This window comes from Necator americanus, chromosome IV (genome assembly GCF_031761385.1).
Source record: "Necator americanus strain Aroian chromosome IV, whole genome shotgun sequence".
Lineage (NCBI taxonomy): Eukaryota > Metazoa > Nematoda > Chromadorea > Rhabditida > Ancylostomatidae > Necator > Necator americanus.
This window is the reverse complement of record NC_087374.1, coordinates 21,167,166-21,230,437: the sequence shown is the minus strand read 5'-3', so window position 1 is coordinate 21,230,437 and position 63,272 is coordinate 21,167,166. Positions and strand designations below refer to the sequence as shown.

Here is a 63,272-nt window from a genome sequence, read left to right as displayed (position 1 = left end):
ACCCCTCTCTAATGTTTATATTACATATTTAACTAATGATGTCAGTCTTCCTACTTGTTCGACGACCTCAAAAAGCTCAGAGATAGCCTAACGTCATTCTAAACAAAAAACGTCGTTCTAAACAAAAAATGCAAACATATGTAGCATGCGCCTTAAAACAGTCATGTTCTTTGCTACAGTGATGACAAAATGCACATCATTTTTGGGATCAATTCAGTTGCAGGAGTGAAACGATTCATAACTTTCTCTATTTTCAACGCTTTTCGATATGCGCAACAAATTCTTCTCACCAAAAAAATATCTGAAGCTACTTCTCTTCTCGAAAATAGAAAATGCAAATTCGTTAGTAAACAGTGAAAGAGAGTTCTAGGAGAGATTAGCACTTCGCAATATTTGCATTTTTCTCTAAGACGCGAAGTAGTTCAAAAACTTCTGCATTACATATCAAAGGGATTTTTTGCACAGTTTTTATTTTCCCAGCAGCACCCTCTTTTTCCACTTTTCTTCTTCAACTTAACAAGAAATCACAGTTTCGATTCACAAACAGGAGAGGCTGCGATGATTGGCAACAGTATTTCTGCATGGCTCATCAGTAAAACAAAGAGTACAAATCGCAGCAGTTTATCCATCCAGCCACTGTGACCGCGCCTTGACGACGAGGGGTTCGGTTTCATGCCGAGTGCGGGGCGGTACCAGGCCATGCGTGCACTACCTGCGCCTCTCCCATGAGTTCTTCGGCTCCCGTCCTGCCCAATCTACGCAATCTTGGGAGATTCACCCGCGGAATCTCACAACTTCACTGTGAACTCCTCCGCGGCAGCATCCAGCTCTACGACGACGGCGCTTTTTTCGGCTGCGCTTATGAGCGGCGATATGGTGTTTGGTGCCCGCGGGTGCCGGGGCATCCTGCCCACACCTCCTGCGCACTCGGCCGCACATGGTGTCGCGCCTGTTCGTGGATCTGCGACCACGCCGCCAAGTCGCCGCCGATCCATCGGTCACTCCACTGGCCAGCTAGCAACTTTCGACAACAGTGTGTCAGTGTGTCTGTTACTACTGCTTGCTGTCCACGAATAACACCAAGTTAACGAGTAAGAAGTGAGAGTGGAATGCAATGCAGCTTCTTTCTCGCCATTTCTTCACATTTGTGCACTCTTGCAGGCACACACTTTCCAACATTTGTTCGTGAGCTGCAGTGCAGAAAAACACTCCATGGTAAAGCACATCTTGGGGACATGACCCCTTTTCCGTTCAAAGTCTTTTGTGGAGATGCTTTTCTTCGCGATTTAACGTCCGTATCGCGAACATTAAATAGCTGGCTCACTGCAGTTTGAATAAGTCTGTATAAACGATTCTCCAAGATAGGCTCTCGTTATTCCTTCCTTACTGCAAAGAATGTTTTCGTCCCTTTTATGTTAATGAGATTTGCATCTGCTCATTTGGAATATTTTGAAATTTACCTCTTCGGTGTATCAGCCGTTTTTCGTAACTGATAAACTCTTCAAGTACATGGCCACATAAGGGCCCCTGTAAATCTGTAACTGTAAGGACATGGAAAGTCTGTAGAATCTGTGCAACTCATTACCAAGTCTCCACGTTGACTCACGCTTGAGCCACCTCCTCAAATTCTTTAAATCAACATTCCCTTTGTTTGAAACGCTTTTTCACTTTTCTTCCTATACTCTACTGAAAAACACTACTTCCTTGGATTTCAAAAAATTTTTTTTTTCATTTTTTCGTGTGCTGAATTCGATGGGACTCTATACGAGTCTTACAAACATTCTAAATGAATAGCGCTTTTTAGAAGAAAAAATGTCATTAATTTTTAATCTCTCAAAGAAAAAACATATTTTTTTAGGAAAACGAGAGATTTTCACGCAGCAATCCTATAAGAAGCTGCTCATTTGAAGGCAAATAAATCAGATGCGCTTCACCTTAGTTTGGAAAAAATAATTACCTTTCAAAGTTATAGCAAAACCACTCTAATCCACAAAATCACAACCTCTTCTCGAAACCCTAACCATTTTAACGACTGAACTTGACGCGTCATGAATGAATTCTAGCATTAAAAAGAACTGAGGTTAGCTTATCAGCCGTGGTTTGTTTGCTAAGAGGAAAACACATGCTACTTGCAGTCTCCACCACACTAAACAGGTAGTCGCATCGTTTCCTTTTACAAATGATTAATCAGTTCTTGCAACCAAGCTTCCTTCAAGTTTCGTCAGCTTAACCATCACAACACTAACTGACGTAGCAAGTGCACCAAGCCATGCTCCAGTCCAGATTTTCGAGCACACGTGCCCTGCGTCCGAGCATGGTCATCCGACAAGTTGCGTGATTTTGGTAGTGTGATGTCGTGACATCAGCATCTACGTGAGTACTCGTCCTGAATAGACTCGCGGATCGGCGGGTGTCAGCGCCGGCGAACGAAGTTGCGTGGTCCGCGCACACTCGGCTCAGTAGCTGTTTGCATTCGCTTTTCTCTGTTTGAGAGCTCCGTGTGCGCCACGCATGCGTTCTATCCTTTCGTAACTCGACCGACGCGACCCTCGGTTTTTTTTTGCCGACTTCAATTCACCACCAGCTCAACATCAACACCAAGCCAGGACTCACGATTTACTGACCGACCTCGACACACCTTCGCTGCAACTACTGACGGTCAGCTTCAGCTGACATCTCAGTTCTGTCTTTTCTGAGACATTTGCTCTGCACCCAAAGCCTTCTCCTTTCCAGTGGTACTTATGTAATTCTATAACATCATTGTTAGAGATCAATAATAAACCTATCTTATTTGTCAAAATGACATTTTTTGCCATTATTTCTTCGATACTCCTTGTAGAATGGTCAATCCTCACCAATCCTGGCCAATTTACTGGGCACTGCGCCTAACCAATCTTCAGAATGCTACCGATTTCTTTCCTGTGTAGATGAAATAGTTTTGCACTTTTACAGTATCATATAGTACTCGGTGTGCTTGGAATGCCGAAGCATTCATTATTTTCATCAATATTAATTTGCGGGCAACGCTTTCGATGTTTCTTGGTGTGGAATTCTTCTTCTGTTTTTTGTACTCACAAGGAAATAAAGTTGAGAGATCAGTCATCATTTGAGTTCATAATCTCCTCTAATATCTCTCTCTCATATCTGGTAAGCAAGTCAGATTTCTTTGAGATTTTTGAAAAGAAATTATTGTGGCACTCAACAGTGTAAGCTGAAGTGGTGAAAAAAGTGCCACTAGTTACTCAAATCAGCAAAAGATGAGCCAACAGAACATAAATTTTATAAAGCGGGGGAAGGGAGAATTGCAAACATATAAGTCTGAAACGCTCCTTAACTTGCAGAAACAGCCGTCTTTAGTTGCTTCAGAAACTAGCTTCATAATTTTCTAGGACATCTCCAGAGCATTTACGACAGCTGGGTTGTACTATGAAATCAAAGAACCCTATAAGAGTCACTTAGTTGGATTAGTTGCATTAGTTCCGCATGAACATTTTCAATACGTTAGACCTCTAAGTTTGGAAACAACAGCTGCAATTCCCGTTATGTTTCCATCTCCGAACATGGACCGAATTCCCTTGATCAATATTCTGAAGACATCTTCACTTCATTGCAATGCCATAAACGACGGTTTCGAGAGTTTTTCCACGTCTGAAAAGCATCGTTGCGCGGGTGGTCTTGCGCGGGGTTTTGAAAACTCTTTGTTCCTTGCGGGTGGTCGCGATGCGTTCATGAATGCTTCGAAGCGCACAACGCACCAGTGGTACAGCAGTACCTTTTTTGGCCGGCAATGTAGTGTTCATCGGGTTCTGCTCCATCGTCTGTGATCAGCTTTGCTCATCATCTCAGCCTGACTCATTCCACTGCACTTGCGCACCTGTTTGCAGTGTCGACTTTCGCACTTTACAAATCTACAGTAAGTCTGGAGTAGGGTGTGGCGGCCGCGAATGCCGTTTGATGCTCGCACAGCCAGTGCATGCGTTCCTTCACAAAATGTGTGTTTGTGGTGCTGACCAAATAAGCTCGCACTTTGCCGAGCGGGATACGGTAGCGTCGTAGGCTACTGAGCGGTGGTGCCTTGACACGTTATTTGTGCGGCTGCCACTCCTTGCTGTGTATACTTGACTCGGCTTGACCTCAACCCGATGACATCTCAAACATTCGGTCATACAAGCCACCACCACAAGCACAAAGACATCCTCAGTCCTGGTTAGTGCATGTTAGCCGCCCGCCGCCACCACTGAGCCACTTCGCCCGTGCTCTTTCCTGCGATCACCTCACCTGTTGTTTGTGTTCTTTGTTCTTTTGCCGGAACTTCTTTCCGACCAACTGCGCAGGCGCCTTTCGCATAATCAGAATGTGTTGAGTCATGTTGCATGCCCAGCTTGCTCGATTTGCGGTTCCTCAACGCTCAGCCTCAAGCCTTTTCAAAAACTTTTCCGTTAGTAATCACGTGTGGACGAAAATCTCCTGAACACGCTGCCTTGCACGGTTATCGTTGCAGCAACAAGCATGCCGCAGGCGTTCCGTTACTAGGTGTGCACTTGCTGCATTTGCTTGAACTCTCATTGCAATTGTTAGTGCTAGGTCCCAAATCAACAACACCCGCACTGCATCACAGCTTTGCTGTGTTCTCGTTAGTGCGAAAACGTCGGAACTTTCTGAATTTCAACAAATTGAATCGCTCCAAGAAGATAACACTATGGCAGAATGCGATGGCACTATGCGAATAGTAATTCTGAACCTTCAAAAAGCCTTCGAAATGTTAAGAGATTTTAGAATTTTCTGGACTCACTTCCAAACTTAAGCACTTCTTTCTGAACCACATTCTATTCACATTTTGCTCATCCCTCCAGTAAATTGCAACTGCTTCCTATGCGCCCAAAGTATTCTGTTTAGTGGTCTTCAGCTGACAAATGAGCTACAAGTTTATTCAAGCATCACTTCGGATTAATCCCATTTAAGACATGCATTGAGCATGGTGACTTCGAAGGGCACCACGTGAGCACAGTCCATGGGTCTGGCAACAACTAAGAAGTTTCCTCATTTTCTCCAAACACATAGTTGAAGAAAATTATTAACCCTTGATTAAAAGATCACCGCTGTGAACAGAAAATTTTGCCAGCTCTCTTCAAACTTTCGAAGTTAGATAGAATCCATTAAATTTTATCCGCCCTGAAGAAAAGTAGCTGTCCAGAAGTTCGTCCGTGGCATTCTTTTTCCATATTTTTTTCGGTGCACAGCAACTTCACAAAATCAGCTTGCAGTGTCCTCCTTACTTCTAAGTGACAGGAAACTCACTAGCACCTTTTCTGTATTCAAGTGTTCACCTATAAAAAATTGCCAAGTTGTTGATACTGCGCCAACTTGTTCCAAATGACTGCTTTTAAGTTTTGAAAAATTTGAATGTTCATTTGAAGTTGCAGCTTAATCATCTATTTCCGTCCTCATTGATTGAAACGATTTAGTACTTCATTTCCAGAAACACTTAGTTAAACGGCTGGACTTTGCAATTCACCACACATCGCGCATAAATCTCTACAATTCTGAATTGAAGTCGAGCGCGCTAGGTATTGGTCAATGTCAACCAACTATCCTTATCCTTCGCTCAACATGTACGTGCTGCACAGAATATGTAAATGTTACTAGAAAATTCCACGTCCATAAGGTTACGGACAACGAGAAGTCTACAAATGAGATCAGCTGCAAATTGAGATAGTCGGCCAGCTGTTGATCGAGAAGAGCAACTTGTAGATTGTGAGGGACTGAGTCACAATGGAAACGGGAGCGGCACTGACTAGTCATCTTTCAATGTTCCGACAAAAACGAGAGGAGGTTAGTGCTAAGACTGTCCTAGGCACACCTGGATGAGCAAGCAACCGTGATCAATGGGCAATCTCTGCTAACGGTTTTAGTTATGTGAAAGAAGCTGAACAAACTACTCTACTCCAATCACAATGCATACCCTTCCGAGCTTTCCCGTCCTCCGAAGGCGTCATCACCGCCGGCCTCTTAAACGCAACCCACAGCCGATATCGAGTACTGTAGCGGCTCACTGCGGGGCTCATGCACGATAATCTCGAGCCAAGATCAAAAACACATTATCCCGACGAAAGAGTTTCGAATCGGTCGTTCGTGATTCATTCGTCGTGCCGTCGGCAACTGCTCCACGCGTTCTCACTCATCACACTCATGCATACATACATCCCTTACTCATCACCGCTTCTCGTCATTCCTAACGATTCCAGAGATGAAAAAAGCACTTCTGCATACCTTATTCCATGAGCTTGTGTCACCTCCGTAGGGCGTGGCCCATCCGCCTCAACTGCATCCGACACATTCTTCGACATTTTTTTTCCTGAGTGTTAGTCAGTTGTTGCTGTGTTGCTTCTTTTCCTTCGTTATTCCGGGTTTTTCTTTGCCTTTCTTTCCAAGTAACCTGCAGTGCACCTGAAACTATAGAGCTTTTTTCTAAACGATAGCAGCTCTGCTCTTCTTCGACGCAGTCAGAAGCGGAGAAAGGTGTTGCTGGCAAGTAGCCAACACAGTTTAACATGGCAGCACCAGATCTGGGCGCTGCTTGCCAGCTGCTGACCTTACTCGTGAACAACCTTCTCGATTCTATGTTCCGGATATGCGCTTTGATCGCTACGATGCAACTATTCTAGCAAGGTTCTTCCACCCCTAGACATATTGTCCTTCCTGAGCGTTTCTTGCGACATAACTGTTGGCAACCTTTCTGAACTCAAAACACACTCCTCAGTTGAAGCAAAGAAAGACATCTCGCCAAAACAATCTAAGGGTGCAATAGAGATGTGAGACTATGTGAAGCAAAAATCTTAGTTACCCATGTGAAGAGAACACATGAAATCTTCGTTGGCAACTCATCCGTCAAATCTCCAGGACAATAGGAATTCCGTATCGCCCAAATTTTTGCTTTCTTTCAAAACCGCTGGTTCTTTTTTTCTAGTGAGGAACATGACACAGAGAAAAAGTATATAGGAAAGAAACTAGATGGTGGTTATAGCATCATAAGGAAAAATATGCATAGAAACGAATGAGGCTTACGCGTATTTCATTCACCGGTAGCAAATTTCGGCATTTTCCTCAATAGACAATCTCTAGATATTGTAAAAGAAGTATCCCTGTATCCAACGTGACATCTATCGTCATGGTCGCCATTAGTGCTTGTAATAGATGAAGAAACCTGTGCTGCTGCAAACTTTCAACGACCACAAATTACGCAATCAGTCGACAGAACAAAACATGTGGAGACTTTTTCAATTTTTTCGCATCCGATCACGCACAGTCATCCATGAAATGCTGACTACTAGTTATTGTTAAGTGATGAACACACTGATTCATGTCGTTTCATGCGTGCCTGTCAAGCATACCTTCGTGTGACGTGAGCCATCTACGAATCGTCGCTGTTGTTTAACTTCGGCCGCAAATCTTGATTATCGATTCATCCATAAGGTGGTGGATAATTGACGTTGTTGCAGATGTCCAGCAACTGCTGCTATCTCTGCACAGAATGTCCAAACTCGTACGCGACTTTCGATGAGCTGGAGTTGCACATGCACGACCACAAAAAGGCACAGTTAGACATGCAGGGCCGCATCGAGGTGAGTGATACCTGTGGATCGTACAAGCAATAGCAAGGAAGTCGAAATGAACCACAGCGTTACCAGATGATTACCAGATTAGGTGTTCGTATTGGTCCATCGTGATTCCCACGGAACGGATGTTCCGAAAACCGCGCACAGAGATTTATGCACATAACGCGATTGACAACTTGCAATTGGAACTAGGATTTCCATTTCCATTTGAAATTTCACAAATGTTGCGACAGATGCGCAGTTGCATCGAATTTGCTGATTACTAAAACAGCTACTCTGAAAATCCTCTCTTTCCCTTTACTCGAAACAAGCCTTTTACTTGAAAGACATCTTAACAACGTGACAATCTGTAAGAATGCTTCAAATATGAGGAAGTTAAAAATCTAATGGTATAGGAGCGAAATCCCCGAGCTCAAAAATATCATGAGATGAACATACCGTAAGATAAATTGATTGTGGAACCATTTTGACAAATTCGTCTCAAGATCAAAAGAAAGATAGGCTGAAAGTTAGGCGACGAACTCTTGTGTTATGTCTTATGTGGTACTGCTCAGCCAAACACCCGTCTACTTGATACGATATGATATGATATGATGTGCAAGAGCTTTCGAATCGACAACGGAGGCACACAGTATCACAAAGTACGGACATATAGCGGAAAAAGCACAACATACAGAGCTGTCTTCTCAAAAGCCAATTAAAGAACAGCCTCGAGATTTCCTGGATTGTCTGAGTCGCTTAACTTTGCAATCCTACTGTCACTCATAGTCGTACAGACCTAAATCAAACCCTCTGAAGACTTGTACCCGGGAAGAAATCCACATCCAAGGGGATTTATTTTGATAGAAATCAACAATCAAAATTACCATTTCAAAACCTCACACCAGTATAGAGTTGATTAGACGAGTTCGAGGCGAAGCGTAACAGTCATCCAAAATCAAAACAATTGCACACTGTGCAGCGCCAACATTTTTTCCATGACTTGAAATTGTGAAAGGTTTCAAACTCCCTATGTTAGCGGTGATATGGCTAAATAGGACACAAGAAAGCAGTTAGAAGAATTTCATCGCACGGGAGAAAATGAAGTTTGGGAGGGAGGGGCGCTCAGTAGTCTCTTCATTACTTTGCGCTCAATCTTACTTCTTTTTTGTTCTAGTAACTTTAAGTCACACGTCATAGATCCTCCAGGACTAATGCTTAGGCCCTGGGGCCAAGATTGATTTAGTTAATTACTTCCGCAAATAAGGGTCCCATTGAATGCCCCCTTCCCTCTCCCTGAACTGCATTTTACCCCATACCACATTGTCGTTACACTCATCCCTGCATCGTTTCCTTTTTCTGACGTTATTTGATGTTAACTAACTTTACAAAGTTAGCTGCAGTCCTTCTCACGAAGTTCGCCTAGTGCAACCTTTATGTGTTGATGCACCATTTCCTGAGCGATACAGTACAAGCTATGTCCATTTCAATCGAATGTTGTATGAGGCAAATGTGGATGGGTGTTCATTTTGCACTCCTCGTGGTATTGCTGCACCTTCAGTACGCTCGCCGTTTGGCAACCGCGCAGCTTTTGCCGTCGCACGACCAGTTTTATTGTCTTTGTCCGCTGAGTGATGAGAAACTCAGCTGTTCGATGGTACGGCACTGCGGCTCGTGCGACTGTTTGAACGCGACATACTCGACGACAAATGCTTGTGAAAACCACAAACTTCGAACCTGCAGAAACAGGGAGGTTACTGTAGCATTAGCAGATAATTCGTTTTTTACAGGACCATGACTTGTTGGAAGTGGATCGACATTCGCCGAGTAGTTCTGATCTGACCGATGGAATGTTGTCGCATGACATCGAAGATGACCAGATGGATCACTCAATGATCGACGACTCCATGCTCGATCAATCGATCGATTCCATTGAGGACCTAAAACCAGGTTACCAGTGCAGATTCTGTCCGACGCGTTTTGACGAACGACAACAGGTCAGCGCAAGTCCCTCTTCGAAGCGATTTCACCAGCAATTCAATGTCGATATTGGATGCATGAATATTGATTGATTGAACTCTACTCCAGTTGAATCTGCACTACACCACGTCCCATAAGGACAAACCGCAATACGAGTGTGATGTGTGCCATACCATTTTTGCTGTGAAGAGAGAGCTGTCCACTCACATGAGGACACACAGTGGCGAACAGCCACATACGGTAAGAAATATTACTATAGAGTAGAAAGACAGCAGAAGCAAAGGACATAAGTATGAAAGCAAAACTGACGGTTTCTCCCAGCAGCAGCTTTGTTTTTATTCGTTCAACATCCGTTACAACATGCTGCGAAAAAAACAGTTCATAGTACTGTGATAGGTCCGCGAACACAGTTGAAGCGCACTGAAGCGGATGTATACTTAGGATGTGAGTTATGTAGCCGATGTCCGATTTCTTCCCTGCATTCCTCGTGACTTTATTTGAGTGGAAATTGAAGCCACGTGGCATTGCCTGCTGTAGGTTTCACGGAACTTACGGAGATTCAACTCACCGCCGATTTGGCGAATATTATTTAAATCTGACATCTGCTCACCTCGAATGAGGGAAATCCACTGTCTACAGCATCTCAACGGAAAAACGGTTACCAATGCTTTGCACAAGTTTTTAGACGCTTAACTCCAGAGATAAGTTACAGATTATTTGTAACTTTGAATCTTCGATTTCCAATTCAATTCGGATCATGTACGGTACTAGGTAGTACGAAAACTCGCAGCCAGTGCATTTTGCACGCAACTTATAGTCGGGTCAAAACGACATGAAGCACGGTCAGTTGCGTAGCCGGCTGCGCTCGAAGAGGTGCGGTGGAACGCAGCGGTTGGAATCGAGGTGGACCATGACTAACTGCATAGATGGGTGGCGGTAGCGAGGATCCGTACATGATCGTAACCGCTTACGCAATTGTCCGTGTTTCATGTCGTTTTGACCCAACTATATTTAAGCGATAGGAAGATTTTCACCCACATCTAGACATGAGCGTCACAAGTTTTTTTCTGATAAATTGCTAATACTTGGCGCATCTACTTCACTTCCAGTGCACCCAATGTGGCAAGGAGTTCGGTACGAGGCAACTGCTAAAAAAGCACTGGATGTGGCATACTGGAGAGCGTTCACATGTATGCAAACATTGCAATAAGGCATTCTTTCAGGTATCTCTATCTACGTGTCTTATTACATCGTATTCATAAATGAAGTAATACTGCTATTCTGTACTTTAAATTCCTTGTTTCACAACCCCGGGCTTACTAGCTACGAGACGGTTTAATGTCAAGTATTAGCTGCACTTTATAACGTTTCCGGCTTTTGGATTAAACATCCAGCCACGATGACCACATGTTTCCCCGAATGTTTGTCAGGATCTACATTGAGATGAAAAACCGCTCGATTTCAGAAGGGACATCTGACGCAGCATCTCATGATCCACTCGGGTGGTCGACCTCATCAGTGCAACCTGTGTCAGAAGACGTTCATTTTCAAGGTAAGCAAAATACTCAAAGGAACTTAACGAAATCGACAATTGTATTTGTCAATAACTGAATACAAATATAAATAATATAATATAAGCAATATAATACAAATAATAAAGTCATAAAATAACAGCATCTAAATGAGGATTCCAAAACTAAGGTAAGAATAACGGTGACGTAACTTAGTTACATGATTACATTTGAACTCATACTAATTAGTATTTTTCTTTTTGCTTGGAGTTTGAAATTGCGTTTCATTTCTAAAGCCACTCACTGCTTTTTTGTCAATTCCATCCAAATTAATCAAGAAGAGATCCTAGTGCAGTAGCCGATTTTTGTAAGAAGATAAAGAGTGATTTTTACGTTTCTGTTCATGGCACATAACTTCACTGCTTCCTCTTCATATTTCCTCTAGAACATAATATACGTAGAAATAGCTGACCTAGATATAAAAAACTTGATAAAACTGTATGTTACTATACCATAAACGGGTTATGATAAAACTATGTTCGAGAGGGCGGGTCTTGTTGCGCGCGTTGTGTGGCTACCTCAATTTATGCTAATATGTGCATCACACTTAAACTTTTTTGAATAGTGCGGGGGCCACAGAATGGTTTTACCTCTCTAAACTCAGACTTTATATCTATGTATAGTAATAATCTGACTTTATATCCACGTACGACTCAAACTTTCAGTTCGACCTGAATCGACACATGAAAATCCACGCAGAACGCGGCTACTCGTGTAGACAGTGCGGTCGATCTTTCACTCGACAGCAATCACTAGACGAACACGCACTCAAGTGCAAGGCGAAGAGGTACGTAGAGCAACGCGCACGATTTGCAGATATGTTCGTTGTTGTAACCAACGGTTACAAGCGTTCCTGACATTTTTTTCTGAGCGACACACCGGGCACATGACGCAGTTGGTTGTTTTTATGTGGCAAGGTAGCACAAAAAAATCGCGAGGATTTATAGTCGCCGTCAATGAAAAGTGCACCCTTCATGGGGCGTCTGCACTTGCAGTTTGCGTGGAAATGCTTGTGTTGCGGGGAACAGATTTCTTTCTGCTCCAGCTATCTCCTACACTATCGCTGCAAAAAGATTTACGTTTCAAAGTCTCCGTTAAAAGATAGCATGTTGCTCTCGTACATCGCTATTGAAGTACCAGTTGTTCCAGGGATAAAATCTGTAGAGAAATACTTGTTATTGCGCTCTGCGCAGTGTGAAACGTTAAAGGAGTCCATGAAAATATACCTGTAAAGGGCGTAGAGTTTACATATAACATCTTTAGCTCTGGTGTGGCTACGCCTCCAATGAAAATCGAACAACCATCTCCTGTGTTCCCGTTAATTTCTCAGCCACTTCTCAATTTTAACCAGGAAAACGTTGCCAAGGTGAGACAGCAGATTATTAGGTAATCGAACCGCTTCTTAAACCGTCTACTTTCACAGATGGCTCAGTCGCTGATTGCGCAGCAACAGCAGCGAGCACTGGCTGCGTTAATTGCCCGCCAGCAGGCTGCCCAGCTACCAGTGCAGCCAGCTGCTGCACCTCCGCAACCTGCGCCATCCATGATGCCCTCTCTTTTCTGTGCACTCTGCAGTAAAGCATTCCCGAATCAGCCAGCGTTTGCTGTGCACATGTACATGTGTCATATTCAAGGGAACAGTGTTTCTGTGATTGGCGAAGAGGTGAGTATGGTAGTCAATTTCTAGCAAATCTTTCTTCTATGGTTTGAGACGTACTGCCCTTTCAAAACCACAAACTAAATTTCTATACTCCCACTGTTCAGACGAAAATGCCTGTTCTGGCACCAGTGAATCCCATTAAAACTGAACAGGAGGACGCTCATATCAATGTGCTCAGCTCCACTGCAACTAATTCGTCCTGTTCGTCGAGGTAAATCTTTCAGATTCACATATAAAATCATCATTGTCAGTGTCATTAAAATTGTGTGCCTTCGCACTCTGTTGTTGCTACCACAAACTACTAATGCTTGAATGTCGAGGAAGTTTCTTTGGGCCCGTACTTTCGCGAAAGAAGCAGTTTGATTGATATGAACACGTTCCGCTGGCTCTCGGCCAGAAGCGATCGCGAGAAAATATGTACCGATACTCTTTCAGCCCTCAAGAAACCACATCAACGGTGTTCACCGCTACCTCACCGAGCACAACGGAAGAGGTTGGAGCATCTCCACTCAACGAATCGTTACATTCTCCTCCTTCTGCCCAGACAGAAATCCAAGCTAAGTCTTGTACTTCATGTCGGCTACATGCTGTACGATCAAGCGAGCTGGAGGCTGCGTTACTGGCGAAAGGGCATGAGCTAGAAAAGTTCAAGGAGATGATGCGAGCGGTCAGTGGGCAATTTTCCTCTGTTTGTTTTAAGACATAATTGTAGAGATTGAAATGCCTCTCAAATAACTGAGTTTTTTTTTTTATTTATCCTTTCACTGAAGCTCGACCTGCGCTAATGTTGCATGCTTAATAAAGCTGAACCAAACGGTAGTTAGGTAGCTGAACTAAAAATGGAAAAACTTGAGCAGGTCATCAATGCGTTAGTCCTAACTGCCTATTTTATTCAGTTTTGTCGCACACAGTAAAAAAACACCTTCACTCATGTCATTCCGGCGCGCCGCAACGTGGATAGTAAGCGACAATTTGTCACGTTGTCATTGAAAGGTAAACAGTCGCCAGCAGATGCGTTCGAATAAAACGCTAACAGGCAGCACATGAATGACGTAAGTGCATGCGTCTATAATCCCTGTACCGCTCACTGTTGCACCCAGCCATCGAAACACTACTTAGAGATTGACGAGCCACGTAAAGTTCTAGCTTCTTGGGGGAAAAATCCGGTCTAGAAAATTAAGAAAAACTACAGAACCTCAACTGCTTCTCGTAAAGAGTGGCTACGCAAGATAGGTTGCAAGAAATCACAGTGTGATATGTTTTATTTGCATTTGCAATATTTCGCCTTTTTTTCATATCCATCCAAGGATCCATCTAAATGAAATCTAAATCTAATCTAAATCCATCTAAATTTGTTGAGTCGAGGACGCTCTGTTTTCCTACAGCTGAAGCTACGCTCGTAAAGAAAAAAATGAAAAGAAGTAATATAGGAGTAGCGACGTGTGACTGGAATATTATCTTATTAGGTTGCAGATATTAAGCATCCACCCAAACATTTAACATGTATTTTCCAGGTGGTAACAACCACTGGCCAACTTCTCAACCAATGTTCTCCGGACAATGTGTTCATAGCGCACACAAAAAATATCTTCGCCCAATTGCAGAACAGCATTTGCTCGTCGGAATAATTAGTCATTTGATAATCGACAGGTCGCTTGAATGCAAACTCAAAAATAACATGTGCCTGATCTTTATATGTCAAACTCCTTGGACGAGTCTCATTGTTGCCTGGTATAGTGACGTTTTTCACCATTGTGTTTCCCAAAGATATCACTCTCAGATACAAGTATAATTATTAAAAATAGTATTTATTATGAGGGAGACCTATGCATGGTTTTGTTACGATTTTGTTCACTGACATTTTCTTTGTAGCAATAGAGATCTGTTATAGAATGGCTTTAAATCCTAATTACAGTTGAATTCCTTTGTTCCTAACTGCCTTATTTCATCAGAAGCTTCATCGGCCCTATTTGTTAAGAGTCCATTTCTGACAGCTGCATTACACAAATTCTTTGCCTGTTTGGCAGTTTGCCACATGTTCTCAGATGTGTAGATACTAAGCGCTTAAATGAGAGTACTGTGTACCATAGCTAATATTCACAGTGTGCCTTGAGTGTACAGAAGTGTGCTTGATTATTGGTGCCTTGCTAGTTCTCCTAAAATATTTTGCTTTTCGTAATAACATTAATCATGTCAAAACGTCGGGTCAAAACGACATGAAGCACGGTGTAGTTGCGTAAACGACAACGGTCCAAGCGACGCGGTGGAGATAGCGATTGGACTCGAGGTAGGACCTTTGCGAACTGCAGCGATGGGGTGTCAGCATGGGTCCCCACTCGATCCTAACCGTTCTCTCCACCGCGCTGCTTCGAGCGCAGCAGTTTACGCAACTGCACCGTGTCTCATGTCGTTTTGACCATACTATATTATGATGTTGTTGAATTTTATGAATTTTCCACTTGACTGGATTATCCTCTGATCCTATGGTCGCGTATGCGCTTCTTGTTGCCTGAATGTGTGTTCTGGTCACGTGGCTTTGGGCCAACCTTTATTGCTACTACTACAGTTAGTTTTCTTCCTCTTATTTTCCATATTTGTTCATTATATTGTTATGTTGACGCGTGTTATACGGATGTCTCATGATGGAGTATTACGTTAAATGTAATAAATAATACTAGCATGGGCTGTTATTGTAGAAATATTGAATATATGATAGTCATTTAAAAAAAAACAAGCAATCGGCAAAAAACATCTTACTCAAAATCTCACCTACTTGTTAAGTTTGATTTTCAGGAACATCTGACCATCAGATAATTCGGAATGAAAAGAAATCGAATGAGCCTACTATACTTCTCTGGGGCCACATCGGCCTACTGTTGTAGGAAGTTTGTGGTGTGGCAGCACACGCATATCAAATACGGATAACATGCACAGGACCTAACCTTCATTCAGGACATTCACTTCCCTGAGACCTGAAAAAATTGGTTCATTCAAAATCTATTCTTTCTATTCTTTCATGATTCATGTGGTTTTCAAGTGGTAGGAAGTTAGAGAATGAGTTCAACGGTCGAACATAAGAAAGTATTCCGCAAACAACATTTTACGGAACGACGACGGTTTATCAGACAAAGGAAGAGTACGTCAAAACGTATTACTGCGTAAAAGAAGCGCGAAATAGCAACCACCATATTGTTAAAGCATATTGTGAGCAAGTAGCCTAGAATTCAACCTCAGGAGTTAAAAAGAATAACTGAAAAAACCTTAAGTGGCTCTACGGTGAAATTTGCACGTTCTGCTCTGAGGCTGTTTACGAGTAGGGTACATATTCTAATTTCAACTTTGTTAGGTCAATGGTTACACTCTGTGTTTCCAAGTCCTTCACACCTTCGTCTACAGGATTCAGGAGTTATTTTTCCCCTCGAAGCCTTTCGCTGAAGTAAATAATCAAATTAATCGGGGCCCTTAGGCCTAAGCATTAGTCTTAGAGGATCTATGACATGCAAACTTAAGTCACTAAGAGAAAAAGTAAGTAAGAGCGTCGGGAAATAAGGGCGCCACAGAGTGCCCCCCCCAACTACACTTCACCCCATAAGTGTACTTCAGGTCGTTTTGACCCAGTCATTTTTGTTATTTATTTTACATTTCATTAGAACAATTCAGGTGGCGAGGAAAAATGTAGTTGGGGCGAGGGATACGCGCTCTTATTTCTGGAGACTATCTTCTTTTTTCTCTTAATAGCTTTAACTTACATAGATCCCCTAGGACTAATGCTTACGTTTCAGTGCTCCCAATAACTTGGTTATTTACTTCCAAAAATAAGCTCGCCGTTTAGTACCGTTGAGTAGTTCAGAAAAGGTGAGCTACTCGCTGCAGACCTGTCGCGATCGTCTAGTCCAGTAAAGTCATCGGCAACTACTAGATTGAACTTTTGAGCTCGCATAATTAATTGCAGCCTTATTTGCTAACAGAAAATAACAAGCCAAAGAAGACGGACGTAGTAGTGAAGTCCATTCATTTCTGTAAATTTTGAAACTGTAAATGGTAACCCTTACAGGAACCTAGTACTGCCCATCTTCAAATATCATGGGATATGATGCCTTCACCTGAGTGACTCCTGAGAGATGCTCATGTGGATTTCTGACGGTTCCTCTCAACCTAGATCTTGGACGTCTGATTAGATGTAGGTCAGGATAAAGGCTGGGGTTAACAATGAAGTGTGAGGTTGAAAAGGGAAGACAAGGAAGACGAGGTTAGTTGTGGGTACGTGAAGTTTTGGAGAGAGTAAACGAAAAAGTCTGGTGGCTCAAGAAAATGTTTCAAGAGAATGAAATGTTTGGAAATGGTTCTCAGTAGTTTGTCAACAATTCTCTTTAGTCTACAACTTCAATTTCTCGTCTCTGATGCGAGTTTTAGCCACTATCATGTTTCTTATTACGGTCACTTGTTAGTAAATTATTAAATCAGACCGAATTTCTCTCTTTACTGCTTTGTCATTGTAGGAGTACGTTGGAATAGAAATCCTGACTAATCCTACTTTATCTTCTCTGCTACACAGATCAATGACTTCTATTTAAAGGCAGCATACCACGAATCTGAGGTGGTGCGGATTTCAGGTGGAGTATCCGTATACGGGATCGTAGATTATGGAGACAGGGGTAGTTCCGCTCATCTCTCCCTGCATCACTGCAAATAGCCGCCTCCAGTATGCTGTTTTGTACGATGCCATCTATTGCAACGCCCCACCCCTTGCGCCGCATCCGCCCTGCGATTCGTCGAAAATCAATTCGGACTGCCCTGATAGGCAGTAAGGGACGCTACGCGTGCAAGGGTGGTGCGCTGCAATGCAAGGGATCGTACAAAACAGCATTCAGGTGCCGGCTGCTTGCAGTGATTCAGTCAGAGATGAGCGAAACCACCACGGTCTCCATAATCTACGACCCCGTGTACGAATACTCCACCTGAAATCCGTACCACCTCAGATTCGTGGTATACTGCCTTTAATGGTAACATACCACGAATCTGACGTGATGAGGAAATGTGAGATAAAAGTTAGAGATGGGGTAGTAGTTTGGTGGATCCGGAGTGGTTTATCTCATCCCTCCCTATTCGTCCTAGAAAACGGCGAAGAAGACATCGTTTTTACGACTTCAGCTGCGGTGCAGATCAGTGATGTCTTTTTATCAAAATTTGCAAGTGAAATCTTAAATAGGCTGCTGAGGGGACCGGAACGTGTACTTAGAAGAGCGTTCGAACATATCTCGTAGGAACCAAAGTTAATTCGTTCCCGTTTTTTACGACGGTTAGGGAGAGATGAGCGGATTTACCCGGATCCCGCAGTCTACAAACTCAATCTCTAGCTTTTCCCACGGATTTCTTAACCATCTCATGATATGCTGTCTTCAATTATAAAGAGCCCACTTAATTGTATAATTCAGGAATTATCAACTGAAATAAAAACTTCGATGATACGGTAGAGAGAAAAGAAGGAGACAGAGAATAAGATAAAAGGATAAAGGATGAAGTTACTGGCGTATCAATCCACTTAGGATGCGCCACCGCGTTTTACTGGAATTCGTAATCGTTGAGGTTTTGGAACGCGTGTTGGCCAATAAAATAAATTGCCGGGGCCAGCCGATATCAAGTCAGCGTTTTTATCCTCCTAGATGGAGTACGGTATCAATTTATCGACTCCGAGGAACGGCTTGGTTTGCTTTAGAGTAGTTCCGAACCCCCGACCGTGTGGCTAGAACGGACTTCTAACAGATTGCGCCACATCCCTGATTAAGCGGTTGTGCTTGAAGCGGTACTGTAGAGCACAGCGGTTAGGATCGATGCGGGACCCTTGCTATCACCGTTCATCGCTGCAGTTCCACCTCAATTCTAACCTCTCTCTCCACCGCACTGCTTCGAGCACAGGCGCTCACGCAACTGCACCGTGCCTCATGTTTTGACCGGACTATGTTGACCATAACTCCTACAACACATTATACAGCGAAACGAGGAACTCTGCGTTCGAGAAAAATCTCACTTCGTCACTTCACTCGTATTTCACTGTAGTGACCACGGTTTAGCATGCACGAATGCGTGCCACAGTGGGTTTTAGTTTGGATTTTTCTTTTTGAAGAAACGATCCGATTTTATTGATACGACTTGACATTTACCAGCAGGTGTGTTTCAAAAGATCACATTTGCGCCAAAACGACTGCATCTAAAATCTAACCAGATTAACTTGGTTTTGGAAAAGGAAGTCCCTTCGCTTAGAAGTGTTTAATTTACAGTCGATCAAAATAACGTCCACCACTTCCTGCTAAAATGAGTGCGGATAGCCAACAAACAGAAAGCATACAATTTAGTGGCAATTTCACTAAAAACCTCTGGAAGGTCGAGTTAACTACTCCAGCTCTTCGTTTTCATCGATTTCTATTCAACTGCTGGGTGGTAGATTACAAGACTTATAATAATTAACAACATTGACACACATTTTTCCAGTGAAGCATAGATTTTCTTTTCTTTGCCGAAACAAGCGTTCGATTTTGTAAGATCGCAACGTGGTCCAGTTCGCATTTGACCTCTTCATCAGAATAATTCTAGCGAAAGATGTACAGTCGGGCTAATACGAACGCAGAATGTAAGCGGAAGGTGATGTCCTGAAACGATGGGGCAGACAAAGTAGCAGCAAAGTGTGTGATTTCCATTTGAGTGAAACAGATCAAAACAGCTGGTCGTTAGCTCTGTTCCACGACTAGCCTAACTTTTCTGCACGGTCTCGTTACTTCTGGGTATCAATTTCATCTTCTACTCACAAAGTGTGAACAGTACTCAGCAGTACTCAGTCCCGCAGAAGCGCCGTAATCCTGATCAACGAAACCTCTGTGTCTGTGCGGAGCTTGCTATACCGGCTTAGTTTGTCATATACGCTCGCGCGTTCACCAACGAGCGCGTAAGTATCCCAATGCTTTTTATGTAACAGTAGTCGTATCAAAAGATATGAAGCACGTACAGTTGCGTAAGCGGTTGCGCTCGAAACGGTGCGGTGGAGACAGCGGTTGGAATCGAAGTGGGAGCGTGGGGAACTGCAGTGATGGGTGGCGGTAGCGAGGATCCTTACACGATCCCAACCCCCACGCTCCACCACGCCGCTTCGAGCGCAGCCACTTGCGCAACTGTCCTTGCTTCATATCGTTTTGGCCCAGCTGTACTCGTGTGATACTGATCAATATTTCAACTTTACCTCATCTGTATCCACTTTATATACGCTTTAGTCAAACAGCACTGTTAGACTCGGCATCCACAATTGCAACGAGCACAAGAAGCAATGTACTATTTCGAGGAAATGGATTTTATAAGTAGAGAGCATCATCAAGTGTACTCCATATCATTTTGACAATGCTATTAGCTGCTGATAATGCAATTGCCATTTTATGTCCATGGTCAGGAGTCAGTGTTTCGTTGATTTTTCACAATCCGATGAGTTCAACATTCATCTTTAAAAGTGTTAGACTTTGTCTAGTGATCATTTTCAAAGTTTTTCGATAACTTTCGCTAGCACCTGAACCAGTGAGCTTTCGCAAATTTTGTTCTCATCACACATATTTCTTGAATATATCAAACGTGTAGTTGTACGAAATCTAGTCAAACCCATCCTCCGAATTAATATACTACTTCTTGTAAAACTAAGAGAACATCGCCACAAGGACATGTTGCTTGTACCGTATCCATTACCTAAGTAGCAATGAACATTTCCTCCGAATTCATCAGGGAAAAAAGTTCACTAGGAACTACATTACTTGACACGTTTCTTTTTTTTTTCTTTTTCTGGACATATTGCAGCATCGAGGCACTTAAATACTAGTTTCTGCAGTGAAATGCGTCTTACTCGGCTGATGCTACAGTTGGCGAACTTCTAGAGTTTACGACTACTATGTATAATCACGGATTTCACTAAACTCTAAACTAGTGGCTATAAATAGTCGCATAAACAGTGTGTAGCTCCTCTATCACTCTCCTCTAAAACATCACCACATGATTTTCTGTGCACAGCAAAAAATCCCAGCAGTGCCCACTCACGCTTACTTTATGTTCCAAACGACCTCCGACCGATGACTGTGGGACAACATGTGTTGCACGCGGGTGGTCATGGTGCGAGTCTGTGGGCCACACACGTGTGCTAGCGCCAACGGCTGGGTCATCTCGGCTGTTACAGCGGAGTTAGCCCGTGCCTGGGCACAAATCTCCAATGATAACCCGAACCAAGTACATAGCTAGGACTATACGAGCGACCGTCAACCGGCCGCCCAATCCGGGGACCAACCAAAACCGCTGACTCTGAAAACGTACTAACGTGGTAAAGTCTGGAAGACATTTGTTGCAATATTTGTGTATCATAGGGCAAGTCCAACAATAAAAGAAGTGTATATGGAAAGGAAACAAACATATAGAATGAATTCGCCTACGAAGATCTTTATTTGAGGCACACTGAATAAAAACATAACAAGACCTACAATATAAATAAAATATCAAGCATAAAACTATATAAGAAAGAGGTACTTGGAAGGGCGAGCAGAACATTTCTCACGGAGGCATGCGAAGCGCTCCATCGAGGCGGATCACCTCACCATTGAGGTAACGATTTTGTATGATATGTTGCACAAGTGCCCCATACTCTTCTGGGGTTCCCATCCGAGACGGGTTGGGAATCAGTTGTGAAAGAAAGGTCTTGACCTCAACAAAACAAAATTCTTGAAGTAATCATTATCGTTCTCGGAATCAATTAAAAAAATGGTGGGCAGGCTACTTCATTGCGTGCAATTGAGATACCTTTTCAGGAAGAGCAGCAAGAAGGGGAGTATTGAAAAGTCCAGGTGCAATCGCCATAAAACGAATCCCATCATCGGCAAAGTCTCTTGCTAAGGGTAAGGTCATTCCAACGATGGCACCTTTCGAAGCAGAATAAGCAGACTAAAACAAAGATTGAAAATTCATGTTACGCCACTGAACTATATACCATAGTGTAGCTGTGAACGAGAACACTAATTATTTTCCAACACAGAAGTCATACCTGGCCAGTCTGCCCGTCAAAAGCAGCTACAGATGCGGTGCTCACAATTATACCACGTTGTCCTGCTTCATCCTTTTCATGCTCACCCATGAGTTCGACAGCATGGCGAATCACATTGAATGTACCCATGACGTTAACCTAAACTTTGCGTAGTAGTTCAAAACAAAAAATATTGAGTTGTCATTCACTCACATCTATTGTCTTCTGGATTTTGTCAATGTCGCACATCTTCTTCTTGCTGACACTGTACAGCTTGAACGCAAATGCGATACCAGCACAGTTTACCACAGCATCACAGCGCCCAAATTTATCCCTAACAACGTCGAAAGCGGCCTTCACTTCCTTATCGGAAGTCACCTGCAACCGAAACATCTTCAGAACGGCAATCCTAATCTGATCTGGCAACTTTGATACTAACGTTAGTGGGCGCAAAAATGACATTTTCACCCAGTTCTTTCGCTACATCAGATCCTTTTGAAGATGGCAGATCCAGAATGGCTACATTCGCACCAGACTTCACCAACGTTTGTACCGTACCTCGTCCGAGTCCTGAGGCTCCGCCAGTCACCACCGCTACAAGCCCCTAGAAGATGCGGATTCAAAAAAGGAAAACTATGCGGAATTATATTGCATTTTGCTATTGTCGATTACGCAAATCGTACGCATTGCAGATCTCCCTGCAAGTCAAATTTTTTTATGTGGCATACTAAAAAAAATGATCACATTTGGGCAGGACTTGTAAAATGGACAACGGTGGCAATCTAACCTTGGAACCAGAGGAATAATGAAGAACAAAACCACACAAAAAATCATCTCAAAAGAACTAGCCAAACAGTTGAACTATTAGAGAGAAAAGGAGAGAATTAAAGGCGGCATACCACAAATCTGAGGTTGTGCGGAGTTCAGGTGGAGTATACGTATACGGGGTCGTAGATTATGGAGACCGGGGTGGTTTCGCTCATCTCTGACTGAATCACTGCAAGCAGCCGGCACCTGAATGCTGTTTTGTACGATCCCTTGCATTGCAGCGGTCCACCCCTTGTGCCGCCTCCGCCTTGCGATTCGTCGAAAACCAATTCGGACTGCCCTGATAGGCAGTAAGGGACGCTACGCGTGCAAGGGTGGCGCGCTGCAATGCAAGAGATCGTACAAAACAGCATTCAGGGGCCTGCTTGCAGTGATTCAGGGAGAGATAAGCGGAACCACCCCGGTCTCCATAATCTACGACCCTGTATACGGATACTCCACCTGAAATCCGTACCACCCCAAATTCGTGGAATGCTGCCTTTAACAAAAGTAAGAAATGGGAACTTAGCAGTGGTACTAAGCGGGCGCAGGAAATGCTGGAGAAATAACAACAAATAATTGAAGAAAAGAATAGGGAGGGGTGGCAGAAATAAAGAAGCAGAATAGCAACCGGATTGGCTAGTAGAAAGGTACGAGTACGTTTTAAAACGACAAACCTTTGTAGATCGAAGACCCGCTGCCATAGGTTTCTCTGTAAACACTGCACGATTACAAAATGATCACATCACATACATGAATTTCAAGAAAGGAAGTAAGTCTGGGATAGCTGGAATACAGAGGATAGAAAACTTTGACGTTAAGTGAGTAATGCTTACTGAATCCAACCACCCAAAACTATCTGATAATGAACTAACGATAAAATGTTCTTTTAAGCACACAATCATGAAAAAGACCCCATGTGATCTCGCCTTATTATGCGCCCCATAGCCAAAACAAAAATTTAACAGTGAAAGATCGAGTAAAGAACCCAGCAGAAAACGTGACTACTCCTAAGTATCAAAACTATCATCCAACCCAAAGTGCAGATCTAATTATGGAACTTTCATCACGCGTTCCACCTTTATAGTAAATAGTAGCAACATGGTATCGAGACCACAGTTTTAGAAAACAGTGTGATTCGGGACAAAAAGAAAAGAATGACACCGGTGTGAAATCTGCGGATAAATGGATAACAAGCACCCCTCTCACAGATACACCAAATGACCGTCAACTTGCTCTTACCCGATAGAACTGACTGATAACAGCAATCAATTTCGACCACCCTAGCGCACCGAGAGTCAACGACTGGTGGATTCACTTGTTTTTCGACTATTACTGAGGTTAGTTTTGTAGGAAAATTCAAAGCAGTTCAACATTTTAGAATGGACAAGGTATCTGTGTCACAAACACAAGTAATACACAAACAATAAGGACATACCTTCACTATTTTCACCAAACCACTGTCACAAAACAAGAAACAGCATTGTTGCTCACAGTATATCCTACGAAATAACGAATTGATAAATTAGAATGTACATAGTACAAGTACAAGCCGGATGCCGTATTATGGGAATAATGTTACGGAAGGTTATGCAGGGTCACAGTAGAACGCCCGAACAATGTTTCCCTAAAACGAAACACATACTCGAACACTAATACACGGCTCATTTTAACCCCTATTGTGAAATGATGACTATTGTAGGTACAAAATGGGGAATAAACAAGATAAGCATGAAATTCTTCAAGATTAAATCCTTGTCTACAATACATGTAAGGTGTACATTAAGATCCAGTGAAAGCTAATCAGAATCTTCATCAGAAGAGACATTTCTCTTTGATGGCTTGGACTTCCTACGATTCGACGATGTAGAAGACTGACTATCCTAAAATTTTAACACTGAATGTTAGGCATCAATCTGCTAAAGCCGACAAATCCTCAAGTTTCCAAATTTTTCGAGCTTAATCACACTTTTTAGGTTAAGAGATCGATCAATCGAAATCACAAGAGTGAACATGTCTATGTGAACTCACTACAACACACTGCGACATAGTATTGACTCAATAAATCAGTGACTGACGCTGGAATATAATACTGCAATTGAAAACCCCTTACTTCATTATCTCTTTTTGAGGGAGTACCGCGTGAATCGCCATCGTCGACAGCAGCAGCTTTTTGACTGCTGATGTTACTGCTACCACCTTCATTCCTTCCTTTTAGAAGAGCCATTGGATCACCGCCAGTGATTTTCATCCATACCGCTTCCAGAAGCATTGAGTCGTTATAAATATCACTACCTTCGATGTTGTACAACTAGAACAAGATGTTTTCAAATGAAATAATCCTAAATACTCGTGTAATATTCACAGAGAAGTAAGGATGTGTAAAGGCGCTTACTCTTGCATTTTCGCATAATAATTTCACATCATTTCCCATCTCTTCAATAGTAGCGTATCTGAAGCGGTATTAAACTTGAGGTGTCGCCAAAATATATGTTATTCATAACAACATATTCCTTACCGTCCTTTATCGATCTTCTTCTTGATACGTGCAAAATCCATGGGATTATGTACAACCTCGTAATAATCCGGGAGCTCTCGCTTTGTAGGAAGCTCAATGAACGGAACTGCTATTTCTCTGCCATCGTTGGTTTTGAACCCGACCATTATGTCGTAAACCTGACCATCAACGATGTTTTCTTCCACATAAAAAAATCCGAAAAAAAAGTGGAGACAACATGAACCTTGTTCATCACTTCTAGAACTTCTGGGCTTGCCTTTTTCCTCTTCTTCCCTTCATCCTCGTCGTCATCTTCGGCTTTTCGCTTTCGTTTTTTCTTCTTCGCTTCCTGCTCCTCTTCTTCCTGCTAACATTAATTTGGGAACAAGATAAATCTACTACTTCTCTGCTGTAAATTATAAACTGACCGCATCGTCAATTTGTTTGAGCCACTGATCATCGGACATGAGATCTGCAGAATAGTCGACCTAAAAATAGAAATTTAGCGCTATAACAGATTAACATCGATAGAAACAGAAAGCTGATACATGCGAATGACAACTAGAATTAACAATTAATTACTAACAACTATGAAGAAATTATTCAGGAGTTTACCTCTCGCCTCCGTCTCCTTCCAGTTGCAGCAAAGTCCTCCTTGTAGATTCCTTCTTTTTGAGCTCTTTCCATCTCAGCAAACTCATCCGAAGCTTTGAGAATATCGTGCGGAATCTCATTTTCTTCGAGGAGACGAGGTTTTCTAGAATAAAGTTACTCTGCTTATCCACTAGTTGCTGCCCAGAAAGCTAATTCCCAAAAGTATACCTGTGCAGTTGACCCGCCTCCTCTCTACGACGATCAATATCCATCGACTGGAATTGATTAAATTCTTCCTCAGATCTGGCAATCATCTGATTGATGGTTTCGTCGTCTGGAACCTCGTCATCTTCATCGTCTTCAGACTCGGCTCTGCAAATATTTATTTTAATTTTTAGGAGCTTTTTTGAATCTGTTCAAAAACAGTACTCACCGGATAATTTGCTCAAGCATTTGTCTTCTTTCAGCGCCAGTAGAGCGCTGATCGAATTTACCTGCCTGAATAACTTTTTCGTCAACATTCAGTTTATACTTCGCAGCTGCCAGAATCCGTTCCTCAACGGAGTTAGCGGTAATCAAACGCAGCACCCGCACTTCTCTTTTTTGGCCGATACGGTGAGCACGATCTTGAGCTTGCATATCCTGAGAAGGACTTTGCAACACACAATACACCAGGACATTTGTAACGATTAAAGTAACACCTGATGAGGATTCCAATCCGAGTCGAAAATAATAACTGTATCAGCCGTTTGCAAGTTGAGACCCAAGCCTCCAGCACGTGTGGATAGCATGAACAAGAAATATTCGCTGTCGGGTGCATTGTATAATTCCAGAAGTTGTCCACGCTCATCGGGTTTCGTACTTCCGTCCAAACGAAGATATTTCCACTCTAAAAATAGTGATATCATACAAGATAGACTACTTCATACGACCTTTCAGTGCAAGAAGAATAACTCTGCTTAACGTTCTCACTTCGGTAATTGAAGAAATCCTCTATGATTGTCATCATGGTGGTCATTTGACAGAACATAAGCACGCGATGCCCGGAAGCTTTAAGTTTCGGTAAGATACGATCCAGCAACTCAAGTTTACCAGCGACACGGTAGAGATCCTGCCTGTAAGCAAGCAACATCTCTATTTAATCTTTTTTTGGTTGATCAGTCAATAAATTGAACTGACCCTGAGACCTCTTCCACCTTCCAGAATGCTCTGCAAGAATCCTCTACCGACTGGAAGAGGAACGGGTGGTTACACAGCTTTCGTAAATGAACCACAGTGTTCATCAGCGCACGGCCTCCGGATTGCTATTAGTACAAACATTGTAGCAACTGTATAATGTAGGTACACTTCAAGTAGCTACCTGTTTACTATCAATGAGTAATCCCTTCTGCATATGTTTGTAGAGGACCTTCTGAAGCGCTGACATGTCACATTTAATTACGTATTCAGTCTTGTCAGGAAGTTGAGATTCTACCTAAAACGATAAGATTAAGGACCGCAGAGCAGACTAAATAATAGAAATCACCTCTTTCTTCAGTCTTCTTAGTAAGAAGGGACGGAGTACTTTGTGAAGACGTCGTATGATTAACATTGTTTCCTCCTGATTGAGTTCGACCTAAACAATTCCAATTCAATAAAAGACTGGAAGGTATTGGTCTGCAATCCTTCAAACGATAATACGACAGCAAAAAAAAACTAGCCTATTTCAAGCAGTTAAAGTTTGAGGAAAAATCACCTTTTCTCCAGTTGTGGCGAAAGGAGCGTTGAACCATTGCTCAAATGTACCACAAGAACTAAATATGGATGGAAGCAAGAAATTGAGGAGCGCCCACAGTTCCGGAAGCTGAAAAGAGTAAGGACAGGGTCATCCTTAACAACTTTAAACAACTTCAAAGTGAGTCATTACGATGGGAATAAATAAAAAAAATAAATGAAATAAGACCGACCTTATTTTGAAGTGGAGTTCCAGTAAGCAGCAATCTATGCTGAGCATGGAAGTAACCGTTCAACATCAGCGTTAGCTTACAATTGTGATTTTTCAGACGATGTCCCTCGTCAATAATCATGTATTTCCAACGAATCTGACACAAAGAATATGCAATATACTACTAAACTAATGAGTTGCGAGATTCACCGACCTTGCCGAGCAATGCTTTCTCACGAATAACGTATTCGTACGTTGTTAGTAGTACATTGAATGCTCCCTTTCGAATCACACCCTCGACACGTCGTCGGGCTTCTTTGTTCCCTTTGTACACGACCTGTTATATATATATATATATATATATATATATATATATATATATATATATATGCATATATATGCATATATAGTGACGAAACATTACGTTCGGGTGAAAATTGACACTGACAAAATTAAAATTAAAATGCGAAGGGTTATCAATCAGAGATCCTCAAGAAAGCCGTGCCATGGAAGCAAAATCATGCCATGGATCCAAAACGATGATCCACTTCACCAAAACCAAAAACGGCTTTTGACTTTGAAGGATTTTTGGCCTACGAAACGCCCGGAGCTCAGTCCATTAGACTTTTCTGTTTAGGAGTTTATTTTAGTTATTGGTTTTACTAGGAATGGAATTCTTCATGGGATTCATGAAGGAATGAATTGACGCCTGTATTAAAGCTGATGGCGGGCAGTTCGAAAACTCTTAGTAGGTATGAAATATTTTGGTTTATTGTTTTATGAAAATAATTTTTTAGTGTTTGTGGGCAAAAAAAAAAAAACAAAGTTTGGGCGTCTCCTGTGGCGCACGCAATTTTTCGCCACCCTGTATATATTAGGTGAAGTAAAATGTTCTGACCGTTTTCGCTATATATCTTTATTGATGGCATATGTGACGATGTAAACATCACATCATGAATCGTCTAAGTAAAGCGAAAAAACGCTCAGAACTTTTCACTTCAGCTTATATATATATATATATATATATCTTATATATATATATATATATATATATATATATATATATATAATGACTATACATTGACTTGCGGTGGCTAGCTGATGTGTCAAGTCAGTGTTTTATTCTCCCAGACAAGTCTGGTACCAATTTATCGGCCACAGAGGGATGAAAGGCTTGGTGGGCACGAGGGCAGATTCGAACATCCGAACGTGCAGGGAGCGGAACCTCTAACCGCTGCACTACATCCCCTACATATATATATATATATATATATATATATATATATATATATATATATATAGTGTTATTAGTTCTATGAAATTGGACTTGTATATCTCCAACAATCTTTCTTCCTTTTTTATATTATAACTAAAAGCGGAAGATTTCATAGTCTTCTTTCTAAACGCGTCAGTTCTACATTTGCAGAACGTTCGAGCTTCAGCTTCAAACACTCCTTATCAATATATCATAGACAATATTTAAAAGTATCTTGCGAAATATGGGTTTTTCTCCTGTTTTCTACAAACGCTTATCAAAGAATGGTGCTTTGGCACAAAATAATGTGAAAGACATTATCATACTGATAAAGATAACGTTCCACGTCAGATCACATAAACATCCTGCTACTATTTAAGCAGCCGTTTTCATGCGCGTTTCCACTTTCTGAGAACGGCATACTAGCAACTTGAGTCGAACGAAGAAAGAAATAGATACGCGGAGGAGTCATGAAAGTGAAAAGCAACGCCCCCATTGGCCACGGCTATGAAACGGCTTTAACCATTTATCTTTTGCGACATGCACACGAGGTTATTGCGCACCAATCCGACGCCGGTGGACCCACCGCACCCCTTATTATAACTGTAAGGCGCCAGCGCGCCAATCCGACGCCAGGTGGACCCGTCATACCCCCTCTTATACCTATGTAGCGCCGGCGCACCAATCCGACGCCGGTGGACCCGTCGCACCCCTTTCTATAGGTATCTGGCGCCGGTGGACCCGTCGCATCCCCTCCTATAGGTATCTGGCGCCGGTGGACCCGTCGCACCCCCTTTTAGGTATTGCCGTGGACCGTCGCACACCCGTTTTGATGACAGAATAAGCCCCTCATTTATATGGGGGACCATATACGTTTTTATATATATATATATATATATATATTATATATATATATATATATATATATATATATATATATCATGCATATAATAACGGGCTTATTCTGTCACGTATGTCTGTCTGTCTGTCAGGAGGAACACCCATACTTCGAGTAGTGCTTTCATAGTATATCTATATTATTTTGGCATCGAAGGAGTGTTTGCAGCGGATGGTCGAATATTCTCCAAATGTAGAATCGACTCGTTTAGAAGGAAAACTCCGTAATCTTCCGCCTTAATTTATAATATAAAGAAGAGAAGGAAAGCGTTGTTAAAAAACACAAATCTAATTTTACATAAAACACCACTACCATTAACTTTCATTAATCAGTCAAGGGGAGCGAAGCTAAAACCACCGAAAGTCTGAAGTCCGGCTTTAGCCGGACATTCAGACTGGTATATATATATATATATATATATATATATATATATATATAATCACTATTGGTATATGTAAATATCACAGTAGAGTGACAGATTCACTGGAAAAGAGCAGCACTTTTTGTGAAATCAGCTATGTAGGATAAAACAAACCTTTACAACAGATGTAGCCCATTTTTCAAATTCCATATTCCAGTTAGAAAGTGTTGAGAGTGGGACAATAACCAAATACGGTCCGTTATTCTGTTTCACTTCCATCAGATATGTAATGAGAGAAATCGTCTGAAAAAAATAAAAAAAAAAATAAATCAGATGGAATCATAGGGAATTAATGTCGACAAAATAACCTGGATTGTCTTTCCAAGACCCATTTCGTCCGCAAGGATTCCGTTCAAGTTGTTATTGTAAAGCGATACCATCCATTCGAGACCTTTTAACTAAATTGAAACGAAATCTGTAAAAACACAGGGAAGCTTAACAAATATGCAAACCTGATACGGCTTTAGCTGGAGGGTTTCATTACCCATTGTTGAATGCTGTTGCACTATCTTTTCCTTAATTCGATGAGCGGTTGCATAGTAATCGGCCATCTGCTTCCGGTTACGCTGATCGTATTCGTCTTCTTCATTTCTTGCCTATAATTCATATTACCACACAAGATATAGCCGTAAAGATATGAAAACTAGAGGATCACTTTTTCGAGAATCAATCGAGCTTTCGTCTCTTCATCCATCCCAGCATATTCATCAACGTTCTTTGTGGTTGCTGGAGCAGGATTATCTTCCTCTTCTGAGTCAGAATCATCAGAAAGCTGATCTCGAGGAACAACCTAAAATATCCACATCGACGCTACCCATATAAAAGAGGATTTGAAAGTTGAGCAGTTGCATTAGTGGTGGTTGTGTACGGGTCCTCGCTCTTGAATTAACTATCCACACCTTCAGTACCGTTGACGAATTCCCAATATCCATACGTGGAAAGGCAGTTTTGTAAATGTAATTTTACGTTTTGTAAATCTATTTCCGATAAAGTGTTCAACGTCCATTCCGTATAGACATCTAAAGAATGTCTGAAGTGCAGAGAAAACGAACAAGTATATATTGGATTCCTACGCAATACCAGTAAACTATACGAAACGATTGACTAGAGAAGCAGTGTATGGCTTTCCATGATCTAAAACGCCGATGGACATAAAGAGATACTCCGACTTTTACAGACAGCAACAATCTGTCCTATTCATGGTCAGTATAGTCCCGAAAGTAGCGGCCCGACTACCAGTACAGCAACAACCGAAATGCAACCGACCAGACATGCATAATAGCCCAACAGGGATAGTTGAGAATTGCGTAAATAAGGGCGAATCCTCGTTTATACCGTATTCTTCATGAACTCACTTATGCGACCATGCAAACATGGTGCAAGAAACGCTGTTTCATGCAGAAGGGAACGGTGCTGACATACAAAAAACATTTGGGTGTTTAGAGCGGGTGGATGAATACGGCATACATGCATCGCCCTTCCTTAACCATCTCTATTGTTTTAACAACGCCACAGACATAAAACGCCGCACACCTCGGAACACACCTCAAATCCAGGATGCGTCTCAAGCCACACCTCCAGTTCATCAGGCTTTGGAGCTTCATCACCTTGGAGGATTTTGCCGGTGGATATCTCACGGACATGCACACGGGCTTCTCCTTCTGAAAACATAATACACATAATACATTAAACTGCAACTGGCGTAAAATATCAAGAATCCTATCTAACACACACAAAATCGTAACAAGTAAAGCAGCGCAAAATTTCTAAACAAAACGGGCAAACTACTCCATCTTAGCCGTGGAGAAATAAATGAGCCTCAAATTTAAAAGAAATCGTAAGATAATCACGACACCTGACACAAGACTTAGGTAACATGGCAATATATTTCTGAAGTAAATTCTGAGAACTACGAAAAGAGCCTTCATTCTCATTATGTTCCATAATGAGAATGAAGGCTCGTCAATAATTCATTCCATGTATAGTCTCATTATGAAAATAAAGAAACTCTGTGCCCAACCGGTCACTTTGAATCATTGGACACAGAGTTGCTTTGAGCTAAAATAGTAAAATGACATCCCAAGAAGTGTATAAACCGAATTTATTTACTGTAATGGTATTTGTCTACTGAAATGATGAAGAAGAAAAACAAAATCTCTGAAAATATTGTGTGAAGCGTACCCTCCATCCTAGCCATCTTCTTCTCTTCTTTTTTCTTTTTCTTCTCAACACTTTGATGTTGACGTACAAGACTACATAAGCTTTCCACATACTCGTCAGTTTGTTGGAGAAGGTAAACCAGACGTTGATCCTAAACAGTACCATTAGAAATGTAGCAAATTAATGAGCTTAAAGCTCACCTTCTTTTCATCCAGCAGTGCACGATAACCTTCTTCATCTTCCTGCATAAGTTTCTGCATACGAAGCCGTTCATTTTTGATCTCATCCTTCTTTCGTTCTCTCTCATTATTCTGGTGATAAGTGATGACCGCTTTCTTAACTTTCTGAGTCTTAAGGAGATTGTTTCTGAAAGAAAATGTGACATAAGAGCAGAAACAGCAAACAACACCAAAAAATTAAGCAACATGCCTATGGTATTCTTTAAACTCTCTTCCATGCTGAATAATCGCCTGCATGAGATCAGTGTGTTTTTGACGGCGTTTCCTTTCCTGCTCCATCTTCTGCTGTTTCTCCAGCTTTTCCGTCACCCTCGCTTCACGCAATGATTGCCGCTTTGTGCGTCGGTACGCGTACGGATTTAGTGCTGTTTCCAGTGTTGTGTCTCTGCGGAGCGCCCCCATAATCTCACTCCGAACCTACAAACAAAAGTAACGGAGTTAATAGAATTTTTCTTATTCAAAGAAGACTTAACCTGAGCTTGCAAGTTTACAAGTCGAAGTGCGCGAAGTTCAATTTCTGCTCTTATTCTCAAGTTTGGCGGTAGATCAGCTGGAAGATTGCTTAACTCCTGAATTCGTAGGCCAACACGATTTTGAATCCTGAAGGGTACAATTCTCTTGCGTCTTTCTTGGCTAAAGAATATTTCTATTAGTATGATCAATTTTACCTAAACTCTCGTTCCTTCAATAGCGATGCAGGATCAATACCTACAGGGGTTGGCAATGAAGTTGGCCTAGCGCACCGTTGTTGATGAATATTTAAAACCTACAAAATTAGGTTAATAATGATTATATTTGAGAAAAAGAATAATTACATGAACAAATCGAGATTGCCACACCTTCATGAGATCATATGGCAGCTTCTCTCCGTTATCACCCTCTCCGGGGAATTCGTACGGTTCAGGCAGAAGGGAAGTCGGCTTGTTTTTCATAACGACAGCTTCTGCAGCTAACGTTGGTGGTACCGGCTCATTCCTCGCCAAAAGTTTGTATACGCTAACCTTAGAAAGGAAATATGGATAAAAGGTGGTCCAAACAGCAAAAAAGTATCCTTTCTACATACTTGTGCCCGTAGCTGATTTAACTGTGCTGGAGTGATCTGTTGCTGTTGCTGACTGACTGATGGAGAAGGTTGCTGAGGTGGTTCTGCAGGCAGAGGGGCTCCTTAACCAAGAGATGATAACGCTAATACCAGAACCATGAATCCCTAAAAGCAGGCCAGACGAGTTTATTTGAATTACCTGTGAGTTTTGACTTCAATTGGAGCATCTTTTGATAACGAGGATCGGACGTAAGCTGTTGTTCCTCCATCGTAGCAACAGAATTCTCCAGTTTTGCTATTGTTAATTCTTGTCCCTAAAAGAGCTACGGAGTACAGAGAAAGACACCGGTGCACATATCCAAAGAAAACATAAAAGACTAAGTAAGCTCAAACAAGGCTAACAAACAAAGCTTACATTACTTAAGTTAGTACGAATACAGATGAATGAGTAATCGCGCTATAAATTGCAAATGCACATCATTAATAGAATAGGTTTCAGTTTAAAAAAAAGAACAATTCGAGTTTATTCATTTACAAAAAAGAGGAAAGCTAGCTGTGTATAATCCCTGATAGCAAAAGCAAAAGCAAAAAGAAACCTTCAGACTGATCTTCGCATTTTAATAACGTCAATTAATTAACCCTCTAAAAAGAGATTATGGAGGAAACCCAGCCAAACCAAAGTCCAGAACATTCATTAGAAATAGATTCAAGATAATTCTGAGGAATAAAGCAACCGTAACAGAGATTTCTCATTTTAAAAGACTCAGGTGAGAAGACAAAGTTCATGTGAGAAACGACTAACCAGAACTTTAGTCAGATGAAATTTAATAAACCCAGCTATTGATCGCAGGAAGATAATTTGGCCTCAGACAAACCGATTTTCACAAGAGCTACTCTATTCGAATTGTTGTTGCAGAATTTTGAAGATGTTTACCAAAACTCATCCAATTCATCGAAAAGAAGGCATCAGGGTTAAATGTGATTGGGGGGAACCCCGTGGCGCCCTTATTTCTCGAAGTAAATACTTAAATCAGTTGGGATTCTAAGGCCTAGACATTAGTCTTAGATAATCTATGACATATAAGCCAAAGTAGTAAGAAAAAAGTAAGTTAGCTTCGAGAAATAAGGGCGCCACTGAGTGCCCCCTCACCGCCTCCCCCCAACATTTTACCCAAGGGCTCATTAGAGACGAAGTCTGTTGAAATACTTGCCACAAAAAGGAGCGGTAGAGGTGGAATATGTTGATTATGTCTAACAAGATTTTCTTTCTGTCTGTTTTGACTGGTAATGTTAAGCGAAGCTCAATAACACTACATAAAATCCACTTCGAAACAAATACAAGCAAGATCGTTTCATTTCAGGAGACGAAAAAGGAAATAGAAGCTACCGATCATCTGGCACAGGTCTTCGCTGACCTTAGCTGAGTACACTACAACTACATTCATTACCCACAGCTTCCCCAATCTTCTACGGAGGACAAGTAGCCCTGTTCTCTTACAGTTGAAGTACTCCCCAAACGTAATCAGTAACCTAATGCTCTGTAATTTCTCAGTGAGCGCGTTTCCACTTCATACTTGTATACATTGCTCTTATGATCAGCAAAAAAAAGACAGAATCGACCTATCTAAGAACAAACAAGCGTTGGACTTCAAATAATACCGCATGCTTTAGTTGCATCTAATCTATCATGGTCTATAACACCTCTCAACAATTCGGACGTACCTGCGCTGCCATGGCGTCGCCCTGCATGGTCTGCTGCTGCGTAACGAACTCGCCTGCAGGCTGAGGTGCCTGAGCCGTAAACTGCTCAAAAGCAGGTCGACTCATCCAGCCAAACGGTTATCGACCCTGTAGACGTCTACAAATCAATTACGTATGTTCTCCGGCCATTAGAAAGTCATGCAACTATGACTCCAAGTTGGAGCTAGTCTTGGAATAAAAACTAAATGCAGAGAAGTGGTGAGAAAATTGCGGATGGAACACGATTCAAATCATGTCACATCTCCACATGCGATAATCGATAGTGGGCGTAGCGCCAAAGCCTACGAGGTACTGTATCGTTCCGTCTCCGACCGACTTCCTAGCACAACAGGGCGAGGCTCCGCCCCCACAACCGTGCCAATTCCTCTTTCGAACCTAAAAATCTATAATTCTCGGAGCTTTCGCGCGTTTTTGGTGTTTTCTAGTTCCATACATTTTTGGAGCTCATTTTCTTGTCTGTTTTTTGCTCTTGCTCGTCTTAGTTAATTAAGTGGGAGGAAATGCTCGGAGTCCGTGTTTATGTCTGCTTTGAGGTCTTTTCGTATTTTAAGGATTTTTCGGTTTAATTCCTAGCAGATCAACATTATTTTTTTAGTTTTTTTTTCAAACGCTTTTAACCCAAGCAAATCTCGCGCGGGCTTTCAGAATCTATTGGATTTCCATATCCTTGGGGGCTGCTGAGCCTTTATACATAATTTCTTCTCTAATGTGATTTCTGATTTACTTCCTCGTTCGACTCCAGTTCCTAATCTCTGTGTGTGTGTTTTCTTTTTCTCTAAGAACAACGTTGGTGTTTTCTATCCTGGTGTATGTATGTATGGTATGTACATACGATATCTCCGGTTTTCAGCTCTAGTTATATTTCGTGTAGTAATTCTAATATTTATTGGCACGATTCAATTTCCTCTTTTATGTGATTTAAATAAGCAGCTACTTTTCTTTATGGACTAATATCCTTAAGGTAGTTGTGCTATCAGAAGGATGAAAATGAATGTGGTCGATGATCTCGTGATTCGATCCGAACCCACCTACACCGAGACCGACCCAACACCTGACGGTAAGCGTATTTTCTGAATGGAACGTTTCTTGTATGAGATTTATGAGAGGTTTCTGCTTTAGTGATTGGTTTGGAATTCGTTCGTCAATACTATACAATACTTTCGAAGTCACCTGGATGCGTGCACAAATTTTATAGTCACGAATCGGTGTTTGTCCACAATGATGTCACTGTTATCGGACAGCAGGTTGCTGACTTCTTCTCTTTAAGTATTTCTTTTTAAATTTGAAACGTAGTACTTTTCCTGTATCGTTTATTTTTTCTTTTGAAGAAGATCAAGAGCTGTATTGAGCAACTAGTGGAAGCCAACAACAGATTCAAGATTCATTCAGTGAAGGTGAGGAAATATTGCTGCTACTGAATTCGTCCTCCTGTAGTTATTCTAATGTCGGATGTCATGACATATTTTTTTATATCACATTCCTATATCATTTGAACTTACAGTTTACATATTTGCATTATTTGTTTAGTTAATTCTTTAGGTCTCTTTTTGCTTTCCGATATTTTCTTCTCTATTAATATTTTAATATTATTTATATTAATTAATTAGATCTGCTTTGGTGAAACTTTTTGTTTTAGGGATCTTTCACTTCGCATAAAGGTATCGTGCTGCAAGTTTGCGGAGAAGTTTCCACACGTCGCTTCTTCCAGACGTTCATTTTGGGACAACAGAGTGCTAAGAAGTTTTACGTGCAGAACGACATATTTCAGTTCGTAGATGTTGCATTCCACAGCGAATCACAAGAATCGCCTGCCCCCGCACCCTCAAGCGAAGCGACCATTACTGAGGTAAAAGTTGTATTATTACTCACTTATTATACACTTTTTCTGTGACAACATTGATATTTTAGATCGTTCTCTTTACGATTTAACAACGCAAAACTCAAAGATTGGTATTGATTTTAGTTGTTTAGGCACAATCTGTTGACATCGATCTTGTGCAAAACGGTCACAATCATTCTCACTCTTCAATCGCGTTAAGTTGTGAGGAAACTCCGATTCTAACAAGCGTTGTTTCTCATGCTAAGGCCAGTCCAGCTAAGAGTCCAGTCGCTGCTCCGGTCACCGAAGGTGCTGTTTGTTTCGTAATGAGTAGTTTTTTTAGTGGCTTCACGTGGTCCACTCTTCTTTTATCTCTTTTGAAAATTTGCGTTCATTTGCACGAAGAGCGGATTTTTAGTGCTGCGAAATGCGGTTTCTCTTCTTGCTTAGGTATTTGAAGTGAAATACAGGTCTCTTATCTCCTAATATATGATAACTTTATACTGCCTATGAGCGCTCAAACGTTTTCACGTTAATGTATTCAGTGTTGGCAATAATGTTTCCATCTTCGAAGCAATCTACAATAACCACAAAAGATTGCTTCTAATTACAAATTTTTCAATTAACTTTTTCTACTTCTAATTACAAATTTTTCAATTAACTTTTTCAGTGATTACTCGGCCTGGTGTGTAATCCTGTCATTTCAGAAAAATGTTGATCTTTTCTTTGACGCCAAGGTCATTTTGCTCGTCTTTAACGGTTGAGATTTCATATTTAAGTTAGTAGTTTTTATGCAGTATAATATGATATATAATAGCACATTCCAGTACCGCGCTTTTTATACTTTGGTAAGAGTAAATTGTTATCTATTTGCCTCGTCTATAATGGAGTCAACCGCATACATGCGATAGTCGGAGCCAGTGCTCCGATACCCTCCACATTGGGTTGTTGGCGAAAGGACACCCTTTACCTTTGAACGGTTAGCAGAGGGAACCCCTTAACCTTTGAACGGTCGGCGAAGAGATTCTCATCACTTGCGCTGCACCGCATGAGCTAGACCCCCTTCTTTTGAGGAGGGTCCGGCTCATCCCTATCGCACCTATGGTCAACCGCCCTAGCTCAATCCACTCTCCTTTTTTCTTGATTGACTGTGTGAATAACCTCATGTTTATGGAAAGTATAAGATTTTACTTCGTTTTTACACCTACCCATCCTTGTTTGTCGACGCACCTACTCAGTAGTGTATTTCATCCGCCGATATACTGAGGTAAATATATTGGTGGACAAATAAAACTTTGGTTGGAAATGAAATGGTTTATTATTGTGCCAAATAAACGGAATTTTTTTATTTCGTATTCAACAAAATTTCAAAGTGAAAGATTAGTCTTGTCATTTAATCACGCAAAATCATGGAGAGACTTTAATTTTGTTAACGCACTCGCAGTTTCATCCGATAAGTCTAACTTAGTTCTTTTTTCGTAAGTGCTATTTCCAGAAACATCTGCTAAGGAGACTCCACCAACAGAGGACACAACGAAGCTGAAGACAGAACAGCAGAAAGCAGAAGTAACACCTCCTCCGGTCGCTACACAACCGACTACACCCGTTGATACCACGCCGAAAACATGGGCACATCGTGTTGGAGGCGGCTCCAAGCCTGCTGCGACTCCAGCTGCTGCAGTTCCAGCTCAAAAGACGTCCTCAGTACCACCTCCAACAAATGCGCCATCTGCTACGAGGCCTCAGCAGGCTCCTCGTCCTAATGTACAGACCAATGGTCAGTACAGTATTTCACTTGATTTGCGCAAAATTTCTGAATCAGATTCCATTATTAGGTCTTTTTCTTTGAAGGAGGTCAAATCGCTCAGGGTGAGCGTCGCATTTATCTTGGAGGCATTATAAGAAATATGGTTCCGGATAGCACCAATGTTGCTGAGCAGGAAATCAAAGATGCATTCTCTAGTGAGTTCTCGAAATGTTAACATATTGTATTTTGACGCTTTTCCTGCCGATTGTTTAGAAGAAACATTTCGGGGTTTTTCTTTCGATTGGTTTCATGTAGCATGTTTTCTACAAACCTTCTGGAGTTTTTACATTCAGTTTTAAGTTTTCTTTTTGGACAACGTACGTAACGTTTATCCAGAAAATATTACTTTGTCACTTACTTATTTATTGCTGCACTAAGTCAACATTTATTGAAAATCTGAGCGGAATTACAGTTTGGCAATAAAACAAATACTTTTTCAAATATTGCTGCTTTACTGCTTCCTCGATGTTATCTTTATTTGTTATAAATAACCACTTTTGTATTGCAGCGTTACTGTTTTTCGTCTACGTGTTACTTCACGTGATAGGATAGATTTTGAAACATAGTGTCCGTAAATACTTTTGTAGACATCGTCCTAGCCAAACATTGTGTATTGCAGAATTTGGGGAGGTCGAATCTGTAGCCATTCCACGCAAAGTCCTTGACCAACCGAATGATACATCCCGTAATGGGTTTGCTTTTATTTCGATGCGAACGCCTACCGATGCCCAGAATGTGTTCCAGAATGCTCGCAAAGATGTGCGTTTCTGTTTCTGTCACTGAGCGCCACCAAAACTACTGCATTTTTTTCAATTAACAATATTGTAGGATCGCGGCATATACCATCTGCAGCTACGTCTGGATGCATTTGGATTCGATGGAGAGGTGACTATTTCCGAACAGAAGGATCGCATTGATCGCCCAGGAGGCGGCTTCCGCGGCGGTCGCGGTGGATTCATTCCACGTGGCGGAGCAGGCCCCTTCTCACGCGGTGGCGGTGGCAGAGGTCGCGGAGGGGGTGGATTCCGCGGCGGCTTCCACAACCAGAACAATCACCACTAAGCGTTTTGATCCTTCTGTGATGTCACAGCGCCTCACATCTTAGGGTGTCCTACCCAAGCGACCACACAAATTTCTATTCCGCTCCCTAGTATGTTGTGCGTCAACCCTGTTATCTGTCTTTGCGAACCAGACACGTAACTTCAGTCTTCAATTCCTAGCTGTAGATCTATTGGAATCGAAATCTCTTTTCTTCTTCTTCTTCATCGTGGCTCATCATTTGTAACATGTGATTTTCGCGTTGTTCCGGTTCGTCTAAAACATGATTTATTCCAGAGTGGTGTATATTTTGTTCATATTGAGGTTTTCATTAAAGAGCTGTTATGCTATAATTATTGACAATTTGAGTAGGGTAGAATGGGGACGTAGCGTGGGTGCACACCATGTTCTAGGTTTTTACTTTGCAGCCGGGGCTAGCCAAGTTATTATATCGCTGTGTCTCGTAGATCTCCGAGTGCCGATTTCTCGTTTTTTTTTCCTCTCCCCTCCCACCCTTCCACCCGCCCTCCTCAGTCGGTACTAGCTCAGCTTGAGGTCCACGCGTGCCGTGATGCCGGTGCCCCTCTTCGTTTATTCTTGTTTTTCCATCTTGTTCAACATCTTCGCGACTATAGTTGTGGTGCTTTCGCACCCTTCATAGTTGTAAACCCACCATTATTTCTCGGTAATATTGACATTGTGACTGCAAAGACCAGTGCAGCCTTTGTCCTATTTTAGGGGCTGAGGTTGCGTTGATTTCTTTATTTTTGTCATTTTGTTAATCTTACATCCTAAATTTATTGTTGTTTTGCGACGAGTAAATGTTGTTTTGAATAGTTAAATGATTTTCTATGCATGTTTTGGTTCACAGTGGCCGACCTCTGATACCTTAACTTCTAATAAAAGATTATTTAAAAAAATATTGTTCTGCACAGCTACAAAAGACAGCCATTTAGCACTAGAGGAGCGATGGACGACGAGGATTTCAACGTGATATCTCAGATACCTCTCGATGATGCTGATTTTGAATACCCGTAAGTTTATGTTGTTGTTTTTTTTTAAGTAGATGTTTCAGTAATTAATTAAATGGCTATTGGTTGGTTACTGAAGTCTGAATAATTATATAGAATATTTCATTAGTCAGATAGTAGAGTAGTTTATATCTCAAAATCCAGAGGATCACAAGGAAGTTCAATGGAGAGAAAGAGAAATGTACTGTTTAGTTAGACACTGTTGCGTAAGTGGATTGATGTAGAATAAGTGTAAGACGTTTCTTATTCTTAGGTTGTTTAGTAATCTTCTTTCTCCCAGTTGATTTGTTCATCTCACCTCCTTACTTGTGTTAAATCACGGATTTAATGAGCTCTGGCAAAGGTTGGATATCTTTCTCCTAGCTGCTCATCAGTTGCACCGTTAAAGCCTCTGCACTCAATCAAATTTCATGTGATTGTTTTAGAGATGTTGATACTAATGAGCCGTCCGCATCCAATGTGGCTGTGGTGAACGCACTGAATGGGACCGGTCAGAAAAAACGTCGTCTGATAGATGAGGATCCTTTCAAAATGCCTCCCGATGAGATCTTCACACATGCCTTGGGTACGATTTTCATATTTGTATTTTGAAAGTGACGAAGTAGAATTTGATCATTTATTTGCGATAGAATTTCCTTTCCGTTAATTAAGAATACAATGTTGTAGACTGGCACATGCGAATGCCGCTAACATTAGAAGAACATGAAAATGCACGTGGAAAACGATTGCATGATGATTTAGCTGCAAATCAACTACTTCAGCGAATTTCTCATGCTCGTGCAAAAAGAATGCGAGCAATGGGAGAGCACTTCGGTGCTTCTCAGCACCCATTTTCTGATGATGAAATGGAAAAGGAGAACCAGGTTGCGTTTTGGTCCAGTAATTAGAGCGTTTGTGATTTGTTCTTCTTCGTTGTTTTATCTAGTTCCACATAGTAATTTTCAATCGAGAATCTTTAATGTAATTTTCTCTCTGGCTAGTGTGATGTGAATCTATTTAATTAGATTTTATCGTTAAACTGAAGAAAGGAACATGAAATCAAATCAAATATATTGTGGTCCACATGAAGTGTGACAGGCTATGGAAAATCAAGAGATGCTATGATTCCTTGAGCCTAAGAAACCGGTAAGGATAGTGACTGGACCTTCCTGCAAAATTGGGCGCCAGCGCACGGCGAAAAGAAGAAACTGGTGTGAGACCAATCTTCCGGATTTCTGGACGAAGGTGTTTGGCTGTCAAACTCGCCCGATTTCAATCTTTTGAATTTTGCTGTGTGGTGGATTCTAGAGTAAAAAAAACCTACTCTTTTGAGCACAAGTTACTGGATTCTCTGAAAGGAAGCCTGGATGAGCCAGGGGCCTGCGAACTGATCGTGCGCATCCGCAAAAATTTCCGTATGAGGTTGGATGCTTGTATTGAAGGTAGAAGCAGTCATTCTTTATGTGATGTGTGATAAATTACGTAGAATTTTCTGAGTATTGATTTAAAAGAAAAACTTTTTTGGATTAATTGGTCCAAAGTTGTGGGTAGTTTTTTGCGTCACACTTCATGTGGACCACCCTGTATATTTTCGCTGCATTTCTGGAGTGAACGTTCAATTTACGCTTTGATTAGTTCAAACTTCTCACTTATGGCTGCAATGGTAGCTGTTTATTTTAATCTTTTGCCGCTCTGTCGTTTATTTTTTCACCTCAACTTCTTGTTTTGTGATACTCCCGTGGAAAATGAAGTGTGCTAGCTAACCTCACTATAGGTAATGGAAACTCCTCCTATCGATGGATCAGCATGGCTGGGAGTGAATAGTGACGAAAATGACGAAAGGCATGTAATGGTGAACTTTCACCTTCGGTTAGCAGTTCATGCTGTGTACTTCTTCAGATTTTATATCCGGTATCGAAAACAGTCTCATATTCCACGTAAAGCCACCGCCCTTGCGAACGAAGTGCGCTCAGAAATACTGAACAAGCAGTTGCAAAAACTGGAGGCGGAGATTGATGCAGTGAGGTAAAATGCAATACTGAAATTTATTCGTAAATCGTCCTAGTAAGATGTTTTTTCAAGTTAAACGAGTCAATCTGGTTGCATAGTAATTGTACTGGTTTTTCTTTCATCTTCAGTTGGATTTTGAGAGATCCAGCCCGATGAAGAACCTTTGAGAAGTCAGTTCGGTTTTCTCCGCGTTCGTCTTTCTGCATCGTAGTTTAGGGGTTTGAAGGTTTTTTGTGTTTAGATCCCCCGTTGTCCATCTGAGAGCTGTTATGCATTTTCGAACGGTAGAAGGAAAGCTAATAGTTATGTTTAAAAGGATAATTCGCGTTGACCTGAGAATGTTCCAGAGTAGCAAAGCAAAACAGAGATCACGCACTGTTACTACGGTTGGCTGCAACAAAAGCAACGTCTAAAATAACAAAGTCTCGCTATTTTTCTTGCAAAAGAAATACCACTGATTCTTTTTAACAAAAAAAAACTTCACTAGTTAAAAAAGCCCTTTGATTCCCCAAAAATTCTGGTAGTGTTGTTGATGTGTGACATTCCTAAACATCAATCTGGGGTGCATGATGAAGTTTCTTCTGAGTTTCTGAAATCTTCATGCGATTGTCTTGGGAAGGTTTGGAGTTAGGTGTATAACTATGAAACTTTTCCCAGAGATTCTGCTCAAACAACCAGGTTGAAGCCACGCTTTTCAGAGGGTCGTTGTCATTTTTGTAGCTCTATTTTTTGGTACTTGGAGGTTAATAATCCGCTGAAAAATTATTCGCCTAAAACCGTCAAAAGCTCTATTTGAACTGTGTTGCAAATTCATCCTCACTAATTTTATAACGGTAGATTTCTTATGAATTGTTAGAGAATCAAAATGAGTCTTTTATGAGGAGATATCAGTTGCTAGTACACATAAGTAAAGTGCATTATCTTTTTCATGGTTTAGTATGTTTGGTACTCACTTGAAGGGCTAAGAAAAGATTGCTGGCAGAACGCGAAGGACAGCACGTAGAGGCAGCGCAGCCTGAAGTTGAAGATGAAGGACGGACTGGGAGTAGCATGTGGGTGAACAAATACGCACCACGAGTTTATACGGACCTGCTAAGCGATGATGTAAGCGCTTTTCTTTCCAAAACTATAACTTTTGTTTCTTTTTTCGTACAGGGAATAAATCGGCATTTAATGTCATGGGTGAAATTGTGGGATGAATGTGTATTCAAAAGAAAGATTGTGAACCTGCCAAAAGAAGGATCATCAAAAGAGAAGGATTTGCTTACGTTGGATGCTGGTAAACTTCGCAGGCCTACACATAAGGTACAGTGGTGAGCTATTCATGTCAAATAAAACCACTTAAATCTTGTCTTGACATAGATTGTTCTTCTTTCTGGTCCAGCTGGATTGGGAAAAACTACGCTGGCAAATGTAGTTGCTCGACAGGCGGGCTACGCAGTTGTTGAACTAAATGCCAGTGATAGTAGAAACGTCCCAGATTTTGAAAAGGCTCTTGAAGGAGCTGTTCGAACGTCTCGTACTATTACGCAGGTGGGTGCTTTGAATGAACTAATGTGCATTTATTCAAACTTGTATGTTTCACTTTTTTGTTCGTTCGCTTTCGAAACTGAATTCGCGCGATAGATTTTCACAGATTTATCCGTCCAATCAATTCACATAAATATTGAATAATGGCCTTGAAAGCTGCGATCGTTTTTCAGGGTACTCGTCCTAACTGTTTGATTCTCGACGAAATTGATGGCGCACCGGCAGAAGCAGTTCGTTTTCTTGTTAAAGCTGTGCAAGCGACAGGGAAGAAAGCGATTCGGCGTCCGATCATCTGCATTTGTAATAACATGTGAGCTTTGGTTATTTTTCACAATTTCTTATATATATATATATATATATATTGAGATTGAGATTCGAGTTGTTCTTTGCTTAGCACAAATATATTTGATAAGGTGATTAGGTACATACCTGCTTTACGAGAACTGCGCGCAATCGCTATGAATATTCAAGTAACACCTACTTCAAAGGAGCGCCTTATCCAGAGATTAACTACGGTTTGGAAATCCTTGCTTCAAAACTGTGATCCTGTCTGTCTTCGGAGGAAAACTACTTTTCTTCTTCAGATCGCAGAGCTGGAGGAGGTCCGTGTAGATCGATTTACTCTACAACGGCTCGTTAAATTGAGCCACTGCGATGTGCGCTTCTCCATCAACACTTTACAATTTGTGTCTATCCTTGCCAAGAAGGAGAGGCGTTATGTATCCATTGACGACATACAAAAGGTGCTGAAGTAGTTTTTTTTTTCTGCTTTCGTTTTTTTAAATCCACATGATTTGATTTTGGTATGCTTAACAGGCCGTTGAACGAGAAAGAGTGGGTTCTTCGTCAATATTTGAGAACTGGTCAACGGTGTTGGATTTTACGCATCATTTTGACGAGTCAGTCAATTATTTGATCTTTGGCAAGTACACTGAAGCTGTTGATTGTGAAAGGCAATGAAGCATTGGTGGAGGGAAAGACCTTGTTGTTTTCTACGCTGGGAACTCCCTAGACTGACTCAAATTGATGATATTGATGATTTCTGTTCCCATAGATAATCTTTTCAAGCCAGGGCACTTTATTCAGGAAGAGTGTCCTCAAAGTACTGCCCGAACGACTGCAGTTGATTGAGCGGGTAGCAGTTGAAAGAGGTGATGAGCGTTTTGTCAGTGGGCTGTACGGAAACTATTTGAGCGTGAATCTACCAATGAAAACCATTCGAACGGGTGCAGAAGCATTCATTTACTATGATAGCATAATGCATGCGGTGTGTTTGGAGTATTCATTAAAACAATAAGGTACAATTCCATTTATTTCTACTGCATCACAGGTAAATGAAAAACAAGAATATGTTTTGATGAGATATGTACCTGTGTTCTATATGCTCCTTCATGCTGCAGTGGCCACCCACATGAGGTGAGTTGGTATATCAGATATAATTGGCATGTATTATACAAGTATTTGGTTTTTTTATATTTGGAAATTTCTGTGGCATGGTCTAGCATTTTCGTTTACAAACCAATGTTCCGTTTCAGAGTAAAACTGAAGTTCCCTCTAATTGATCAATCCGCCAACCAAAGACGCCGCGAGTCACAGGAAACACTAGCCACGGTGCAGTCCTGGCTTCTTGCTCGACACTCTCCTTCGGCTCTCATCTCTGACGTTCTGCCTTTACTTGTGCAGATTGTTCAACCACCTATCAGAGCGGTTCGTTTTCAATAAGGGAAAAGTTTAGCTCTTAGTGGAGTTGGAGAAAATAGTTGATATAGTGATATTTTGGAGGCCACTATGCGTTGCATAGTGGCCGACGTTTAATGTACTCCATGGACCAGGTACAGTGCGCCTTCATCGACATCGTGCGTAGAGAAGAGAGAGTGCGTTAAAGGCAGAATACCAGGAAACTGACGATGTTGGGATCTCTCCACGAAAAAATAGGGTTTAGGGGTGTAGATCACGAGTGTAAGCGCGATCACGCTCAGTTCTCCCTAATTGCCCTGAAAAAAGGCGTGGTGAAACGGCCTTAGCGATGAGTCTCTTACGAGGCGCCTAGTAACATGGAGAGACAGGATTAGCAACCCATTGATTGTGCCTCGCTGGCAGAGAGTGCGTACGCTTGTGCTCGTAGACGTGGCTTGCTACTAGGTACCTCGTAGGAGAATTCGATCGCCAGAGCCGTTTTCCATAGTCAGGGGAAATTGAGCGCGGACGCGCTCGTTCGTGATCTACACCCCAACCGTATCGTTTTTTGGAGAGATCCCAACTTCGTCAGTTCCATGGCATGCCGCTTTTAAAGCGGTGACAAAGCGTGCGTTGCGTTCACTAACACCATCTCAACATGTGGCTACTGATGTTTCAGATGAATCAGCAGTTGTACAGCTCAAGAGAACTGGAACAGATCAACAGTGTCGTTACTATTATGGGCGACTATCATTTGACATATGCTCCCACTGTGGTTAATCTCCAAGTACAATATCTTTTCCAACCGTAAGCACAACTTGAGATATTCGAACAGTTAATTCTGTGTTCGAAAGTTGCTATATCTGTCTTCACGGTGAGGATGGAAATATTACAGGGCGATTGATATTTTGACGATGTTTCCTATCAATGACGAAAGTTCCCGTTGCTTGTTGTCGAACTCAGTGCGACAGATGATTGCTCATAAGGTCCTAATCGCTCTATGAGTTCATGAATAGCATTTGGATATTGGGTATTCTCTACCATCGTATTTCAGATAACTATTTTCTGTACAGCAGGCAAATCATCGGATGAAAATACTCCCCCAAAAACCAACACGGAGTTGATTAAGGAAATGGTGGCCAGTGCACCACCACAGTCTAAATCTACATCTACAGACCCAACACGCCCACTCTTCTACAAGTTCAATACCGGTTGCAGCACGGCAGTGAAGCGAACAGTTCGAATGCATCAACTGTTAGGCTAGCAGTCGGCGGGATCTGCATTTACTAGGGCACTTCACTCTGATTGTTTCATTGACCACATCATTTATCTATATACTTGATTTTATCATTTCTGCCTCAGGAACGTTTATTCATGAACCTTTTAGTCCATCCTTTTTAAAACAACTATTGTTGCGTTTGTCGTCAGTTCTTGCATACACATCCCGTGTCTTGTTCTCTTGCTGTTTTTTTTTTTCTGAGGTAGTTCAGAAGGTCATGAACTCACATGCAGATGTCGAGTTTGTAAATAAATGATATGTTTTTATGTCTTCAGTCGTGTAAAAGTCATTCAGAGATCTCTTCTTCTCTAATTCTAACGAGAAAAGGTTGGAAACCTTTAATGTCTGTTAACTAGGCAACTCATTTTACTATTGGTTTATTTATCCATGTTTAGAGTTGCAATGGAATGCAATGGTGATGATCACAGTAGCGAGAATGAGAACGATGACCCCAAACACAACCTGAGATTCACTAAAGAACTGATAGACGAGATCCGATCCACAAAGGCTAACAACCCAGGAATGTTCGTATCTGCATGGCAGGAGGACGACCAAGGTATAAGAGATGCAGATCTAAGAAACACGGGTGATAGATTTCTGAAGGAAGCTGAGAATGGAAATGTCGGTGTATTAAGAAGCATGCTGGACAGTGATCCTGATCTTTTGTCAGTTTCTGACGAGGATGGTTACACGGCCTTGCACAGGGCTGCTTACAACAATCATATAGACGTAGTCTCGTTCTTATTGGAAAAAGGAGCTGACCCTGAGGCGAGGACGAAGCAAGGCTGGACTGCTTTGCATTCAGCAGCCAACTGGGGTAACTACGAGGTGATCGGTCGACTCATTTCTCATGGCGTTGACGTTAATGCTCGTTCCAGTGGATCTGTAACGCCGCTTCATTTAGCTATCAGTAGCCAATGCGAGAACGGTGAGAATGTTTTCCACTCTGTTCGCTATCTGCTTCAAGCTCCAGGAATTGATGCGAGTGTAGAAAGCGGCTCTGGTGACACACCTCTCGATCTCGCACGCAGAACATCCTCTGAAGTCTACGCAATGCTCACTGATCATCTCGACAGATGAGTACATGTGTGTTATGCTATTCTTGGGACGTTGTTTGATTGTAAATATTTTCCTTTACGATAAATAATCTGTACTACTTATAGTTGATCGTACAAAAATCTTGCACATTGACTATTTCTGCAAATATAAGAATAGTACGCGGCGTTCGGTGCAATTATGTACATATACAGAAAAGTCAAAACGGCCTGAAACTCATGCAAGCGTATATAAGTCAATCTTAGAAGGAGGAGGCTCAGTCACATTTACGTGCAGTGGGTCATGTAGGCTTGTATGATTGCATCATGACAAAAAACATACCATGACGTGCCAACATACTTACTTGACTTAATCGGCGGGCTGATGTCATCGCCTGACGCGATTACCCGCATCTTCGCCGAGGTGTGCCGTCCTTGATCACAGCTCTGCCCAACCTTCTCGATCTTCTGCGAGAGCTTGCACAGAATCAATCCATTCGTCGCTATTCCATATTCTGCGAAAAAAAAGGTATCCTTTCGTCTATCCACATTGAACGGATGATCTTTGTCATCTCACGATCTCACGAATCCCAGACGGAGGAAGATAATTTAGCATTTCTGCGCTAATCCCGTCGTCTCCGCCAGATTTTCCATTCTTCATTTTTTGAATACAGACCAGGACCTCCGACACGGTCGGTGGCTCCTCGTTAACCGCGTATGTCGGTCTATGAACGTGTTCGAGTTCAGGGGCTGACGGTGCTAGCCGGTTCAGCAAGGTCTTGAAGTGTTCCTTCCAAATTGGAAGGGTTGCTTCACCGACAGCTACCCCATTGGCAGTGTTGAGGATAGGGGAATATCTTTTCATTTTGCCGCTATGCTGTTTTAGTAGAGCATAGGCTTTCCGCGGGTTCCTGTCCTCGCACGCCTTCTCAAACCCCATCGCTCTTGACGTCCACTCGTTATCGCGGTCTTGTTGCAGTTGACGATGCAGCTTCCTTCTAAGACGCTTTTCCTGGTTGAAGTCACCAGCGCTGCGCGCGAAACAGAATTGTACGTGGATTTTGTTTCCGCAGACGCAAAGGCAAACTTCTTCCGCGGCAATAGAACCGGGAACGTTTCCCTTGCAGCGTCCTGGATGCACTTTGTGAAGGAATCCGCATCGCTAAGCTTCTTCCTGGTCCGTACTCCAACATGAGAAGACACACGTTGGCGGAATTTTCTTCTGCATTCATCGAACTCCTCGGTTTCTTTTGTGGAACCGTATCTTGAAGCTGAGAAGAACTGGACGGTGGTCAGAGTCGAACGCGACGTCTCAAACAGCTCTAGATTTTCGGATATCTGACTGAGGAATGTTCCTCGCCAGAACGTAGTCGAGCTGAAGTTTAAGAGTCCTCATCTTCCACTTGCGCTGCTCTTCAGGCGTTAAAAGGGTTGACCCCTGCCACGTGAGCTGATTGCGTCGATGATTCCTCTTAAACGTGGAAGCGATGATGAGGCCCGTCTGTTCGGACAAGTCGACCAGACGGTCACCGTTGTCCGACGTGCGCTCCGCTGCATAGTACCATTTTCCTAGCACATCGGATTGCTGTTCGAGTCCCATCTTCGCATTTGCGTCGATTCCGACTATGACCACCTGCTGGCTTGGTATTTTAGACATCAACGCATTGAGTTCATCATAGAAGGCGTCCTTACTGTTGTTCTCAGCGGTTTCCGTAGGTGCGTGAGCACTTACGATCCAGAGTTTACGTCTTCCGTGATCCCGCAGTCGTAAAAAGGTGCATCTAGACGACGTTGAGCCAAATTCCTTCTTGTAATCGTTCCTCACAGCTATCGCGCAGCCACCTACTTTGTTCTCATCAGCGTCGCCGCAGTATATGGTGTAATTTTCGATGCTGATGACGAGCCGATCTCTCATGCATGTTTCCTGCAGTGCAGCAAAAGGCACACAGAGATATCGCAGAAGTCTGGATAGAGCGGCTTGTTGGAGTTCACTCGATAGTTCAGCGTGACGAAACGAATGGTTGTTGCCAAAGATTCCATGCTCCCTTTAGGCAGTTGACTTTTCAGGTTATGGGTTTTGGCGGTGTGCTGGAAGATAGCACCTTTTTGCAATGTATGGGAATCTTTCGCCATATAGAAGTGCGGGTTATATAGCTCGTACGTTCCCAATGCGTACACTCGAACGCCTGATTGCATTTGGTTGAAGCAGGGTCACCACGCGCAGGTAGCAATCAGACTCGTATACGCGGCCCCATGTCATACATGCTTCAACTTATCTAAACAAAAGAAGGAGATTGAAGGGCACCCAAAAGGTGGTCGTAATGGCTACCTAATTTCCGGAGATGTGAGCTAATAAAAGGACTTGGCTGAAGGGAGCTGGCTATTAATTATGTTACTTGGCATAGTTACCTTAGGTTGACGACACTGGCTTTCGTAGCATTCGAACTTCCAGCGCATCTTCACCTTTCGTGTTCGGCTGCTTCATGACTTTACAGTTGATGATTCCCACAGCTGTAACACGGTCGATCCTTCCACAGCAATTCACGATCAGCAAGCCTTTCGTCAAAATTCTTCGCTGAACTTCAAGCAAGCACCGGCCACATGTAATCAGAGTGAAATCACGACGAGTTAGCAAGTTAGCAGCAACCGTTTTTGCCGTCATGCAAATGAATGGCGGATTTTCGTTGATACGCCCTTACATGCGGCGATTTTCGAAGATATTTCCCGATCAACCTGCAGACAAAAGAAAGCCACAACGAATTTTGGATTTTTAGGATTTTTTTTTGAATTTTTAGCTGCTACGCTTCCAGACAGGCAGAGATTTAGGAAGCCATTACGAAATCCGACAAGAAGTGATAGTTGGTAAATTGAGGTAAATGTACTAATTAACGTGATTAACAAATCAACCAAACCTGCTTAGTCGTGCAGACCTCAAGAAATCTGCCTAAGTAGCCTAAAGTCAAATAGACCGGAAGCTTTTGTTCAGTGCATAAACGGATGGAACTGTAGGGGGCCTCGCTAGCACCGCGCACCGTTTGGTTCACTGCCCCCCTCCCAATGGATACTAACCTAGTTGAAAGAAGGAGCATCGGCCCTAACCCAATCTCAGACCTTAGGGTTTAACTTAGCAACTTAGTACCCCTAGCAGCTTTAGGCCATGTCTTCGCCAAAGGTCAGTAGGTTTTGAGGCCAAATATTCTGATATATATATATATATCAGAATTACAGAAACCAGTGTGGTGGGTACAACAGCGTCAAATTGGTGCGCCGATACCAGAAAGCGATAAAATGTGGTGAGAAGGATTCCATGGCATCAAATTGATGCGGCGCGGTGCAGTAGTAACGCACGTTAACTCCAAGTGGTTTTGTCAAGAAGTAAACGAAACATTGTGACTCATTATATGGACAGGAAAGCTGCTGCGTTGCGTTTCACTCCTATGGGCTCAACCCACATCTATTTCCACCGCAAATTTGCATAATCAAGTTTTCAGCATCCTTTCTTTAGGGATTTGCAATACGTCTGAGACCTGGTGGTTAAATAGTAGTTAACAGTTGAGATGATCTGACGTGGAACCTTATCTTTATCAGTTCGATGATGACACTCATGTCATTTCATGTTAGTAGATTGTTGTGCACTAATCGTTGTGGAGAAATGGAGGGAAAAGTCATGCTTCAAACTATATTTCCAAATTGTTAAGCTATCGAATCAATATATGTAGGTGTACAATCAAGCTTGAATACTCTCCAAATGTAGTACTGACGAATTTAGAAGAAAAAGGATAAAGGATAAAGTCACTGGCGTCTCAATCCACTCGGGATGCGCCAACGCGTTTTACTGGAATTCATAATCGTTGAGGTTTTGGAACGCGTGTTGGCCCATACAGTGACTTGCAGGGGCCAGCCAATGATCAAATCGGTGTTTTTATCCTCCCAGACAAGTCTGGCACCAATTTGTCGACCCCGGAGGGATGAAAGGCTTGGTTTGCACTAGGGCGGTTTCGAACACTCGACCGTGTGACTACAACGGACCTCTAACCGACTGCGCCACACCCACCCTGAATTTAGAAGGAGGACCATGAAATCAGCACTTCAATTCATGATCATTTCGGGTGTGCTTAAATTTCTAGAAAGGAAAGAACGGAAGAAGCGTCGTTAGAAAAATACAAGTTTTTTTTTTCGGAAAATGCCACTACATTTAATTTCCACCTATCAGTAATGGTGAACGAAGTGTGCACCAGAAGAGGTATGATGTCCGCCGTCAGCAGGACGTTCAGGCTGGTGCAATAATAAAAAATAAAAAGCCTTTGCCTTATCCATCCGCTTGTTATGCGCTAACACGCCGAGCTTTACTGCAATTCGTAATCGTTGAGGTATTGGAACGCGCGTTTGCAAATACAATACAATTACTTGCGAGGGCCAACCGATGATCCAGTCAGTGTTTTTTTTATCATCCCAGATAACTCCGGCACCAATTTATCGGCCACGGAGGGACGAAACGTTGCTAGCACAAGGGTGGTTTCTAACCATCGATCGTGCGGGCATAGCTGACCTTTTACCGACTGCGCTACAGCCGTCCCTAAAGTAGTAATAACAATTTCAAAGATAAAATGGACTAGAGAGAGTGCATACTGTTTTGACACTAGTTTTTTGGTCGGTTGAACCATTTCGCCTATACTGGCGCCATTACTACAAGACGGATCTGTTTTTTGATTTGCGCCAATCTTGTCAGAGTTGACTAGGCTACAATTTTATGTCTGTTAAAGAAAACATAAGGATGGATTTCTAGAAATATATATAACTGTGATCGAAAACTAGTAAGACCTTACAAATAAAGCAAAAACGATATATTATTCTCAAAATTTATTCAATGTCCTTCAAATTACTCCCTCTCGGGGCCAACACAGTTATACCAGCGTTTCTTCCAATCTTCAAAACATTTGTTACATTCGATTTCCGGGATGGCCTTCAGCGCCTTCGGTGCCGCTCTTATCTCCTCAAGCGAGTCAAGCGATTACCATGAAGTGGTTTTTGAGTTTCGGAAACAGCCAGAAATCAAACGGAGTCAAATCAGGTGAATAGTGTGTTGTGGAACGATATGAGAAGTAAGAGTGGAGTTTTTGATGAAAAAGTCGCAAACCACGAAAGCCGTGAGAGATGGCGCATCGAAGAACTTTTGGAAGTGAACGTCAGCAAGCGTTACTCGTTAACAACTGACGCTATTGTCATGAAATTTGGCACAGATGTTAGTAAACGTTACGCTAATATAAGGAAAAATTATGCATTTGGATAAATCCGGGAGTTTTAAGCTGGAAAGTCCCTACTTTTTGATCACAATAGTATAGTCCGATCGGAGCTAGCAAGAATTCCACCGAGCACTAACACCACATATCGGGTCGTATCTACGCCACTGTACTTCTTGCAATGTACTCAAAACTAATGTTTTGTATGCTGTTGTACTGTTGGGGAAAAATTCCAAGAATCTGCAAGAGATAATTTACAATGTGATGTACATAGGAAATCATAGGGTATCGATGACTTATTAACGAGTTCGAACATGGCCAAGCTTTTTACACATTTCGACGTGAGGCCAACTGCGCTCTAGGAAGTGTCCTACTCACCACGCACCGCCATTAAGACAGTCATGGTCATCATGATGACAGTAGATAAAGCAAGGCGGTGGCATTCTCAGTGTAACGCTAAGAATACTTCCAGCGAAATGAAAAGGGAACAAAAGAGGAGAGAGGCTAGTGGAGAGGTAAAATAAAGAAAATAGTAGAAATTAAAGGATGACGTTCATGGCGTTTACCTATCTTCTTGGGTTGAGCTTACGCGTACACCACACTTGCAGACACTAAGCGTCCGCAAGTGTGGTGTACGCGTAGACTGAGTGCTGCCTCAAGTCAGTGTTCCTATTCTTAGAACAAATCTATTACCAATACTCCGTAGGGATTAAAAGCTCAGCTGGTTAGAGGCAGTACCGGATCGTCGACTGTCGCAGAGGGATCTGCTATGGCTGCGATACATTTGCCTTTAGACAACATATTTCACTCATATTCATGGATTTTTGAACGCTTTTGAAGGTGTCAAGTACGAAAACTAAGTGGGATTCAGCCTTTTACGGAAAGGAATGGGGAAGAAGGCTTTTGTTATCCAGTTCACTCACGATCTAACCTTTTTCACTGAAGTGCTGTGGATTCGGCGATGTCGGTTTCTTCGTCTTCCCTCAAGGAGGAAGATCTTACGTGTAAACAGAAATCTATCCTTCGCAAGATCGAATTCATCTGCCTGGATCTAGTGAAGCAGCTGTCTTCTACTTCTCATCCAAATAAGATTATTCTCCGAGCGTGAGTTCATCTTACGTGGATTTATCTCTACCGTTTCATTTTATTGCTTACTTATTTCCTACCATTTCGTCGTATTCTCATATTTCGGCTTAATTTTATCATTACTGGTGTTTTTGAAAGTAATAGAAGTTTGCATTTCAGAAGCGAAGACGATGCACACAAACAAATTGTTATATTTCCTCGCCAAGGTATGCGCTTGGCGTTTATCATGCAATCTCTTGCACGGATTTATCAGCTTATAACCAACGGTCAACAGTCAACAAAACGGTTACGCCTCAGTAATTTATTATAGTGTTTTGAAGTTGATGTTGTTTTTGATTCTTCAGTGACCTTTACTATGACAATAAGAAACTGTATAAGAATCAAGGAAATTTCGATCGTAGCATTAGTACGATTTGTGATCTTCTTGATGAACCACGCGTTGTTCTTAATATTGTGAGTGGTGGTTTTGTTCTTGTATTCGATTGCCAACTATTATGACTTGGAGTTCGAAATAGTTTTTTTTTCTTTTTGAAACATCAAGAAATTTAGTACAAAATTTAGTTTAGATATCGAGCAGCAAAGGTATTATATCCGGTGCCCTTGCTTTTCTGACAAAAGATAAGCAGTTGATTGATTGCCGAAACCAGCAAGTCTTGATATCTGGTAGATATTTTCAGCACGTTTACCCGTTTTACTCTTTCATTTCTATTTGATCCTTTTTGTTTAGAATATTTAATGGATCATCGTGTCGTCAGTGAAGCTCAGTTCATTATTGTTGTTGAGAAGCATGCGATGTTCGAAAAGATGATAGATGAAGGGTTTTTCGAATGTTTCCCTAAAAGTGTACTAGTTACAGTGTGTTCAGTGAATCTTTTATAATTCAAATCGTTTTGTTTATCGATCATCATGTGATCAAGGAGGCCGATTCAATATTGTATTCGTAAGTTATCTAAGCAGGTCGCTATTTTAGGGAAAGGGTTACCCAGATATTTGCACTCGTCAACTGTTGAGGTGGCTGGTTGGTCAGTTGGCTGTTCCTGTATATGGCCTTTTTGACAGCGACCCTCACGGTATCGCGTAATTTGCTTTTGAGAGAAACTATTCTGAAAGTGATACGAGCAGCATTGTTTTCGTTACTTACTGATTCTTAATAACTTTTTTTTTGTGCTGTCCGTGTTCCGATGTAGTCGATATAGTTAACAGGAAGTAATTTGTAGGCATTGAAATAATGTTGACTTTCAAATATGGGTCTATATCTGAGCGTAGAGAAGGACAAGGCTGTTGTATTAAGCAGATGCAATGGTTAGGGTAAGCTTTTACCTTTTATATTGCCACCAGGAAATCTTTGGAATTTTTTATAAACAGTATAACAAACTTAAGTTGTTCGATTTTTTAGCTTCAAGCCATCAGATATTCGCAGTTTACCCATCGTTAGCCAACATTTCCTCAAACTCCGCAATCGCGATTTCGTAAAAATATCGAAAATTAGGCGACGAGCGCTAGGCCTTGATGAATTCGTTGTAGCAAAAGAGGTTAGTTTACTTGTTTCTTTCCAGTTTTTTTTTCTTTTGTTAACAACTGCACTACTTTTTGCGATAGACTTCTGTGTTGCAGTTAGACATACTGCGCTCCCTTCGTTCCAAACTGGAGCTGGAAGCCCTTTCTATGATTGCACCCCAATTCATAATTCGTGTTTATCTCTTACCTCGCCTCGTAAGATTGCTGCAATCTTTTTCAAGGACGGTGCAACATCCAGCATTAGAGACAGAAGGAAAGGCATAGGTTAATGCTACGCGTTCGGGTTGCGGGGCGACGTAACATGCTGTCTCTTTTTTCCTGTACAGTGAATCTCTGGCAGATGGTTTTCTCTTTAGTTGAATTTGAGTGTTGTACCTGATGGATAATTTAGAAATGTCGCACATGTACATTTTTTGAAATCAAATATGTTAAAAACTAATGTGAATATCCCTCACGTGCTCAGATGCTTACCATTTCATTTACTTAGATGTGGACTGTGCAGTTAAATATCCTTCTTTTATCAAAGCTCAGTTTCTTTATGTTGCTGTTTAAAAGTAGCATGCTACGAAATTGACGTTGTTGGGGTATCTTTTGGACAATATAAAGTTCGGTTTAGAGGTTTCGACTATGAGTGCGGTCACCCTCACTTCCCCCTAATCGTCCTGAAAAACTTCGTGAGAACCGCTTCGGTTCCTGCGAAGTACGTTAAAATGCGCCCCTCTCGGACACGCTCCCGTTCCTCCAGCATCCTAATCATTGAGGAAAGCTCTCTAATTGTCGACCGCTTGCTCATAAACGTGGGACCTGTAGAGAAGCGACGCGTTCTAACGTACCTCGTACGAACAAAGATCATTTCCCACGCTGTTTTTTTAGGGGAATTAGGCGTGGTCACGCTCACATACGTGACGTAGATCGCGAACTCCATATTGCCTCGCAGAAATCGTGATATGCTACTTTTACCTAGTTTATTAAGCGAGGGTAATTCTGCACACCCATACCCACCCATGGATTAGTTGCGCTAAGCGGTGTCTGATCTATTGTTTGCTAGTTCTTTTTCGAACGTTTTGAACCTTTGCGTACGTGTGCTTTTTTCAGTCTGCGTTGTTCTATAAATGTTGTACACATCTCTTCTTTGTGAATAGGAAATCTTGTCTGAAATATGTCGGTGCTTTTTCTTTGACGTTGTTAGTTTATCATTGCAATTCGAATGATCTTTAAATTTTCAACGGAAATCATATTGAATAGGAAGAAAATCATTCAACTTTTTTTTTTAGCAGGAGTTGCTCATCAGTTTGAACATTTCTGGATATATCCGACTGTTGATCAAACTGCTACGATTCCATCTTCTAATGGTTTTATTCTATCTCAGCATTTTTTTTTCACGTGCAATGTGTAGGATTTTTTTTTACGTGTCGGCTGTTTCTGAGTTCATGAGCTTTTAAGAGACCTCTTCAGAACTTTCCGATATGAAAAATTATTTCAGAAAGGATTATTTTCACAGGATACCTTCGAAAGCGCTACCTTCGAAACATGCATATTCGGTGCAGTTAATCAGTCATCAATGTGAAAACGATTTATGAATGTTTGACAGTCCACACACAGGAACCGACAGCGATTTAGGAGTTTAACGTCCTACCTCGTCTCCCTCGCTAGCCTTATCTGTCGCTAGCAGGCCAAGGTCATCGTCATTTGGCTCGTACCGCGCGGGTGCGTCCACCTACTTGCGGAATTTCAACAATAGCTAGCCAATCTTAGCCCAATATGCGTTGATTTCATGACGTCTCGTCCATGCAGGGACGATGATCTTGATGTTCGTGAATATTCATGTAGTATTCTTTTGAATTGTTAGCAATAATCGTTTTCATATCTATGGGCCTTCTAGTAAATTTCCTCTCTTTAACTTCCCAAATTACATCGCAGAAATTGGTTTACATATATTCCGTTGAGAACTTCCATCAAATCTTTTGAAATATCAGAAATCACTGCAAAGTGTGAGCGTGTACTTCAATCGACAGCTGCGTTGACCTACTTTGCGACAATTACTGCTTGACTCCGTCATCAGTACATGTCTATATTTGGTGCAGTTTTTTACTTTTTCAAATTCACAACATATTTCTTTAAGCTGTCGCTGTACGGATCATTTCTGATGTTTGAGCACCTTTTACGGGAGAAATCTAAAAAGAAAATCCTACCACAATTGTTTCGACTGACCAATTGCGCGAAACAATGAACACCCCAGATGAGTAATGGTGTCCAAAGAAGTAAAAAAAACAACAGAAAACTATATTCTAAAATTTGGGACATCTACGACTACATAGAAATGATAGAACCATAGAAAATTTCCAAATATGTCTGTTTATGTCGACTTCAATATTATCGTTGCGAAAAAATGAAAAACAGCAAGTGTTTTTTTCAAAGATATTCTCATCAAAACTTTGTTACTTCCTACTAGTCGCTTCAACTGTGGGACCTATCCCAGTTTGCTTTAGTAATTTTTGTGTTAATAGATATGCATGTTAACGACTGTTTTCATATTGTTATTGGGCGCTCCTAATAAAATATGACAAATGAGGATAACTCGTCGGCAGCACGCATTTTTAAAATAAAGGATTGGTTCTTCTTTTCTTCAACTACTGAGAATGGACATGCATCGCCAAAGATTAACAGTGGAAGTCCTAAGTGTGTGAACTTTTTTTGTTACCTGAATAAATACAAATGTCTCCTGATTTTTCACTGACAATCTACACGCTCAAGGACATAAAGATCTGCCCTTGTGAGGCAATGTGCGTATTTTCTGTGGATGATGCACTACCAGTCCACTCCCGCGTGCTGGCTGTAGGTCGCATCTTTCCTTATTTGCAATCGTTTATCAGCCAAATCCTTGAGTGTTCGCGGTTCTATCAGATATGGAAAACCCGAACATGCCTAATCACATCTTGTTCCCAAATCACACTGTTAATACGCTGATTGTCGTCTATTGTGCGTCGATCTCATCGTTAATGTATCAAATTGCGACTAACGTGTCGTTCCCTTTCTGTCCAGCTAGCGATTAATAGATGCGCTATATCACATATTAACTGGTTGAGGTTTTTATTCGTTTGTGTTGTTGGCTGTGTCTTTCTGCAGATTGCGGGTTTTTTTTTCCGAACCCTTCTGCGAACGTGTCAGGAAGTGTTCAGTTCTTTTTTTTTGCGCTAAGGTCTCTCAACAGATAGATTTCTGTCACTTCAGTGCGTTCACTAAGTGAAAAATGAAAAGTAGAATAGCAAATCTCAAAATAAGTTGGCGAGTATTTTGCATGGGAAGATCTAGTAAACTATATTCCCCATAAACACCTATACTTATGTTACCCCCGATGACCGCGTCTCACGTGGATTTCGTGCTGTAAAGAGGGAGCGTACATTACCCGGAGATAAAGTGGGTGAGTGGGTCGTGATTACAAGAACAAGCAAGTGCTTGCAACTATATGTAGAAGTTGACAATAGATGTGTTGTTAGTATTTTCTCGTGATATTTGGAGTAAAGAAAAACACCACGTTTGGAAACGCATTTTGCAGAGGTTTCTCTTTTTGTCGACGTTGTTACGTTGTGATGCTCCTTTCCGTGCTCGCGACGTTTTCTTTCATTTTTTTTCAGGAATAATACCCTGCCCATGATTACCCGTTAATGCATCAATCATTATCAGGAGGACAATCAAAGCGTAAATTATGAATCATACACTTCTTGAACTTTTTTTCGATGTTAGCTAACTAGCTGATAGTACGGTGTTCGCAGTGGAATAATTTCGAACTGCAGTACTCTTTCTATGGCCTATTGAGTTTTCGCAAAGGTGTCGTTTCCTTCAAAAGGTTGCTGTGTTTACGTATACATAAACGGGGGCCATGACCCAGTTCAGGAAACGAACGAGCACTGTTTTATTATGTTTGAAAAGTAGGAAGTTTTCAAATGTCGCATGTTTTGTAGATGTTCAATGGGTTATAAAAAAAAGGAAAGTTCAAAGCCTTCTTACGAGCAGTCTTAATTCTTCTCAAAAAATGGAGGAAAATACAGCAGAAAACTTCTCCTTAAGATTGCGTTATATTCACCTATTATACATTCTTTCTCATACATTGTATGCTACAGAAATCAGCACGGTGTGCTGAAATTATCGAATTATGGATTACCTAGTTGAAAATGGGGTGCCAAATCTGTTGGTTTTAAACGGGGGCAATGAGTACCCATTAATACAGGCATATTATTGTGAATGTGTAGAATTATTGCAGCTTTACTATATTTACTGATTGTATTCAGACTTTCTGGATAAAGCTCTTGACTTCAATTCAATTTTCTTTCTTTTTTTCCGTCTGAGGACGAACTAACATTCATGGCTTGGTGAGGGTGGAGACATAGCTTATATGCGGATTGTGTAAGATCTCTAACTTTCAAAGATCTTTTTCTTTTTCTCTTCTCAAAGTTCATCGCAATTTTCAGAGTATTTGTCCCGTGATTGAAACCTTAGGAAACTGTCAATGAAACGATTTCTATTTTAAGGTACACTTTACTCTTCACTTTTACACAGGTAATTTAAAGAGTTCTTCGAACTTCCCGTAGCACAACTTACTACGCTACATGTTTGTTTGAACATGTTCTTCGAATATGCGGAAGCATAGAAATAATCGAGGCTAAACTGACATCCCTCCATCCAGACACGTTTTTGAGTGGCAGGATGCGTGTAGAACATCGTCTACTCACTGTTTATTTTCGATTTTGTCGACCTACATCCTGCCTACTTGTGAGATCAAAGGGACAAAACGCGCGGTCCCCGGGAGTCTCAGTTCACAGTTCACCAGGTTCCACTAGTTCCTGATTTTATGACATGTCCTCACTGCTCTTCCCACCCTTCATGGCCGTATGAATATATTTCGTCTAATAACCCTTCGCCCTTCCCCTGCCATCTCTCTTTTTACTTTCATCAATAGTTTCTCCTAAGTGCAACTTTTCAAATGTTCGGTTCCGTCAAATAATAGCGGAGTTAACGAAATTTTATTTTTGCATCAATAAGCAGGAGTTCAGGGATGCTGAACCTTGTTGCGTTATTTCTACTGTTATTTGTTTCCAGTGCAACAGGTTAGTCATCTTCAGTTGATTCTTATTAGTTAATCTCATCTGATGACTTGATAGACTGGTCCTCAATGGGACTTAAGTCATAGTGATTAGAAGTGATTGTTAAGACGATGCCGAGCAAAAATTCATACTTTGAAACACATTACACGAATAGCTCATGGAGTTGTTGCCTATGGAGGGGGGGGACTTTTTCTTTCGCTGGTGTCAATACAGACCTACAACCTTTTACATACGACCTAATGGATGTCCTCGTCCATTATCCACATTAGAAAAGATTATGGTAGAAGGACATTTTCCTCCTGTACGAAATGTCTCTGCGAATTTGTAGGCGAATATTTCACTACGTTTTTAAGAGGAACTATGGAAGAGAAGGTTTCTCAGTGCCACTTTTTTTTTGAAATATTCGCTAGTGTAGCTGATGAGTGAATCCCTTAATCTCCAGCTGCCTCACTACCATGTAACGCATATTATGTCCGATGGCCTCGAGTGCGGCTAAACTTCAAATCAGTCGCCAATGCTCGCCTATCACTACGAGCATGTGAAAGTGCATGTTCGTTGGGAGAGGATCCACAGTTACCAGGTAAGTATTGTTCTTGATTTTAATCTTTGGAAAAACGACAAAATTATGATGAATTCATGGCGGAGTCAAAACGACATGAAGCATGTTGCAGCTGTGTGAGCACGCTGCGCCTGAAGCGGTGCGGCGGAGCATGCCGGTTAAGATCGAGTGAGGGGCTCTGCTGCCACCGTTCATAGCTGCAGTTCGCTATGGTCCCACCTCGATTCCAACCGCTATTTCCACCGCATCACTTCGAGCGCAGCCGCTTACGCAACTCCACCGTGTTTCATGTCGTTTTGATCCTATATGTAACGTTCTGTCATTTCTGGGTGACGCAAAACTCGTACTTTCAAGCCATAATTACGTAGTAAGGATAGGAAATAGGATCATTTCGCTTCTAAAGTAGATGAGAGTAAATTTGTTTGGGCGAAAAGACCGGAGGAGGAAAACTCAAGACTGTTCTAATAGAAGTGCGCTTAGAGCCAAAAATCGTTCTTAAAGGCAGCATACCACGAATCTGAGGTAGTGCGAATTTCAGGTGGAGTATTCGTATACGGCATAGTAGATTATGGAGAGGATTGTGATTCCGTCCATTTCTTCCTAATTGCCGTAAAAAACGTCCCGAAAGATGCGCTCGTGCACAAGGCTGGCGCGCTCCAATCGAACTCCTTGTGAAAAATAGTGTGCCGGAACGCTCGAAGCCGTATCTTCCGGGCCGTTCTCTACGGCAATTAGGAAGAAATGGACGGAATCACCCTTCTCTCAATAATCTGCGATCCTGTATACGAATACTTCACCGGGAATCCGTACCACTCCAGATTCGTGGGGTGATGCCTTTAACTGCGAAAGGCGAATTGCGGAGAAGCCACCTATCAGGCCATTTTCGGTTCTTTGCCTTCGTTGAAACTACTACATAGTATGACTTAGCTGTTCACTTCCAAGAAGATGTTCGGAGAGTTTGAAGAACTTAGAGCATCAGTAGTTTCAGCTTTGTCTTCCTTTCTTCTCATAATGCAAAAAGGTGAACATAAATGTCTGGAGCGAGAACGTTGCGAGTATTTGTATGGGGTGGAATTTATCAAAAAAAAGCATCTCCTTTTTTATATTACTGAACACGGGGGA

General features: G+C 41.7%; 10 protein-coding genes across 17 annotated transcripts in view; 6 read left to right on the top strand and 4 right to left on the bottom strand.

Annotated features, from left to right (window-relative positions):
* Window positions 1–7,499: 7,499 nt before the first annotated feature.
* On the top strand, window positions 7,500–14,434 carry RB195_002177 (uncharacterized protein; the record flags this gene model as incomplete). Its single annotated transcript, XM_013442623.2, has 11 exons — window positions 7,500–7,622; window positions 9,386–9,592; window positions 9,684–9,815; window positions 10,685–10,798; window positions 11,041–11,127; window positions 11,812–11,933; window positions 12,410–12,512; window positions 12,570–12,809; window positions 12,911–13,017; window positions 13,242–13,473; window positions 14,321–14,434. The coding sequence occupies 11 exons, from the start codon at window positions 7,500–7,502 to the stop codon at window positions 14,432–14,434; spliced, it is 1,581 nt and encodes a 526-aa protein (XP_013298077.2).
* Window positions 14,435–21,377: 6,943 nt separating this feature from the next.
* On the bottom strand, window positions 21,378–35,507 carry RB195_002176 (uncharacterized protein; the record flags this gene model as incomplete). Of its 5 annotated transcripts, none has more annotated exons than XM_064199311.1 (38): window positions 21,378–21,527; window positions 21,624–21,764; window positions 21,865–22,002; window positions 22,057–22,221; window positions 22,283–22,447; window positions 23,328–23,362; window positions 23,893–23,985; window positions 24,506–24,533; window positions 24,764–24,961; window positions 25,046–25,103; window positions 25,169–25,326; window positions 25,392–25,514; window positions 25,576–25,635; window positions 25,763–25,904; window positions 25,970–26,113; window positions 26,175–26,383; window positions 26,443–26,630; window positions 26,714–26,856; window positions 26,921–27,045; window positions 27,102–27,215; window positions 27,267–27,356; window positions 27,477–27,584; window positions 27,688–27,822; window positions 27,880–28,002; window positions 30,354–30,482; window positions 30,548–30,637; window positions 30,692–30,835; window positions 30,895–31,029; window positions 31,773–31,900; window positions 32,421–32,550; window positions 32,600–32,765; window positions 32,829–33,055; window positions 33,112–33,238; window positions 33,307–33,404; window positions 33,478–33,639; window positions 33,702–33,802; window positions 33,880–33,994; window positions 35,403–35,507. In XM_064199311.1, the coding sequence occupies 38 exons, from the start codon at window positions 35,505–35,507 to the stop codon at window positions 21,378–21,380; spliced, it is 4,890 nt and encodes a 1,629-aa protein (XP_064055190.1). The 5 variants fall into 5 exon arrangements, with proteins under 5 accessions (XP_064055190.1, XP_064055191.1, XP_064055192.1 ...); XM_064199310.1 differs by having other exon boundaries at window positions 31,785–31,900; XM_064199312.1 differs by having other exon boundaries at window positions 25,392–25,511; window positions 31,785–31,900.
* A 915-nt stretch (window positions 35,508–36,422) lies between these two features.
* Window positions 36,423–40,129, top strand: RB195_002175 (uncharacterized protein; the record flags this gene model as incomplete). Its single annotated transcript, XM_013442626.2, has 9 exons — window positions 36,423–36,498; window positions 36,561–36,685; window positions 36,770–36,835; window positions 37,078–37,287; window positions 37,413–37,569; window positions 38,756–39,037; window positions 39,112–39,222; window positions 39,687–39,826; window positions 39,896–40,129. 9 exons carry the CDS (start codon window positions 36,423–36,425, stop codon window positions 40,127–40,129), a joined length of 1,401 nt encoding a protein of 466 aa, XP_013298080.2.
* Window positions 40,130–41,074: 945 nt separating this feature from the next.
* Window positions 41,075–48,691, top strand: RB195_002174 (uncharacterized protein; the record flags this gene model as incomplete). 2 transcript variants are annotated; one of them, XM_064199308.1, is made up of 20 exons in its annotated part: window positions 41,075–41,139; window positions 41,562–41,701; window positions 41,803–41,999; window positions 42,890–42,957; window positions 43,015–43,140; window positions 44,085–44,229; window positions 44,281–44,430; window positions 44,488–44,658; window positions 44,829–44,965; window positions 45,077–45,170; window positions 45,240–45,398; window positions 45,472–45,554; window positions 45,742–45,922; window positions 45,986–46,071; window positions 46,191–46,362; window positions 47,012–47,139; window positions 47,228–47,318; window positions 47,387–47,586; window positions 48,007–48,539; window positions 48,603–48,691. In XM_064199308.1, the coding sequence occupies 20 exons, from the start codon at window positions 41,075–41,077 to the stop codon at window positions 48,689–48,691; spliced, it is 3,015 nt and encodes a 1,004-aa protein (XP_064055188.1). The 2 variants fall into 2 exon arrangements, with proteins under 2 accessions (XP_064055188.1, XP_064055189.1); XM_064199307.1 differs by lacking the exons at window positions 48,007–48,539; window positions 48,603–48,691 and having other exon boundaries at window positions 47,387–47,596.
* On the top strand, window positions 47,829–48,691 carry RB195_002173 (uncharacterized protein; the record flags this gene model as incomplete). The annotated part of the gene is made up of 2 exons (XM_013442629.2): window positions 47,829–47,851; window positions 48,007–48,691. 2 exons carry the CDS (start codon window positions 47,829–47,831, stop codon window positions 48,689–48,691), a joined length of 708 nt encoding a protein of 235 aa, XP_013298083.2.
* Window positions 48,692–49,213: 522 nt separating this feature from the next.
* RB195_002172 (uncharacterized protein) lies at window positions 49,214–49,585 on the bottom strand (the record flags this gene model as incomplete). Its single annotated transcript, XM_064199306.1, has 1 exon — window positions 49,214–49,585. One exon carries the CDS (start codon window positions 49,583–49,585, stop codon window positions 49,214–49,216), a length of 372 nt encoding a protein of 123 aa, XP_064055187.1.
* Window positions 49,214–49,877, bottom strand: RB195_002171 (uncharacterized protein; the record flags this gene model as incomplete). Its single annotated transcript, XM_064199305.1, has 2 exons — window positions 49,214–49,676; window positions 49,753–49,877. The coding sequence occupies 2 exons, from the start codon at window positions 49,875–49,877 to the stop codon at window positions 49,214–49,216; spliced, it is 588 nt and encodes a 195-aa protein (XP_064055186.1).
* An 80-nt stretch (window positions 49,878–49,957) lies between these two features.
* On the bottom strand, window positions 49,958–50,560 carry RB195_002170 (uncharacterized protein; the record flags this gene model as incomplete). Its single annotated transcript, XM_064199304.1, has 1 exon — window positions 49,958–50,560. The coding sequence occupies one exon, from the start codon at window positions 50,558–50,560 to the stop codon at window positions 49,958–49,960; it is 603 nt and encodes a 200-aa protein (XP_064055185.1).
* Window positions 50,561–53,603: 3,043 nt separating this feature from the next.
* RB195_002169 (uncharacterized protein) lies at window positions 53,604–56,753 on the top strand (the record flags this gene model as incomplete). Of its 3 annotated transcripts, none has more annotated exons than XM_064199302.1 (10): window positions 53,604–53,716; window positions 54,831–54,989; window positions 55,131–55,256; window positions 55,316–55,424; window positions 55,538–55,634; window positions 55,699–55,814; window positions 55,942–56,041; window positions 56,189–56,279; window positions 56,368–56,503; window positions 56,586–56,753. In XM_064199302.1, 10 exons carry the CDS (start codon window positions 53,604–53,606, stop codon window positions 56,751–56,753), a joined length of 1,215 nt encoding a protein of 404 aa, XP_064055183.1. The 3 variants fall into 3 exon arrangements, with proteins under 3 accessions (XP_064055183.1, XP_064055184.1, XP_013298084.2); XM_064199303.1 differs by having other exon boundaries at window positions 55,699–55,826; window positions 55,942–55,993; XM_013442630.2 differs by having other exon boundaries at window positions 55,699–55,826.
* A 4,789-nt stretch (window positions 56,754–61,542) lies between these two features.
* RB195_002168 (uncharacterized protein) overlaps window positions 61,543–63,272 on the top strand; it is a gene marked incomplete at both ends in the record, with an annotated part of 15,247 nt that continues 13,517 nt past the window's right edge. Inside the window, 2 exons of the mRNA XM_064199301.1 lie at window positions 61,543–61,594; window positions 62,034–62,171. Of these exons, the coding sequence (XP_064055182.1) occupies window positions 61,543–61,594; window positions 62,034–62,171 (190 nt within the window). The remainder of the gene's footprint in view (window positions 61,595–62,033; window positions 62,172–63,272) is intronic.